Consider the following 71672-nt stretch of genomic DNA (forward strand, 5'->3'; position numbering starts at 1 on the left):
TCCCCCTCAGTATTCTGATTTGAGAATTCTAGCTTTCACATGTCCAACCTGCTAAACACTTATCTGTTTCATATTTGTTTCATCATAGTGAGAAGTTAATATCAAATGTCTAGGAGGGTCTGCTTTTCTTTTTCTTATTCCCACTTTGCTTGATCTGCCTCATGAGCTTTTAACATCACCATGTCAGTGAGACAATCAAACATGCAGGCATCTGGATTTATGGGGATGTCGCCAGGAAGTATGAGAGCACATATTTTTTCATATTCTCTCAGTGCTTTTTTAATCTCAGTTTGAGACATTCTTTGTTTTCTCTGGAGTCCAGGTTAGCCCAGGGAACAGTGGCAGAATACTCTGACATCAGGCTGATTGTGCAAGGTGTGCTGCGATGTTCCAGAATTTGCTTAGCAATTCTACAATGAAATCTTTTTAGCTCTACACTGACATCTTTACCTGAACAAAAAGGAAAAGGATTGTCTGCACTAGAGAAGTGACACTGTTAGAAGACCCAGCATGGAGATACCCTCCTTATTCTATATACTTTGTGTATTAATCATGGAAGGTAACAGGTCTTATGACGTGGCTACAAAAGTGGTGGATTATTTAGCATCCATACAAGAGCTCCATATCTCTAAGCGCTTCACAGCTATAGATAAATAGTTCAATGGTTGCAGCTATGTAATGACTGAGATACTCACTGCTATGCATTGCTATAGGTGACATCTTCATACAGTATGTAAAAATGAAACACCTCACACAGGGCCAAATTTTTCCAACTGTATCAGCTGGTTAAATGAAAGATATTGACTTTTTGTACAAACCTTGTTTGTAAAATTAAAGATTTGTTTACACTGGATTTCTTAAGCCTTGATGAACCTCTTTGCGTAGTTCTCTAATGTGAACATTTTGCAATAGGACACACTGGGAGTCCAACTAATTTGGTTTGTGGCTGGCTTACCCACCTGTGAGTAAATTACCAGAACTAAAAGGTACCTACATTGATAGGGAGGTCCTAGAGGCAGATAAACCCCAGATCTCCTAAGCATTACTACAGTAATTCTCCAGGGAATTTGCAACAGTAGGGGTATTAACCCCAATATTAAGGCCAAATTCCAAAGTACAATGCACAAAGCACAGGAATTGCATCTTTATTGGTATCCCTCCTCCCTGAGAGGCCTAGAAGTGAGGAGAAGAAAAAAAAAAGAGTTGAAAGTTACATGCTCTGTTGTGCTGGGTCAGGATGTCCCTGATCTAGAGCAGGGCTTGAACTCTCAGCCAGTACTGGGATAAAAATAAAACCAATGTGCAGCACAAGCAATCCAACAAAGCAATTCCACTGGCTAGCATTTGATATAAAACAGTTCAGTGTTTGCCTTACAGCCAGTAAAAGGACAGTAAGTCGCTTTTCTGAAGAGTGGAGTCATCTGATGTTTGATTAAATTTCTGGAAGACTGGGAGAGCAAGTCAAATGTTCTTGCAGCTGGTTTGTGTGAGGAAGAGACCAGCAGGGACCATGACTCATCAGAACTGCTACACATCTTCCTAAAATCCCCACTTCAGCAACTAGAAATAAAACCATGGGCTGGGGTCAGCCCTGGAGTTAGGGAGGGCGTTGAGGACAGAGGCTATGTGATGGTAGAGGGCAGCAAGCCCACCCTGAGCTGGCCGCCCGAGAAGGACAAGGCAGGCACTGTGCGAGGGACCGTGTGGCGAGTCCGCGATACAGCGGCGAGAGAGGACCGGGTAAAACCCCGCAAAAAACCTCACATTTCTACTCAGTGACCAGGGGCAGACAAAGAAACAAACCTCCTCTTCCCCATAAAGCTGGGGAAAGTGCACCACAGACACCAGCCAGAGCTTCCACCTCTTCCCCCGCAAGCGCAAACCCCGGCAGCGCGTACCTTCCCTTCTCCCCCTCCCCCTTACCTCATTGCTACATTCCCCAGCGAGTGAGCTCAGCTGTGCGCGCAGCCTCTCTCCTTTTATGGTCAAACAACTTTGCCTGGGCGAGGCTTTTTTTTCGCGAGTTGGTAGAAAGCGTTTGGGCTCAGCAGCTCCCCCATCTTTCATTTCTGCTTCCTTTCGCGGCAGGCAGGCGGGTAGAGACAGCCGGCTGTGCAGAGGCAGGGGAGCTCAGTCCCGCCATCTCCAGCACTGGGAGCGGTATTTCCTCCTCTCCCTTCTCCCGAGTCTCGTTTCCAGAGGTAAGTATCTTTTCTTAGCTTTGGGAAAAAGCTTTTGTCTGCAGCCCTGGGGCTGATGTTGAGCAAGTAGGGGTGTGTGTCCGTGTCAGGGGGTGCGGGTTTCCTGCCGCTCCCGCCGGGAGGGTTGCTCGCCTCGTACGAAGTCTCTCGGTCTCTGCGGTTAATCTACGGTCGTGTCTCGTGGGGTTTTTTGCCCTTCAGCCAAAGAGAGGTTCACGTGTGTGTGTATTCTGCTGAGTTTTCCTCCCTCCCGGTGAAATGGAGGCAGCTAAACCATCCCGTATAGCTCTAGTAGTGGGAAGGGAGGGGGTGCTGCCTGGTTTTACTCAGGACAAGCTTTCTTTTGTGTGTACGGATGAGTGAAACATCTATGGAGCCTTTTTCCAGATGTGCTCGAGAGAGAGGGATCCGGGCCTCTTTGTGCATGAAATGTATTTCATTTATTAGTTTCTGTCTCTCTGGAAGTGCCCTGAGAAAGCGAAGATACAAGTACTTGCAAAGTCGTAAAGCTTCCTAAAGTTTTAAATATGTTTGCGTAGCTTTTTGGATTTTTTTCCTCTCCCAGTCCCCACCCCTGCACAAGGAGGAGGCAAGCTAAGCAAATGTGAGACAAGTTTTTTAGCTCTGAATTGTCTCCCTCCCCCAGACTAGTTGTTTTAAGGCTCTACCTTGCATGGCTGATAGGACTTTGCTCTCTTTGGAGCCTTGCTAACTTTGGGCCAGGCTGGGAAAACTTTCCGGAATTGGCCTGTATCAAAGGATAAAAATAAGCATAACTCCTAAACCTGTCTAATCCATTCCATTCATTTTGTATCGTGGGGTTTTTTTATTTGTTTTGTGTTGGGTTTTTTGTATTATCTTTCATGATTCCCCCCCCCCCCCCCCCCCCCCGTAGTTCTCCTTCTGACCCCCCCTCGGTTGGGCGGAAGTTGGCAAATAGGGGAAGTACAGATACGGTGTGTCAGACTACAGTGCTGGGCTAGCTTTTATGGGGGCTCCTTGTGAAGCTGAAGACAAGCTGCTTTCTACCAATAGAAGTAAGAAATAACATTCATCTCTCTGACTCTTCAGGTTTCTCCTATTTTTGCTACTGTAGAAAAGGAGCTGAGCTTTTAAAAGTGATGTCTTGGGGTCAAAGAACTGGAAACTGGGTGCATAAGAGGTGGCAGACTCACCATGGGACCTTCTGAGAGGTGACTCTGCTGCTGAGAGAGGTGTCACTTGGATGTGTCCTACTACTTGCTCTCTGTTAGACAGAAACAGTGTGTGAGGTAATTAAGTATCTTAACGGTGTGCTTTAGTGACGTTTTTCTTCATAGCTCCGTATGAGCCATCTTAAATTCTGTTACAGCAGACAGAAAAATCTCTCCCCTCAGGGAAAATATGAGGACGAGATGATTTGAGATTAGGTCTGCTGGTGTGACACTCCCTTTCCGACAGCTTTTACAATTGGTGCCACAGGATTTACATAAGCTGTGTGTTTCTAGTACAGTTTAGATGGTATTGACAATGCTGCAGGGCTGATGGGAGAACTCTCTGCAAGGCCAGTCTTTCTCTGCCTCTTTGCTCTTTGTGAGGGTGGACCAATAAACAGAACTGAGGATGAAAAGGGTAGCTACTGGATGAAGGCAGTGCTGAGTAGAAAGGGCCTTTAAGTGCAATGTAGCATACAGGAAATGTGCTGCTTTGGGTTAAAGTGGATAGCAGCTGCTGGTAGCCAAGCCAACACTTTTTTGTGAAGCAGCTAATGTCCCAAGACTGTCTCTGTGTTGACTAATCCCAGTATGGATCATGGTCAAAAGGGACATTGTCACTGTGGTGTTCTACTCATAATTCTGTTAATTCTGGTAGAAATACTACCAAGTGGTTCGTTAAAACATAGCAAAACAGTGGAGCATAAGGCAGAAGTCTCTAAAGAAGGCTTGGGGGTCTTTTTAGTATCTTCTGTAGCTTGGTGGGAAGCTGCAAGCTGGAAGGAGTTGGTCAGACTTGCAAGTGTGTCCTATAATTCTGAGGAACTGAGGACAGAACTTGCTAGTTGCTCCTCTGCCTTGGCCCTTTCCCAGTATGGCTTTTTGGTGGCCACTGCTGCTGCTCACTGTTGCAGCCTCTTCCTCCTTTTGAAAAGCCCAGAAGAGTTCATCAAGGTGCATGCAGCTCATCAGGCCTACACAAAGAGAACAAAAAGTGCAGCAGCATGGACTTAACAATTGTGTTGTCACATGCTTGTGACCTGAAGAAGTTGTTACAGGTTACTTATATATGATATAAACATTACGATATCTTGCTGTACTGCACTGAATTGTGGGAGTGCTTAGAACTGTGCATGCAGGTCTTACCAGCAGCAACGGGTGTATTAGTGTTGGGCATATGTTTGTGGCACCAGGCCTATCTGTCCCAGCAGCTGTTATTGTCTGTGTGAGAGAAGCTGGCAGTATGTAGGGGTTCTGATTGGAACATGCCAACTTGAAAAGCTGGCACAGGGCCCCTGTGATGGTGGAAGTGCTGTTGTACTGGGGTGTTAGAAGAACTAGAGGCATACCAGGCTTTACAACAAAGCATCTGGCTTAATGGAGATTTCTATGGTGGATGAGATTTCTGGACTAGATTGCAAGACTCAGGGAATCCTGGAACTGTTGCTCTCATGAGATCTGTGGCTCTGGAAATGGCCAACTTGGAGGGGCTATTCCTTGGCTGTTCAAGAAAGGAGGGAGGGAAGAGGGTTCATGTGCCTGCATGCTGCGAGCAGAGCGCTTGCCCCCTCCCAGCCCACAGGCTGGCCTTAGGCAGGGCAGGGCCGCGGCTGCACTGCCCAGAGGAGCCCCTGCTGCGAACGCCCATGGGGTCCGGTGGCGGGGAAGCACTGGCCGGCAGCCGCCAAGAGCTTCCTGGCAGGGGCGGAGCGGGCGCCGGCACGGCCGATGAGGGGTGGCGGGAGCGGCTGTCAGCTTCGCCAGGGCCAGGAAGGGGAGCAAGGGGAGGTGAGATCCAGGAGAGCAGGTATCTGTGCCCAGGTGTGTGACACCAGGGAGCTCCTCATCCCCCCTGGTCTTCCTCTGCTGCATCTGCCTGTGCTCCTCTGGCATGCAGAGGCTTGGAGGTAAAGGATGGAAGATGGCAGTGGGTGTGCTGGAGTTGAGAGAGGGGGGCTGAAGGGGGACATTCATTGGGCTGTGACAAGCTGCGGTCAGGAGGAGCTGGCTGGTGTTATCGAGTAAGTGGGAGAGTGGAAATGCTAATTCCAGTTCTAGAAGAGTGCGTACAGGAGCACCCTCCTTAGAGTGTGTGGCTTGGTATGTGTAGTGGATAACACTCATTCTGGTGGCCTGCTGCTGTCCTCTCCAGCATGAGTGCGTTGCAGTGTTCTTGTGCAGCAAAGAGCTTGGTTTTCTCCCTGGCAAGAGCCCCTTTGCAATTAATGCCCTACTGAGTTGAAGTGAAGTGTGCTGGCTCATTTGAGCTGTCTGCAGTTTCTTTTCCTCCTTTCTCCTGTGGTGGTCCTGGAAGTGCTCTGTGCTCTCCTTGGGCCCCTCAGCCTGGACTTAAACTTCTGTATCTCTCTGTTTCACATGTCACGCTCTATTAATTTCTATTCTATGCTGGCCCAAGGCTGACTTCATACAGGTTTTTTCCATCTTCTCTCCTGCCAGGTGCTGAGAAGATGGCTTCCCCAGGTGCCCCAGGGACCCGTATGACATCTACAGTCAGTATCAACATTTCTACTCCTTCCTTTTACAACCCACAGAAGAAGTTTGCACCTGTGGTTGCCCCTAAACCCAAGGTGAACCCCTTCAAGGCTGGGGGTGTGTCAGAGTTGTCACTGCCGCCACCTCCTGAAGCTGACAGCCAACGTGCTCAGATAGGGAAGGTGGGGGAGATTCCATCAGCATCCATGTACCTGCAGGCAGAAGGTAGGTGAGGGCATCTGGCATGGCAGATGTGAATGTGTGGTTCTAAATTTTCAAGGTATGAGATCTGTAACTGGTCTAAAAATGAGAACAGGGGTATAACTGCTGTGAGGGATGCTTTTACTCTAGAGGCGAGCAGGTTCCAGAATGAGATAAAACAATTGTGAAGGGATCTCAAAGTACATAGTATCTCCATTAGGAAAGGAGGTGGGAAGACAATCCTGCATTGCACTGATGCTGGAGGGATGCAATGGATTTTTCATAGTATTCCCCAAGTGCATAACTCTGTTACTGCGGCCAGCTTCTGGCCAGCATGTCTGAGAGCAAATGTGTTGCTGTGAAGTTGATCCTGATGGTGATGAATCTTGCTATTCTCCTTGTTGATTCATCCCTGCTCAAGCTGGTTCTCTCTGAATGTAAAGATCCTTCTTGTGGATTCTGCAATTGCCATCTTTGCTGCTGGAGAAAGGGAAGAAGCAATAATAGTGTGAAAAAATGGTGGAAGCTATCATAAGCAGGAAGTAAGACGTAAGAGTTGTGCAGCTTGTAGAGTTTTATACTTTTTCCTAGTGGGTTGGGTTTGTTTTCCTGTGTAAAGTGACTTCTTGCTTCATGTGGTTTTCTTTTTGTCTTTTTTGTTTGTTTATTTTTTAATTTCCTGTGGTGGTGAGGTGTTTTTTTTCCTTGTTGGTTGGTTTTGTGTCCTCAAAGAAGCAGAAGCTTCGTGGTTGAGTGGCTCCCTAGTTGGATTTGTTCAACATGGGGCCACCAGAAATTTCCCTAGGGACCTCTTGATAGTGCTTGATGCTTCATATTATCCCAAGACTCTATCAGGATGCACCTCGGTAAGGATACGTGTGTTCAGAGAATGCTAACTGCTGTTTTAAATTTCTGTCCTTTCACTGTCTAGCATAGACTATGCAACACTGATTTGTAGGTTAGTATGCTAAATTAGTGGGCAGCTGACCTGATGGTAGGAAGGCTGGTTCTGTGCTCAGAGGAGACAATTTTTTTTTCCTATTTCTGAAGTCACAAGGACCTTAGCATGTCGGTGCTTTTGTCTCCTAGAATTGTAGCAGCTAACTCTGGTGACCTTTTTGTCATATGTTGTTGGCTCGAATCTTGTGTCTGTAATCAAAGGACCCCTGTTTTTGGATTTTAGGCTTTATGATTTTCTGCTGTAGTTGTGTGGATTAGGGATGTACCTGTTCAAAAGTCTCAAACTGACACAAATATATTACCTGAAGTACAAAACTAGACAGATGTATGTTAAAAATTATTTTTCAATATACACTCTGAGTGAAGGATGTCATGTTGCTTGTTCCACTTCTCCCTTACTTACAAAGCTTGTCAGGGAGCAATTAACTTGACAGAAAAATTAGCAGAAGAACTATTTGGCTTAAGCTGCTGTGTCACCATCAAGTGAGGGCTGCCAGCAAGACATCTGAAGTCCAGATGAACCACCAAAACTCCGTTATGAGAGAAATGTATCTGATATGATTCTTCTCTGATGCATCTCTTCAATCCTTATCTCCCTTTCTTTTTTACTCCCCAAACAAATAGTAGTATAACATAAAGCCATAACAGTTGGTCTCTTTGTCTTAAATGGCAGAGTGGCTCAGTTAGTATTGCTGTAGGATTGTCATATTTTGTGCTGATCATTCTATAAATCTGATATACTAACTTTGTGCGGAACTTTATTTTTTGTATGAAAAATTCATAGAACAGGCCTCCAGTACATCTGAAACAATGTTACAGCAGATCAGGGCTTCATTTCTGCAATATTCTTTATCATTTCAATAAATGAGAAGACAAACATATACAAAGTTGATCCCAAACTGTAGTTTCAAAGAAAAAATACTGGTATATTGTTACTTCCCCTCCCAAGCAGAATTTCTGTGACACAAAAAGGCTTGGAAGAGGTGCTGCATACCAGTGCAGTTTATGCATTCCACTGGATAATAAGATTTCAGCTTTCATTTTCTGAAAGGGCAGTGTGATGTCCCTGAGGTTACAGTGAGGAGTCCTTATAAAGTCTGTCAACAACAGCTGGATATAAAGATAAAACACGGAGTAGCAGGAGTGAAAAACATGGTCTTTCACCCTGCTGCTGCCTGGGGCTAGCTAGGAAGAGAGGTGGGTGTCCAGAAGAAGGGATGTGGAAGTTATCCCTCCTTGTCTTCAGTGTTCCTTGCTGCTTGGATGATAAGAGAACAACTTCTCCTGTACATGTTGAAGGAAAGAGAATTCGCATTTATTTGACTGTGGTGTGATGTCTCTTTTGCCGTGTTCCAAATCTTCAGCAGGTATGAACAGGCGGAAGCAATGGGGTTTTCTTCTAGGAGATTAAAACACTCTTGTGCTTTTCAGCTTGCTTAAAAGGGTCCTGAAAAATATTTCATGTCCTAATCTCCACTGGGTATGAGGACATTATAGCCTCCAAAAGGAAAGCTGTTTTAATTTCCCTGAAAAATAAAGCAGTTTTGAAGATTCCTCATATGCATAAGGGTTGGTTTGACTTGCTTTTCTTCCCCTGCTTGTTTCTCGCAGTGCTCGCTAGCCAGCTGCAAGGAGCCATCTTATTTTCCTGTAGTAATGCAGGTTCTTCAGGGTCTTGGGTTGTCCGCTGGCATTTCTTCTAATGCTGCTCAGTATTCAGCAATCTGAACCATTTACTGGCAAGAGAAGCATATGCTAGGGACCAAACAATGAGAGAAAGAGTGGGAAAGGGCAGAGGAAGACACGCTTCCCCATCATACAGTGACTGTTCTCAGTGACTAATTCAAGCAGCTACTGAGGAAAGTTTATATGATGGCAAATAGCTTTGGACAAGGTGAAAGCTAGCCTGTGGAGTTCTGTTGTCTTTGATGGATGCTGGGGTCCCCTGAGTACTGGGGAAGTATTTCCTGTAATACCTTCAAGACCCCTCCTGGGGTTTGTACTGGCAAAGAGTAAGGAGTTATCCAAACTTGCTTTTATTCTCATCCCCATAGAGCTGCCGCTACCACCTCCTCCCCCACCTGGAGAGGATGCAAGTTTCTCCTCAAACTGTGCGTTTCCCCCACCCCCACCGCCCTTTGAAGAGCCATTTCCACCAGCACCAGAAGAAGTTTTTCCTTCTCCTCCTTCTCCTCCTCCACCAATGTTTGATGAAGGGCCTGTGAGCAAGGTACCTGCCCCACAGGTGAGTGAGGTCAAGTGAAGTATAGTTTCTTGTCATGCTCTGTGACTTGGGATAGCTTCTTGCCACTCTCTGAACTCAACAGCAGGAAGCTCTTGTCTGGGAAAGCAGAAAATGATTCCACCCCATGGACCAGCATAGGTTAGGGTCAACAGGCTGGGCTGCAGGCTCTGTAGATGAAGGACCTGGAGTTTCTGGTGGACAGTGAGTTTAATGTGAGCCAGCAATGAATCCTGGTGGCAACAAAGGCCAACCACATGCTGGACTGCACTCACAAGAGCGTAATTGGCAGGACAAGAAACAGATGCAATCCAGCAAAGAATCATAGTGATCATTGGGGGTTGGAGCACATGGCATGAGAGTTGGGTTTGTTCAGCCTGCAGAAGGCCAAGGCAGGGATCTCACTGCAGTCTGCAATACCTGAAGGAGGACTGGAGAGAAGACAGATGCTTTTTTGCTGAGACACAACAAGAGAATGAGACACAATGGACACAAATTGCAGCAAGGGAAATTTCTATTGGACAGAAGAAAAACCTGTTCCCCTCCAGGGATGGCTCAACGCTGGCACAGGTACCCAAGAGAGTCTGGGGAATCTGCATTCTTGGGGACGTTCAGAAGTCACCTGGACAAGGCCCTGAGCAACCTGGTCTAGCTTGGGACCTAACCCTGCTGTGAGCAGGATGTTGGACTAGAGACTTCCAGATGTCTTTTCCCACCTATATCTGTCTGTTTCTTTGGGCTGTACATTTTCCCACAATTTGTAGACCTTTGAGACCATGCTGTGTTCATCGTCAGCAACTTGCTACCCCCCTCAAAGCAAGGAGTACCTCTGTACCACAGTCTAAAGTGTCAAAATCTGCTATTGTAAGAGGATATACTCAGTTCTCTGGCTGTTCCTGTAATGTGCTCTGCTCCCTCTTTCCTCATGGATGGTGGCATAGGTACGTGGCAAGATGAGCAGCATTGGTCTTGAGATTGACTCACTGTCCATAATGTTGGATGACATGGAGCAGAATGACCCCTTCAAATCCAGGGTGAGCTTCCCAGAATGTCGCAGGTGGAAGAAGAGATGCCTGGTTTACTGAACAGATGTAGTGAGAAGGGTGCTACTGAGGATTAAAATGTCTGGATAAACCATAGCATGACAGTGTACATGAAGGACCAGAAAGCATAGATCTTGCAACTTGTCAGGACTACTAAATAAGTAACAGTGTGGGAACTGTGAGCATTGTGGGTCTGGGATAGCTGTTGATTAACTGCTATAGAGAGCATATTTTCTCTTCTACCTTGCTGATGACTTGCCTGTTTTTCTCCACTGCTTCCCTTTACAGATATTCCCAGGATCCACAGGTTTTCTGGAGAAACCATTGGCCTCAGAAGCCCATGTAGAAATACCACCTGCACCCAAAGATACTCCTCGTAGTTTTCCTTCCAAGTTCACTCCAAAGCCAAGTGGAAGCTTATCTTTCAAGCCCCCTGGAGTGGATTTGACCCCCACCCCAATGCCATGGGCAGCCCCACAGCAACGCAAGGAACCGCTAGCACCTGTTCCTCCCTCTCTCCCTCCTGCTCAGCCTACCCCTAAATTCACCCCACCTCATGTTTCTGGCTCTCCTAAGTCTGTGTCCAAATCAGGTGCCAGTGTTCCCATGGTTCACTCAAACTCTACAAGGTATCCTGCCTCCCTTCAGACTCAGTTCACAGCAACTTCACCTTTAGGTTCCTCCTCTCGGCCACAGCCTCCCAATTTCACCAATACTCAGCAGAGGGAAAGACCCCAAGTGCAAGAGAAGCCACATCCGACAGAACAACCTGCTGCTGCAAAAGACACGGTAAGGGATAGAGCCATGGGACCAGTGTCTTCGGATGTCATTGGAAGTGATGTTAGAGGATGAGGACGGAGGGTCTGTCCCAGGCTAGGGGAAGCTGTTACCCATCTGAAAGAGAGACATAACTAGAGATAGTGGTGGAGAGGGATAGGACTTTATGTAAAGGTGGAAAGAAGCAAGCACAGTGGATATCAGATTGTTCTCTAGAGAGAAGAAATAAAGATGAGAAGTTTATTAGGGACAGACTGGGAAGGAGTCAGTCTATATGTGTCCCTTGAGATTGAATGTTTCCTCTTCCTGCAGCACAGACCCACAGGCTCCACTGCAGATCCACCTAGGGGAAATTCCTGTCTGACCATGAAGGAGGTAGAAGAGCTGGAGAAGTTGACCCAGAGACTAATGAAGGATATGGAGCATCCGCCCCCAGCAGAGGCTGCTACTTCTGGTGTGTTTCCTCAGTGGACAACAGTAGAACTAGAATTGTGGTGTGCTTTCATCTCTCCTAATCTCTTTCTTCGTCCATTGACAGATCTCTGTGGCTTCTGCCGGAAGCCCCTATCACGAACCCAGCCAGCTGTGAGGGCCCTGGACTGCCTTTTCCATGTAGAATGCTTTACCTGCTTCAAATGTGAGAAACAGCTGCAGGGGCAGCAGTTCTACAATGTGGATGAAAAGCCATTCTGTGAGGAATGCTATGCTGTGAGTCACTAGGATGAAAGCTGCTGGAGAGAGCTAAGCTTGCTGTGATTGCTCTGTCTTACTTTCCTTCTTCCATCTTGCCTGTCTGTGGTGTAGCCTCCCAGGGGTGGAAGATTGGATTAATGTGTCTTACTTGTTTCCTTTGGGTTCAGGGGACTTTGGAAAAGTGCAGTGTGTGCAAACAGACCATCACAGACCGGATGCTGAAAGCTACTGGTAACTCATACCATCCTCAGTGCTTCACCTGTGTGATGTGCCATATACCTCTTGAGGGGGCCTCTTTTATTGTGGACCAGGCCAACCAGCCTCACTGTGTGGATGACTATCACAGGTATGGAGGGAGCACATGTGGTGTCTGAAAGGAGGCAGATTCCACACATCTGCTTAATGTTGCTGCAGTATTGGATTTGGGTTGCCCATGCGATGTGTTGGACATGAAGTTAAAAATGAGTCAGCAATTAAGGTCTTTTCCCACCTAAACTTTCTGATTTCTTGTTCCTCTGCTGCTAATACTATTGTATGGCAGTGCAAAATTTCCACTGAGGGTCATCATGGTGGTCATAGTCTCCTCCATATTTTTTTGTGTTGCAGGAAGTATGCTCCACGCTGCTCAGTCTGTAGTGAGCCTATCATGCCAGAGCCTGGAAAGGATGAGACAGTGCGTGTGGTAGCATTGGAGAAAAATTTCCACATGAAATGTTACAAGTGTGAGGTAAGTTTGGTGGCCCCACTCCTTGTATCTCTCCCATGCTCATCATCAGCAACTGGGCACCTTTGTCAATCTTGACCAAACACTAACATTGTTCTGGATGAATCTGGAGCATTTTCGAAGCACGTTCAGAAATAGATGGGACATTCACAGACCACAGGTCCATGAACAAGGACTGTGCAGTGTTGTAGTCTCTAATGTCCCTGATACAGCTTCCCTGTATACTGGAGGAACATGCTGCAATCACAGAAGGGGCTTGCTCTTCCCTCAAAATAGTATTTCCCATGAGCACCATCAGAGACAGAGCAGTGGGCTGTGAGCCATTATCTTGATCTGGTGGGGCATTTCCTGCATCCTTGAATGCATTTACCCTTCTGTTGGCTGTCATTGAGCTCCTTCCCTTTTTTCTTTCCCTGTTTAGGACTGTGGGAAGCCCTTGTCTATTGAGGCAGACGAGAATGGGTGCTTTCCACTGGATGGGCATGTGCTGTGTATCAAATGTCACACCATTCGTGCCAAAACGGCACGCTGAGGAACTTGGAGTGGGCATACCCTTGAGACTCCTGCACTCAATATTATCTTCCTCTCCCCACCATTGTCTTGTCCCTCTGCCTGACAAGGCAGATTGCTACCAATGGAGACTACGCCAGTGCAGTTCTTTACTCATGTAGGATTCACGGCTCCTATACTTCATTCTGCACACCCAACAAGAAGGGACTTCTTTACCTATCACCACTTCCTGGCCACAGTGTATTCCAGGCTGGGGCCTGTAATCAAGATGAGTGCACAATCTCTGTTCCCTCAAGACTCCGGAGGGGAAAGACCAGGCCTCCACCACTGCCTGGTAGAAGTAGCAAGAATATCCTGGTGGCAGGTGCTAAGAAGGGCTGAATGTTTTTCTGTTCCATGGAGCCAAGAATGATGATTTGACCTTAGAAGGTTAAGCTTCCATTTCAGCACCAGATCTGTCTTCCTTTGTTTTTTTTGTTTGTTTGGTTTTTTTCTTGTGCCACCTCATTATAAGGGTGTCTTCCCTTGCCCCCTCCTTCACTCCTGGGTTAGAGTGTGGAGGCAGAACATACTGGGAATCTCTGTTATTTTTGCTGGAAAAAGCTAACCTATTACAGCTTTTCTGTCTCTAATGGATTTTACTGGCTATCTAGTAGCTTCTTTTTCCTTAGCCAGATTAAACTGTCGAAGTTTGGAATCCTACTCTGTATCTGAGTTTGGAAACTTTTTTTTTTCAAAAACTTTTTCCCCTCCCCAAACTGAATTGTTTCCCAGTGTGGGTTCTGGACAGCCAAGCTGGGCACCAGAGTAGCAAAGCAGTCCAAAGAATGCATATTTACAAATAAAGACTGTCATAAGGATGGGCAGCACATGATGAGGATGTCTCTCAGTGTGGAGATGAAGATTCAGCAGACTGAGGAACATCTCCCCATTCCAGTCAGGATTCTTCCATTGCTGTTATTCAAAGCTGCAGTGTAATTGCAATATACAGTCTGGCTCCTAAGTGCTACTGCACTGAGCCCCATTTCCTGGACTAGAAACTCTCAGCCTGAGCAAACATTTTGAATAGCTACACCATCCAACCACTTTGCATTCAATAAAACGTTCTGGGTTTTTTCCATTAACATGTGTCTGCTGTATTTGTTCAACTACCTATAAGAATTGCTGTCTTAGGCAGTAGAGAATGTATAGTTGCTACTCTAGCTAGGCTCCAGGGATAAGGAGTCTGAAAATGGCCTCTCTCCACTTCTTGGTCTCCTTTTCACAATGTTCAGTTTCCTAATTTTCTGTTCCTGAAGAGGGAGCTGTCATTTAAAGCAGTGGAAGACTGCATTGCAGTTCAGCAAGATTGTAGTCTATTTGATGTGTCACTAGGAGGTGAGTTATTACAATCCACTTGTATCAGATTGAAATAAGGCAGAACAGGCACACTGACCACTTCAATTGTTGCTACTCAAAAAGTGTTTGTGCTTGATGTTTATGGTTTTAAGCCTGTCACTGTCTTGGTCACTGCAGGTGAAACTCTTCTTTGTGGCAAGCATCAATACTCCTGTTCTTCAAAGACATAAAAGCTACTGTTGTTCTCTTGGTAGTTTTGGGGAAATCTTTAATGACTCGGCAAATTGATCCAGTAAATGCTTTGAGCTTTCCCATAGGATGAGCAAATAATAAACAAATTGTACATTTGCTTTCTTTTTCTTGCCTTATCTGTGTTCTTGCTGGTTTGCAGGCATTCTTTTGAGTGGCTGTTTCTAGATAATGTGATTAAAAGCTCATGCTCACAAACACGAAGTAACCCAGAGGAGAGAAACAATAATGGGGGGGAGAAGCATGCTAACCCAGCTCCTCCCAGAGTTATCAGAGGATAAATAGCCCTGCTGTCTGGGTGTGAAGCCTGTCCAGTGGTGTCAATAGGAAGGCCACTCTGCATCACCTTGCAGATTAAGGGGATGATAGTATCTCTGAGGGGCATGGTATGCAGGGGAAGAACATCTGAGGACTGAACAACACTTATGAGATGTGCAGGGGCAGGATCAAAGGCAAGAAAATGGAGTGATCAAGGAGAGGAAGCAGCATGGGAAAACTGTGGGGAAGTGCACAAAATGGCCTAGCTATGTGTATGCAGTACATGTGTGGCCACACAGTACACGTCTGTCATCAGCCCAGTCTGTCCTGTCTTCTTACTAAACTCTATTTTTTTTCCCTGTGTGAGGGGGCTGTGCTCTGTGCATGTCGAGTCTAAGTGCTAGCAACTGGAAAATTTGAGTGCACACATATCGTGTATGTGTATGTCCATGTGTAACCACTAGCAAAGATTGAGTCAGAGAGACTTGAGAGCCGTGAGGTGGCCAGGCTATGAGTCTGGCCAGAGGCTGGAAAGAACAGTCTGAAAGCTGGTAGAGTTCCCAGCTATTCTTGGGTCTGAAAGTAATCTACTGGTAAGCCTGGACTAGCTACCAGAGAACAGTTTTTTACATGTTTGTGAGGTGACTGGGAGACCAGGGAATCCCAGGGTCAGCTGCTGGGTAAAGCCAATGTCTAAGGCTAATTACTGGATGGGCTCACAGAATCACAGAACAGCTGGGGTTGGAAGAGACCTCTGGAGATCATGTAGTTCAACACACCTGCTACAGCAGGTTCATCTAGAGTAGATCACACAGGAATGTGTCCAGTTGAGTTTTGAATGTCTCCAGAGAAGGAGATTCTACAACCTCCCTGGGCAGCCTGTCCAGTGCTCTGTCACCCTCAAAGAAGTTTCTCCTCATATTCAGGTGGAACCTCCCGTACTGGTGCATGGGGTTGTTCCTCCCTAGATGCATGACCCTACACTTGCCTTTGTAAGTAGCTCCCTGGCTCCTGTGGCTGCCAGCCTCCAGGACTCCTATATCCTGGTGCCAGCAACTGAGGAGAGTAGCTCAAGCTCCAGATGGTGGAGCCAGCTACTGGAGCGCTGGTCTTCAACACTAGAGGGAGCCATAGTATATATGTAAATGTTTCCTGCTAAGAGGTTCATCCTGATGAGCCAGAGGAGGCATTAGGATCAGGCTCTATATGCTGTGCTTGCTTGACTGCTGTGTCTTCTGCCTCAGGCCAGTCATGTACAGTGTGTGTACATATGTGTATATATATATATATATATATATATATATAAACTTGCATATATTATATACCTGTATATTTTGTGTGTTTGAAGTGCCCATTGGAAATACATGCTCAGGCTTGCTGCTGGCTCTACCTGAGGACATGGAACTGAGCAGCCTCTTCTCTATCAGGCCATCTGATTCAGCAGCTCCTAACAGCTGAAGTTAGAAAGGACCTCCCTGCTCTGAGCAGGGTCAGCCAGAGCAGGTTGCTCAGGAATGCACCCGGATAGTTTTTTAATACCTTCAAGGATGAGAACTCCACAACCTCCCTGGGTAACCTGTTCCAGTGTTTAAGAATTTTCAAAGTTTTTTATTACAGTAAATGGAATTTCCTGTATTTTCATGTGTTCCCACTGCTTGTCCTTCCACTGGATACCACTGGGAGGGGGGAGGTCTTGCTCTCTTCTTCACTCCCTCCCATCAGGTGTTTACACACAATTATAAGAGCCACAGAAACCTTCTCAGCTTGAGGGTGAACAATTCCAGTTCTCTCAGCCTTGCCTCATATGTCAGATGCTCTAATCTTTTCAGAATCATAGTGGCCCTTTACTGGACTTGCTCCTGTAAGTCCATGTCCTCCTTTATACTGTGGAGCGCAAAACTGGACACAATGCTTCAGATGTCTGACCAATGCTGAGGGGAAGAATCATCTCCTGCCAGCTACTGGTGATGCATTGCTAATGCAGCCCAGATACTGTTGGCCGCCTTGGATACAACAGCACATTACTGGCTTAAGTGAAACTTGCTGTTCACTACGACCTACTTGCAAGTCCTTTTCTACAAAGCTGCTTTCCAGTCAGTCATCACCCAGCATGTTCTGGTGCATGGGGCTATTCCTTCCTGTTTCCAGGGCTCGATATTTCCTGCTTTTCAACTTAATGAGTCTCCTCTCCTCCCATTTCTCCCATCTATCAAGGTTCCTCTGAATGGCAGCACAACTATCTGATGTATCAACCGCTCCCAATTTTCTATCAATCATCTGCAATGATAGGCTAAAGTTTACATATGTGTGACACAAGCTCATAATCTTGTGTCAGCCTCATTGGGACTTATCCACCAGCTGTGGATATCTGCCATCTAGCAACATTATTTATTATCTGTACTTCATGTTAAAGACATCTGTTACTAGGACTCAACTTACTGATACACTAACCAGACACAGTAAAAGCCCATCTTGTCAGTCGTACTGTAGTTGCAGTGACCTGAGTAGCTGAGATACACATATAGCATGGTTCCTTGTGTATACTCTGCTGCTTCTATCTTCTTCCTTTAAGTTGCAGTTCTTCAGATCTCTGCTCCTTAACTCTTCTGTCATTTAGGGTTAAACAAGACCTTCCCAGGAACAGCAGTGTTAATTTATAGCCTTAAGAATTTGGAGCATTATACAATTATGGAAACACTGATAGCTATCTACAGCAAGTGATGGATTGCTGAATGGCTAGCACTCACCTTCTTCACCAACCTGGACTTAGCTCAAGCACTGAAAAATAAATCTTGAGGTGACTACTCTTCCCAGGTAGGAGAAAATCTTAAGAACATCAGAGTGAGTTGTTTTTTTTTTTTCACCTAGACAGTCTATTTTGCAGGAGAAGGAAGTACAACTCACATATATTTCATCAAACTACAGCAGTAACTTCTAATACTTATAATTCAACTGCATTTCCATATTAAATCTGCTGAAAAAAATAATATTAAATCTACTGAAATAAATAATATTAAAAATCACTGGAACTTTCATTGAAAGGGACCTGTAGATGTCTCTACTCTAAACCCCTGATCATAGCATGGCTATCTTCAAAGCTAGATTTAGTTAACTGAGTCAAAAAGATTAGACCTCTTATTTTGCTTCTCATTTCAAAACCACAATCGCTCTGAATCTCTTAGCAAACAAAATCATCAAGGACTCCAGATAGAAAAGTACCACCTTCTGAATCATCCACACTGTGACTTGCAGTTTTACTATGGGTTTTCCTCAGACATTTTCCATCCAAATCTTCCCCCAGCCTGGTGTTTCCTGTTGTGAAGATTCTGCCGTTCTTATCTGGCAGAATCCCTGAGACTACAGTTCATTTACAAGACTGGGAGATTGTTTTTGCATTACCTTGGTTTCATAGGTTCCCTCTGTATCATTCTCCAATATTCGGGAGAGACCAAAGTCAGACACTTTGCATTGAAGACTGCGTGAAAATCTGCTGAAAAAATAATATTAAATCTGCTAAATTGGCTGAAACAACTAAACACAGATGTAAGGACCCTTGCTGGAACTATGTTCAAGGTACCAATCATATTTGAAATAACTCAAATAACTCCAACACAGCCTGCTCTGTCACAGGTTTATTTACAAAATATTATTTACAGTCTACAACTGTCTCAAGCTCTTATAAATAGTAACATTTCCTCCATAGAGAAGGAATAAGACAGACCACCTACACATTTTTCTGTTACAAGTACCATATCCAGCCAAACAAGACTATTATCTCTTTTAAAAAGGGGCAAAGGAAAATTAGTATCTAAAGAGTTTTCTGACCATGGCAAAAGGTATTAAGCAGCTTGGAGAGACGTACATCTTCCTACTAAAGTGTGCATGCGCAAAACAGCAACACACTGAGGTTATGTGATCACACAAGTTACAGCAGCTTCTCCTCCAAATAAAGAAGTACACCATGAGAAAGGTGTTTAAGGCAAGAATAGCTGAATTTAAAAATATATCCCTTATAGCCTTGTGAAAGACTGAATGGTTTGTTCCTGTTGTAAAATAAGGAAGACAGAAGGCTGCTTAAGTGAGAAGGGATATATGCCAGGGAGTGAATGGGTCCAGTCCCTGCATGTCTGTGTCCTTGTGCATGTTCTCTGAATGTCACAGTCTATCTGAACTCTCATCTCTAATCATTATCCACCGCCCCCAACCTGCTTTGTATCTATCCTTATGTTTCCATGTGATATACCGAGGGTCTGAAACTCCAGTATGTGGACCACAGGAATTACTTAGTGCTGCACAGAAAAGACTACAAAAAACAGGGCTGAGAACAGTTTCTAAGACCAGTGCTTTGAAACGTTACTGATAGCTGCTGTAGAGCTCAGGCAGGAAGAACAGAAATGAGAGCAGGTGGTGTTGCCTCACGAGCCTTTTCAGTTCTAATTGTTTTGCTTTGCTTGTCCCAGTCACTCATTTGGAAGGAATTGCCATAGGAATTATTCCAAGTGATATCTGGAACAAATGGGCATTTAGCAAGCTTAAGAGGGCAATGACTGATCATTCCTTAAAGCCTTGGATGCTACACAGGATCCTCTTCTGGTGACCTGGAAGTGACACTCCCATTTGTTTCAAGTCCCTGAAGGAAATCAGAAAAGAAAAAATGAATTGCTGTTCTTGTTCCTCAGGGACTGGGATGTGGGTAAGGGCAGAAACAGTTATCAAGCATTAGATCAGAAAGCTTCCTTTCCTATGCCTACCTTTTCTCTAGAGAGAAGAAACTTTTAGATGTTCCTGCCCTTCCCTGGCTACCTCTGCCCATACAGTGAACTGGCTTCTCTCACCTCGTGACTAGGCCTGTGCTACCATTAAATCAAGATTGTGTACATGTAAGCTTGTGATATGGGACATGTCTCAACCCTTTAGCAGGTCTGTCACTGCACCGTGCCTGCTCATTTATTTTATGTAACTGCCCTGGTTGGAGCTGGCTATACATCCTCAACCCTACTATCAAACACGACTGTGTTGGTAAAACATCTGTCCATCCAAGGAACCCAGAAGGACTTTGCTCTATGATAGAACAGTGTCTGGCTGATGTGGGGGGAATATCACTAGTCCATGTGGAGTTCAAGGCAAGAAAATTATCTCATAAAATCCTACAAGGATGTGGAGATGGTAAGGTTAGAGAACTGTCTGCCATCCATTCTTTCCTCTTGCTTTTTGTGTCTGGTATGAGTTCAGAGCAGCTCAGGCCCCTGAAGAGCCTCAAGCATGGATAGTCAGGGAATTACTCTCACAGTCTGGGCTCATCCCAGTTCTGGGCTGATTCTTCCCTTTTAGGGCAAGAAGCCAATCCACTTCCATTTAACTTTTTAGAGATGGGTAAGGAGAAGCCTTCCCAGTAAATATGAGGTGCCTGTTCAGATAGCACAGGGACAGACACAGCTATTGGTAGCACAGCCTTGGTGCCTTGTGGGAGCTTAGCCTGCCCTTACTCAGCAGTGAGCTCCAGAATGGACTCCATGGTGTCCAAGCCAGCAGTGCGAAAGTTGGAGATGTAGCGCTTCATGCGAATGGATTCCAGCCACTCAGGGATAGATCGATAGGGGATACCATCAGATCCACTGCAGCTGGGGAGCCGGAGTGTTACCCTAAAGACAGACAAATCCCTCATTAGCCAGGTAACTACTTTAAATGGCCAGTACTATGAGACTGTACCAAAAGGGCAAGCACCCTCTGCCAGGGCTAGGCCAACTTATCTGCTCCCTACACAGTGAAGTCAGACTGCCCAGGCCAATGACTATGCCCTCTGTCACCATGAGAGATGGCCATTATCTTCTGCAGATCGACCATCCAAGGTGCCTCTTGGCAGCCTGCATTGTGAACACCACCTCTCCTGTTGGAGACAGGGAGGTGAAAATCTTCCAGTTACCCTCTGCTCCTCCAGTGGCAACCTGCTTACCTGGGATCAAAGTCTGCAATGGGCCGGAGGAGCTGGGGACTTGAGATGAAATGTTGTAGTTGTGCCCGGATTTCCTGAAAATGAGGCCTCCTCATCCGATCATGTGACCAACAGCTCTTCATGAGCTCATAGAGGATAGATGGGCAGTCCACAGGTGGGGGCAGCCGGTACCCCTCCTCTAACCGTTTCATCACCTGCACAGAGAACAAGGAGAAACAAGAGCAAAGAATGCAATAGAGGAGCCGGAGACATCTATGGAGCTGGGAGTGGGCAGGTCACCATTTTGCACAGTGTGCAGTCAGGGAGGGTGCAGAAGCAGATTGCACATGTATGAAGTAGAGTTTGGGCAGCAAAGCAATGGAGCAGGATGCCTAAGGCATATAAAAAAGTAGCATATGCATATACTATCAATCCTTTACTAGCTTAGCTCCCATTTGCCATTCATGCCACGTGTTCATGAGAAGTGAGGACCAAATGATCCTGGCACAGGCCCAGTGAGAAAAGGGAAACCAGACTCTGAGGAATAATTTCAACAGCATATGATAATCTCACAGGTATGCTGAACCTAGAATGAGACCAGATATAACACTCCAGAGCCACAGGAAGGGAAGAAAGAAACCAAAAGAGAACATCTCCAGACCCAAAGGCCATGGATTATTTAACCAGTCTCATTTTTGGCTCATTGCTGTTGACACTTGAACATGGTTCAGAGGCCTGAACACTTACTATCCTTATCTTGGTTGCATTAATTTTTAGCAGGGAGGGAGACATAGTAGTTACGTGTTCAAAGAATATCAAGACTATAGTCTGAGGGAGACATATAAAAGTTAGGCCTACATGCCTTGTTTATTTTTTTAAATCAGCACTCGAGCTCAGTGTCTGTTACCTCTTGATTACTCATGTCCCCATATGGTTTGTCACCAAATGACAGCACCTCCCACATGACAATTCCAAAGCTCCAGACATCACTGGTTGAGGTAAAAATCCGATGAGCAATGGCCTCTGGTGCTGTCCATCGGATGGGAATCTTACCACCCTGTGAAAGAGCAGAGATACAGAGTATCCGGCATGTATCATTGAGTTGTATTTCTCTGGTGCTTCCATGCAAGAAGCTTACAAAGTGGTTCAAAGACTGGGCCCTCTTCACTTGAAGTGATGCATAGCCACACATGGGGAAATTTCTCAAAAGAACAGAAACATTCTTGGAAACTGAATGAGTTTAAGCTCTCTGTTCAGTTGAATGCTACACAAGACTACTGCTGTGGGAGTAAGAGCCTGACACCAGTCACAGCCCTATTTAGAATGACACCAGACAATCACTGGAACTTTCATTGAAAGGGACCTGTAGATGTCTCTACTCTAAACCCCTGATCATAGCATGGCTATCTTCAAAGCTAGATTTAGTTAACTGAGTCAAAAAGATTAGACCTCTTATTTTGCTTCTCATTTCAAAACCACAATCGCTCTGAATCTCTTAGCAAACAAAATCATCAAGGACTCCAGATAGAAAAGTACCACCTTCTGAATCATCCACACTGTGACTTGCAGTTTTACTATGGGTTTTCCTCAGACATTTTCCATCCAAATCTTCCCCCAGCCTGGTGTTTCCTGTTGTGAAGATTCTGCCGTTCTTATCTGGCAGAATCCCTGAGACTACAGTTCATTTACAAGACTGGGAGATTGTTTTTGCATTACCTTGGTTTCATAGGTTCCCTCTGTATCATTCTCCAATATTCGGGAGAGACCAAAGTCAGACACTTTGCATTGAAGACTGCGTGTTACCAGGATGTTGCGAGCAGCCAGATCCCGGTGCACATAGTTGTGTTCTGAAAGGTAGGTCATGCCAGAGGCTATTCCGTGCAGCATGCTCACAAGCTGCATAGGACTAAATTTTTCCTCATTCTCCTGCATGGAAGAAGAAGTGAGAGAAGATCCTGGTCAAGTGACATCAATCTGCTTGGCTTCTAGTTACTGGCCTTATCAACTTGCAAATGTAGGCAGTGGTGAATGAGCAAAAATGCAATGCTGCAGCCCAAAGGACCCAACAGGTTCTCAGTAAGGGACTGGTGGTCGTCTCCAGAGTCATGCAATATCCACCTGCACTTCAGCTACCAAAGACAGCACTCTGGACACTGAGCAAACTGTATGGCATCAAGCTTCAACTGCTGAGACTGGAAATGTTAGCGAGCAGAAAGTAAGTGCAAGTTCCAGCAGTACACAAGCCTATTACAGATTGAAGTCTCTCACCCGGAGGAAGTTATCCAGTGCTCCATTCTCCATATACTCAGTGATGATCATCATTGGCCTCCCTTGAGGAAGACAAAAAGGTGTCAGCCTTTTTGCAGTTCTCCTACTCTTGCTTTTCAATGCATTGCCCCAACACAGAGAACCATATCCAAACCCAGCCAGCATTCCCACTCCACTGGCACAGCTGGCTGACCCTTTTCCTTAAATCTCCCCCGATGATTTTGTATCCCTCCTTGTGTCACACAAATAATTTTACAGCATCCCTTACACTATCCCAACTTCTCATCCACTCACCAAATCAAAAAGACCTCTCCTAACACTACCTCATGATTCTCTTGGAAATCCATACCTCTCCTTCCTTCCTCATTTTCTGCCACAGACTAAAATGACAATGTCTGTCTTCTCCCAGCATAGCCTCTCTGACAGCATCCTCCCTAAGAAAGGCCCAAGAGATGTGCCTGTTTCTGCTCTTATTCCAGGACTCCCTCCCACACATTCTTACTTTTGGTGACAACTCCTTCCAGACGCACGATGTTCGGGTGATTGAATTGCCCCATAATTGTTGCCTCACGCAGAAAGTTCCACCACTGTGAGTCTGAATATGTCGACTTCAGGGTCTTGATGGCAACCACAATACGTTCTTTTCCAGGGAGCCGGAGTGACCCACGATAGACCTCCCCAAACTCCCCTGAGAACAACCAGAGGCAAAACGTCACAGATGAACTCAAGAATAGGCAAGAAAATAAGAGCGTGCAGGAACTGAAACATGTGGAGAGCAACAAGTAACTCACCCTCTCCAATCACATTCTCCATAGTGACACAAGAGACATCCAGTTCCTTCGTGAATTCCAGTACACCTCTGCTGGGGTCATCATATGGTTGCAGATCTACGTAGGGCTTCAACCAGACCTTCTCTATGGTAAAGGGAAATGTGGGAGCAAATTAACCTGTCAGTTCTTTTGACAAGCTTTTTAGGGCAAAGCTACAGAAGCAGAGGGGAATACATGGGATTCGGACAATGGCAGCAAACAAATGTACCAAACATACATTGAAGACTTGAGCTGTTATGGGAAGAGGCAAATTACATCAGAAAACACGTGCCAGTCTGAAACTACCGTATTTTTTCATTCCTTCCAACCTATTCCAGGCTTCTCCCTGGTTCTACTGCCCCTTTGAAGCTCACCTCGATCAAAGCCTGAAGTATTGTAATCTGGTCGTGCTTGTCTCCGACGAGCCTTTCTAGAACATAAGAAGCAGTTGTGAAAATAAAATGGTCAGCAGATAGGAAAGAGAAAGCATAGACTGACGTGTCGGGGGGCGTTCCCACGGTGACGGCGGGAGGTTTAAAAGTGGCTGAAACTCGAGACTAGCATTCAGTCAGCTGATCGGAGCCAGCCCAGCGAGAGCCGGAGCCGGCGGGGTGCAGCCGACTACGAGGTTCAGCCGAGATTAGGAAGCTCAGAGGGAAACGTGCAGGGACAGCGTGATTCCCGGCGGGTCCCCATCCCCAAAGCCCAGGCAGCCATTGCGAGAGAGCGGCTGACGTGGCGGGGGGCGTTCCCACCGTGACGGCGACCACACCCCCTCCCATTGCCTTGAAAGCAACCAGCTTGAGTAGCGGGTGAGTCCCACCCACACTGTGCTGCAGCAGCGGGTGTGGCAGCTTGTGCAACAGGGTGCAGAGAGCACTTGACGCTTGCTAGCCCCTCTAACTTATTGCCAGCATCCCAGACTACTGACGACCATGGTCGCCTCCAGGAGGAGAGCTTGTCTCAAATAGACGGTGGCAACGCAGACTGAGGTTCTGTCCCGAACGGTGGCTGTTCAGGTCTCTGGCTGCAGGGAGTGCCAGAGCCTGCTGCTGCCGGGGGAGGGAGGCCAGCACTCCACCTGTGTGAGGTGTGAGCAGGTGCAAGATCTGCTCCACATGGTTGTGAAGCTTAAGGAGGAAATTGAGATGCTGAGGACCATCAGGGAGTGCGAAAGGGAGATTGACTGGTGGAGTAACACCCTGACGTGCCAGTCGGAAAGGTCCCAGGGAGGTACCCCCCAAAAGGAGATGGACCTCCTGCCCTCTCGGAAAGAGGCGGAAGTACTGAGACGGCCCCACCCTTGTTGCTGTCGGGCAGAGGTAGGGGACCTAAAAGACGACGAGGGTTGGAAGCGTATTCCAATTCGGCGTCACGGGCAGCCCCCCTCCCTGCCTGCTTTGTCTCCTCAGGTGCCCCTCCATAATAGGTTTGAGGCCTTGGATCTGGAAGAAGAGGTAGGTGAGGAGGCAGTGCCAAGCCTGCCTACAAGATCACATAGGAAGAGGCGGTTGACTCCACAACTTAAGACTGCCTCTATTAAGAAAGAAAGAAGGGTGATAGTAATAGGAAATTCCCTTCTGAAAGGAACAGAGGGCCCAATATGCAGAGTTGACCCTCATCTTAGAGAAGTTTGTAGTCTACCTGGAGCCCGGATCAAGGATATTGCTAGAGAGCTCCCAAGACTGGTGCACCCGACAGACTACTACCCGCTGCTGGTCTTCCAGACAGATGGGGAGGAAGCTGCTTCTTGTAGTCTGAGGGCAATGAAGAATGATTTCAAGGTCTTGGGAAGGATGGTGAAAGACTCAGGGGCTCAAGTGATCTTCTCTTCACTCCTTCCATCTTCAAGTGACGATGTGGGATGGAATAGGAAAATTCATTCTCTAAATGGTTGGCTCCAATAGTGGTGCTACAGGCAGGGCTTTGGATTTTTTGATAATGGTTGGTTCTATAAGACACCAGTCCGGATAGTGTCACGTGGGAAAGGTTTATCTCAGAGGGGCAAAAGAATGCTGGGGCAGGAATTAGCTGGGCTCATTTGGAGAGCTTTAAACTAGGCTGGAAGGGGGATGGGGTTGTAGCTGGGCTTGTCCCAGTGGGGCAGCATTCTAGAACTGATGAGGACCAGGTGGCCTCCTATGCTCCTAGGGAGAAATGGGAGTGCTCTGCTCGCTCCTTGAAATGCCTCTACACCAATGCGCGCAGCATGGGGAATAAGCAGGAGGAGTTAGAATCCTATGTTCGGCTGGGAGATTATGACCTGGTGGCAATTACAGAAACATGGTGGGACAGTTCACATGACTGGAATGTGGTCATGGATGGCTATGCCCTTTTCAGAAAAGACAGGCCAGCCAGGCGTGGTGGTGGAGTTGCTCTCTATGTGAGAGAGCAACTACAATGTACTAAATTCTGCCCAGGAGTGGATGATGAGCGAGTTGAGAGTATATGGGTCAGGATCAAGGGGCAGGCTGGCAGGGGTGACACTGTTGTGGGTGTCTGTTACAGGCCACCAGATCAGGCTGAGGAAGTTGATGAGGCCTTCTATGGGCAGCTGAGAGTGGCCTCGCAGTCACAGGCCCTGGTTGTTGTGGGTGATTTTAACTTCCCTGATGTTTGCTGGAAGGACCATTCAGCCAGCCAGCCACAGTCCAGGAGGTTCCTCCAGTGCATTGATGATAACTTCCTCATGCAGATGGTGGAGGAGCCGACTAGGAGAGGTGCACTGCTGGATCTCATCCTCACTAACAAGGAGGGTCTGGTCGAAGCAGTAAAGGTTGAGGGCTGCCTGGGTTACAGTGACCACGAGATGGTGGAGTTCAGCATCTTGTGTGGCAGGAACAGAATAGCAAGTAGAATTGCAACCCTGGACTTTAGCAGGGCTAACTTTGGCCTTTTCAAGCAATTGCTGGGGGAAATCCCATGGGCAAGACTGCTTGAAGGAAAAGAGGCCCAAGAGAGCTGGATTGCATTCAGAGATTGCTTCTTCCGCGCTCAGGATCAGAGCATCCCCACACGTAGGAAGTCAAGGAAGGGAGCCAGGAGGCCTGCGTGGTTGAATAGGAATCTATTGGGTATGCTCAAGCAGAAGAGGAGAGTTTACAGGTCATGGAAGCAGGGGCTGGCCACTTGGGAAGAATATAAGGCTGCTGTTAGAGGATGTAGGAAGGCAGCTAGGATAGCCAAGGCCTCCTTAGAATTACAGCTGGCGAGAGGGGTCAAGGACAGCAAAAAGAACTTTTTCAAATACATAGCGGATAAAACTAATACCAGAGGCAATGTAGGCCCACTGAGGAATGGGGTGGGTGCCCTGGTGGCGGAAGATACAGAGAAGGCAGAATTACTGAATGCCTTCTTTGTCTCTGTCTACTCTGCCGGAGGCTGTCCTGGGGAGCCCTGTACCCCTGAGACCCCAGATGAAGCCAGGTCAATGGAGGAGCTTGCTTTAGTTGATGAGGACTGGGTTAAGGAGCAATTAAATAGACTGGACATCCATAAATCCATGGGTCCAGATGGGATGCATCCGCGGGTGCTGAGGGAGCTGGCTGAGGTCATTGCTGGACCGCTCTCCATCATCTTTGCCAAGTCTTGGGAAATGGGAGAGGTGCCCGAGGATTGGAGGAAAGCAAATGTCACTCCAGTCTTCAAAAAGGGCAAGAAGGAGGACCCGGGTAACTATAGACCGGTCAGCCTCACCTCTGTCCCTGGGAAAGTAATGGAACAACTTATCCTTGGTGCTATCTCAAGGCATATCAAGGATAAGAAGGTTATTAGGGGCAGTCAGCATGGCTTTACCAAGGGTAAGTCATGCTTGACCAACCTCATAGCCTTTTATGAGAATGTTACAAGGTGGATGGATGATGGCAGAGCCGTGGATGTGGTCTACCTTGACTTCAGTAAAGCCTTTGACACAGTCTCCCACAGCATCCTAGTTGCTAAGTTGCAGAGGTGTGGTCTAGACAATAGAGTAGTGAGGTGGGTTACAAACTGGCTTAAGGAGAGAAGCCAGAGAGTGGTAGTCAATGGTGCGGAGTCTAGTTGGAGACCAGTATCTAGTGGAGTACCTCAGGGGTCAGTACTGGGGCCAGTATTATTCAATATATTCATTAACGATTTAGACGAGGGAATAGAGTGTACTATCAGCAAGTTTGCTGATGACACTAAGCTGGGAGGAGTGGCTGACACGCCAGAAGGCTGTGCTGCCATCCAGCGAGACCTAGACAGGCTGGAGAGTTGGGCGGGGAATAACCTAATGAAATTTAACAAGGAAAAGTGTAGAGTCCTGCATCTGGGCAGGAACAACCCCAGGTTCCAGTATCGGTTGGGAAATTACATATTAGAGAGCAGTGTAGGGGAAAGGGACCTGAAGGTCCTGGTGGACAACAGGATGACCATGAGCCAGCACTGTGCCCTTGTGGCCAGGAAGGCCAATGGCATCCTGGGATGTATTAGAAGGGGGGTGGTTAGTAGATCAAGAGAGGTCCTCCTTCCCCTCTACTCTGCCCTGGTGAGACCCCATCTGGAATATTGTGTCCAGTTCTGGGCCCCTCAGTTCAAGAAGGACAAGGAACTGCTGGAGGGGGTCCAGCGTAGGGCAACCAAGATGATTAAGGGAGTGGAGCACCTCCCTTATGAGGAAAGGCTGAGGGAGTTGGGTCTCTTTAGTTTGGAGAAGAGGAGACTGAGGGGTGACCTTATTAATGTTTATAAATATATAAAAGGTGAGTGCCATGAGGATGGAGCCAGGCTCTTCTCGTTGGCAAACAATGATAGGACAAGGGGCAATGAGATCAAGCTGGAACACAAGAGGTTCCACTTAAATTTGAGAAAACACTTCTTCTCAGTAAGGGTGACAGAGCACTGGAACAGGCTGCCCAGGGGGGTTGTGGAGTCTCCTTCTCTGGAGACATTCAAGACCCACCTGGACATGTTCCTGTGCAACCTCACTTAGGCGTTCCTGCTCCAGCAGGGGGATTGGACTAGATGATCTTTTGAGGTCCCTTCCAATCCAGAACATACTGTGATACTGTGATACTGTGACTTCCAGGGTGCCTGCCCTGGTTGGTCAGAGACAGAGTTCAGGGTAGCAGAGAGCAAAGTAGAACTAGATGCTTGCACCTACTTGGTAGGGAACAGCTAGCAAGAAAATGTGATGCTTCATTTACATTTAGAAATTGAGCTTTGTTTTCATGTGGGTAGTTTCGTTCATCCTTCTGCTTGCTGAATTCCGGATGATTTCTATTTATTTTATGTTTTCTGCACACTTTCAGTACAATACTTGATCTTCTTAAAACCAAACAATAGCAGCCTTACAAACATTTAGAAAGGAAGTAGCATTTTGTATCTGGGTAGAGGACCACTAAAGTATATGGAGAATGGCTTGAAATGACTGGAAACATGTATTGCCTTCTTAATTGATCAGTAGCTATAGAAATCACAGAATCACAAAATCACAGAATTTTAGGGATTGGAAGGGACCTTGAAAGATCATCTAGTCCAATCCCCCTGCCAGAGGGGGATTGTACCATAACAATATTTTTATTCATCTGTCATGATAACATTATGATAGTGCTGGATTATAACAAAACTGAGAAATCATCACATTTTCTTCTGTTCTCAGTAGCCATCATTATCTTACAGACATATCAATCCCTCCAATTCTGCTAATCAAAATTACTTACTGAGACTCATTCCACCTTGCCACAGCACACTGGTCACACTGGTCTTACTCTTTCTTCTCTAACTAACCTCTACCTATCCAATATCTTGTGAGAAATCAGGGCCTCTCTCCATTTCTCAAGCTCCCATAGCTCAGCTACTCCTACATCTGTATCTGTTTCAATACCAAAAATCAACACTTACTTTCGGTGAAAGATGAAAAGTCCCAGAAGCAGCCCAATAAATAACAGAACTCCGAAAATAATAGAGACTATGATTCCACCAGACAAAGCTCCTGTGTCTGCAGAAACAAAGAGAAAGGCTATATAATTTATCAGACCGAGAACTATTTGTCTGCAGTGTAGCAACCAGCATCTACCAGACAGTGGTATTAAGTAAGCTATGGCCATTTGTCTTCCAGGCAGCAGAGCCACCAGATTTGAGTTTTATCATACTGTTATTCATGTGCATGGAGAACCTTCTGAGGGGTATCTGGTTGACTCTTATTGACAGTCTTGGTCTTCTAGTTGAGCAATTTATCCCTATGCCTGATTTCCTACATAAATTCAAAGACACTTTCAAAAATGAAGAACAGCTCTTCCTCGCCTCTCACTCCTCTCAAACTGTTCTTTTGGATCAGACCCTTCTTCCTGCTCAGTAGCTGATTTAGACTATAGCACAGCAAAGACATCGTTTTCCCTAGCAGTCAAACTAAACTCGCTTCTTGTTTATGAAACTGATTTCCCTCCCCTTCCATCAATATCTGGGCTTGGTCCTTAGTGCCTTGACAGAAGCCACTGTCTGCTTAGGACTTTTGAAACAAGCAAGTACCGACTTAGGAACTTGCAGTCTAACATCATATTCCTGTTTTCTCAAAACTAAACATCAGGTGGTTCCTTTTTGTGATCGGATAGCATTCAGATAGCATTCATATAACACAAGTTGTCTTCTTCCATTTAGATTCTCAAGCTAAAGCTATCCATTTTCATACAGTATATTTGAATTCAAGAGAGGAAATGCTAAATTACTTCTGTTGGTGAAGCATGTTTTTAAATCTTATTTCCCATAACTTAAAAAACCATTTAAAAAACTTAAAAATCCATTAATGAAAAGCGTTCATATCCATATCTAATGACAATCTACATTTTTAAATATTTTTTCCCTAAAGAGATTTAGGAAAACATCCAGATGAAAAAAATTCCTAAAGAAATTGTTTCAATAAATGGGCAGATTTTAAAGTAAGGAACAGCTTGTGTGACGCAGACAACTGCATCTGGTAGTGTTTCCTAACATCCAGTCCAACAGTCAGCATCCATAAAGCCTAACTAGCACTTGTTATTCTTGCTCAATTTGATGCTTATACATCCCACTAAAATTATTAAAATCACCAACCTAGTTAAGTAGAAATCAAGAGGCAGAACTGATGTTCTTTGTTATTGAAATCAAAAAGGCAAGATTTGGAAGGTAAGGTAATACCTTTTATTAATAAAATGGACAAGCTTTTAGGTACATAGTGCTTCTGCAGGAAATTAAGGGATCTAAATTCTCAAACTGAGATTTTAAAAAACTGCATTTCCCTGCAAATCTTGTTCCACTAATATTCCTAAACCAGTACAGCTAAACAAATCTAGTATTATCAAAGAAGAACTCCCATCAAATGAAACCTTGCTGGTACTTCTTTTAAATCCCTTTCATATTCAAAATACTTTCATCTTGGCATGATAAGGTGTTCAACTTTTATTTTTTAAAAAATCATAATCTTGATGAAAATATTTTCTAACATGTCCTTTTATAATTAAAACCATTTAAGGTATGTTATTCAACTGGTTAATAATCACTTATGCTATCATCATTTGGCACTGCAGCTTCATGAAAATTTTACCAAAAGCTGCTGGTGCCAAAACCAAAAGCCCAATCTTTAAATTATATTCCAGTCATGGTATCACACTCCTTATTAGCTTTTACACAGTTAACTATTTAGTTACATTAAAGTATGCCTTTGGTTTCTTCCATGACCTTATTTCACTACAACATAACTAGCCTTTCAAAGACATAATTTCAACTCACGTGCTTCTAAAATTATCCATAGTGTCAATAGGAGGATCTGTGAATGTGTGGAATAAAGAGAGAGCAAACTCCATATATAGCTTTTGATAAAGGGCAAGTCTCTGGGTAACCCAGTGAAAGAGGAGATCGGATGTGAGGCCTATATGAGGTGTTCTTTGATATAGGAGAAAGGTCTTCTTGTGGCCTCAATAGCTTAGCCTTCTGTACTTTGTGCTTTGGTGGAGAACTTTTTTCAGCAGCACATACCATCTTTTTGCGCAGAGTTACATTCAGGGGCTGGACTACATACAGCAGAAATTATAAAGCTGGAAATAAGCAGTGGTGAGGTCCTTTGAGTTCTCCTTTTCACTAGTAACTTTCACACAAAAGGAGGCATACTGTAATAATTTTGCTAACTTTCAAACTTAGAAATATTAACCAGAATGAAAATGTCTAGATGAAGAGCTGGTTAAGTGATCTGCCAGTACAACACACAAACCTGAGACTGATCAGTTCTGAATGGGAAAGTACAAGTGGATTTTATATGACAGCAAAGAAACAGGATAAATGCCTATGTTTTTATATATGTTTTTACAAATGTTTTTATAATGTACATTTTTATAAATGTTCTACGTTTTTATAAAGCAACAGGCTTAGCCCTGGTGACAAGGAACTCAGGAGCGTGGTGTTAGTGCCTTACAGCTAGACAAAAAGAGATCCATCTGCCATATGAATATAAAATCTGATGGAGAAGTAAGTTTTTCCTAAATGAGATACCAGTGGTGGTTGTTTACCTGGTGGAAGAGTGCGAAATTCCTGCTCCGGGGAGTAGGGCCCAGGTCCAAGGGGTGTGATGGATCTCACACGAAGCAGGTAGGCTGTGTCTGGCTGCAGGTCTCTCAGAGTGACATTGGGCTCAAGAAGATGCTTCACTGTGTAACGTGCCTCCTCTCCCTGCAGAAATCAAACAGGGTCAAGTAACAAATATATGTTGAACAGAGGACACTTCCACTCCTTTGGGTGAAAGGGGAAAAAACAAATAAGGCAGTCCTCACCTTCTCAAAGAACATGACCTCATACTCCACTGAGGTTCGGCTGCGCTGCCGTGGGGCAAGCCAAGAAACAGAAAGACTACTGTCATCTCTTTGTGTCAGGACAAACTGGGATACTGTCACTGGAGCTTCAGGGCAGAGAACAGAGAACATCAGGAATAAACACAAACATAATGTAAACCAGGCACTCTCTGCATTAGAAGCTTTCCTTCTCTGGTCACACCATGCAACTGGAGCTGACTCTCATTGCCACTGCTGCTCTCTCATCATTCTCTTCTGTGGTAAAAGGGAAATGAGGTCTTTGGTTGTAATTAATTGTTCTCTGTGAACAGTATACTTCTACCCCAACAGTGGGTAACTGTCTTTGACACTCAAAATAAAATCAGTGTTCCAAGAAATTACATATAATCCAGCTTTGTACAGGAAGTGTTCAATCTGAAATGAAAATGTTGGGATTTTACGGTCTTACCACAGCAGTAACACAACTATCCTATGTGATTTATGAATGTAGCTCCGTTTCATAAGGGTACAGTGCAATTCAGTGCTCAGAAGCTCTCTGCTGACCAAAAATGCATTGCTGTTCATGAAAAAAAGAAGGTAATTCTCAACAGCCTGCAAGGACTGAAGCATCCAGCCTAGTTCTCTCCTTGTCCTCCATTATCACTAGGAAGTGATGAGGTGAGCCAAAAGTAGCTCTGCTTTTCTAGCTCAGAATTGTGCTGCCCTCGCATAGCATTAGGAAGAAAAGTCATGTTTTGTCACTAAATCAGAACTTGGGGAAAACACCAAAGGCTGTTGAGCACTGTGATGTCACATGCATAACCACGTTTCATAGCACTCTGGAAAGTATTCACAGGACAGCCAAACTAGCCAGCTTGAAACTAAGCTACAGGAATGTGTCAAGAACTGCTTTGTTTCTAACATCCTCATTTATCCACGCTCTCAAAACTTGCTTTTTTTTTCAGTTACAGCAGGGTTTCTGTTGTGTTGGGGCAGATTTTTGCAATATCTAAGTCATGGGAAATATTTCATGCCACAGTCCCTGTTCTTCCTTGTCACACAGGTAACAATATCTAGCCTGAATTACACTACTGTATGACAGGGAGGGCTTTATCCTCCTCACTTCTGTAAAGTTCTTAGTGGATTCATAGCTCTTGGTGGGTAATGGTTACTGCTGCTCTGACTTGCAGGGAATATGACTGATGGACTTCACATGCCAGAGGCAGAAGTACCTTAGAGTCCTTATCATACCATACCAGCAAATGTGGACAGAAGGAGAAGATGGACAAAGCTTAAACATTCACAGAGATTCCTCTTCCTTTTCCTGATGAGCAGGAAAAACTTCTCTCTGCTTCTGCTAACCTGCATGTCCAACTGCGACCCAGACAGCCGGAGCAGTTCTCTGTGGAGCAGGTCCCATTTCTGAGACACCATTATGGGCTTCCACAGCAAATGTGTAGTTGGTGTAAGCTTCTAAGCCATCCACGTCCACAGCAGGTTTAGTGAGACCAGAAGCACTGGGGGAGAACACCACACCAGCCTCACACGGCTCACATGACAGGAAATGGCAGCGCTGACAGAAGACTCTGTAAGTCAGATCCTTTCGCCCACCGTGGTCACTGGGTGGCTGCCACCACAGACTCAGCTGCGTGCCAGTAAGGGAGAAGCTGACATTGCGGGGAGCAGAGGGAGGGCCTACAAGAAGCATGAAAGAAAGTATTAGATCCAGCTGCTAACACTCAAAATACTGTGGCAGTTTCCATTCTGCTGATGCATTTTGAATGGAACCCTCTGTCACCCCCAGCCTCTACCTCTCTGATCTCTCATCCCCATTTCCTAACATTATTTTTTCCTCCCATCTCCTTGTTCATAGAATCACAGAATGGTTTGGGTTGGAAGGATCCTTTAAAGATGATCTAGTCCACCTCCCCTGCCATTGGCAGGAACATCTTTCAATAATTTGGTCAAAGACCTATCCAGCCTGACCTTGAACACTTCCAAACACAGGGCATCCAAAGCTTCTCTGAGCAACCTGCTCCAGTATCTCACCACCCCCATTGTAAGAAATTCCTTCTGTATGTCCCATCTAAATCCACCTCCTTTCAGTTTGAAAGAGGACAAACCCTTGTCCTGTCACTATAGGCCCTGGTAAAAAGTCTTCCTCCATCTTTCTTACATTCCCCCTTTAAATATTGAAAGGCTGCAATATGATCTCCCCGAAGCCTCCTCCGGGCTGAAGAACCCCAACTCTTTTAGCCTTTCTTCATTAGGAGAGTTGTTCCAGCCCTCTGATCATTTTTGTGGCCCTCTTCTGGACTCACTTTAACAGGTCCATGTCTCTTTCGTACTGGGGACCCCAGAGCTGAACACAGTACCCCAAGTGAGGTCTCACCAGAGCAGAGCAGAGGGAGAAAATAATCTCCCTTGACCTGCTGGGCACGCTGCTTTTTATGCAGCCCAAGTTACTATTTGCCTTCTGAGCTGCAAGCGCACATGGCCAGCTCATGTCTAATTTTTAGCTGACCAGTATCCCTAAGTTCTTCTCTGTAGGGCTGATCTCAATAAGTTCATCCTTCAGTTTCTATAGATAATGTTCCTTCTATCTGCAACTCACGGGTACAAGCAATGTTCTGGCCCTCTGAAGGTGCTCGGTAGAAGCCTGCATTGCAGGAACAAGACGTAGCCCCTGACTCGTTGGACAAGCTGTTGGGGGGGCATTTCAGGCAGCGTTTAGTCTCCAACGAGTGACGGTAGAATCCTCGCTGGCAGGCTGTGAAGAGACAAACAAGTCAACATAAGATCAACAACAAATCACTTGCCAGTTTTGTTCCTCTTCTTTATCTGCTTGCTTTTCTTCCATTTTCTTAGATCCCAGAAATATTTAGGTTGGAATAGACCCCTGGAGGTCACCTAGACCAATCAATCATTTTCTCAGAGCAGATAGAGATGAGACGCAAACTCAAGGTAAGATCAATGTTATGATCTGAAGAAAGGGGAACTCATTTGCTGGTCAACCTCAGAGGCTTCTTTCAACATAAACTCAGACTGGTCCCCACCTTGCCCTTCAAGCTTTCCACACCATTAGTAAGAGCTCTAAACAATAGCTCCAAGTCCTTGTAGTCCTCAGACCCCTCTGCTTGCTGACTTCATATGGGATAGCCGCTGGGCTTTTCTGATTTCAAGTGTTGTACTAGAGCATCACCTAGCAGGGCCCTGGGGAATATCTAGATGACTATCAGTTTGCCTAGCAGCAATGAGTGTAACTGGCTATGGAGCCAAGACAGACTGCAAGAGAATAGGTGCCATGTGCTTTCTATTTCCAGTGCTACAAAAATAAGCAGCCACATCTTTCTCTAAGTATAACATCTGACACTCTGTTTTTGCTGCATTACTTGATCTACAGAAGCACTAGTCTGTCTAACATTTATTTCAAGGTCAATGCTTCACCGCTATAGGTGTGTAGCAAGGAGAAAATTAGTGAGGGAGGTTGAAGTAACATGTGAATTCAATGGTTTACTTACCTGTGCTAAATGAATGTATGAAATGTTCTTAAACTAAAGAAACAAACAACCTACCACTAATCAGATGGTTGAGGCATGCATACACCGATTTTCTGTCACAGCTACCACCTTGCATTTAACTTGAGCATCGAGAGAACGGCCCTTTTCATACTGCACTGTAAAAGCAACAATCTCCCCTGTACTCCCTCAAGAGATCCCAAAGGAGAGAGCCATCTGCTCAAGATCCTGAAACAAATGTCTTACTGTGGTAGAGCATAGCAGAGGAAATGATCCTATATCAAGAAGACAAAAAAAAATCTAGCCTTTCCTACCATGCAACACAGAGGGACAACTGAGGGGACCTAAACAATTTTCCACTAACAAAGGCCAAGCAAGACTCCTCACCATCAGTCTCAGGAAGAGTCATTATCCTCAGTGTACATTGAGATCTCTCTCTAGATTGTCACCAGAGAAGTGGTTTCATCTAATTCCTACTGGTCCCCGTTCTTGCCCTGGGATGGCCGGCAAGCTGTTCCACTAATACTGAATGATGGCAACTGGCCCACCAGTTGCATAGTAATACCATCACACAACCATTCTGGGATATTGCGACAGTACACGAGCCAAAAGGAGTTGCAGCAGTGAAGCCTAAAGAGCACAGAAAGGAAAAATAATCACAAGTAGGAGCAACCAGCACCTTCTGATATGGGTAAATAACAGAACCACTCAGGGAAGTCTGTCATTCTGAGCTACAATCACACAACTATGTGGACAAGGAGAGAAAAGGCTGTTGAAAGAATTAAGGCTCAAGCATTGCTTGTCACCAGCCCAAAGAGATTCCATTTATATTAGAGATCAAATCCTCCTTGAGAAATAAGCAAAAAGAAAAGATACTTTGATCTCTAGGCTGCTAACAACTGAGAACACTTCTACATGCTGGAGTGAAGACAAAAGCTTTGGCCTTCTGCTACTTTGCTCCAGAATAACTTTTCAAAATTCCTGACACTGGATCAGTTTTGGTCAGGAGAGTTTTGCCAGCAGCATGAAAAGCAGACAAAGTGCAGGGCCATAGACTTATATAACACAGAGGTTCTGATGTTCCCTAGATGATACTACCTGCCATAAATATGGAGCGACATACACACCCTCTTATTATTTGGCTAAGACAAACAGAAGGTAAGTTAGGGAATTGTGGGTTTAGTGACCTTTGCAAGACAAGTTAGCTCTGACCCCAAGAGAGCCTCTATTAGAATCAAAGAATCATTTAGGTTGGAAGAGACCCTCACGATCATCAAGTACAACAGTTAACCTAACACTGGCACTAAACCATATCCCTAAGAACCTCATCTATACCTCTCTTAAACACCTCTAGGGATGGTAACTCAACAGCTTTCCTGGGCAGCCGACAACACTTTCCATGAAGAATTTTTTCCTAATATCCAAGCTAAACCTCCCCTGGCACAACTTGAGGCCATTTCCTTGCATCCTGCCACTTGCTACTTGGGAGAAGAGACCAACACCCTCCATGCTACAACCTCCTTTCAGGTAGTTGTAGACAGCGACAAGGTCTCCCCTCAGCCTCATTTCTCCAGGCTAAACAACTCCAGTTCCCTTAGCCGCTCTTCATAACACTCGTGCTCCAGGTCCCTCACCAGCTTCCTTACCCCGCTGTTGTTAGGCCTGTTCCTCCAGGCCAAAGCTCTGCTGCTGCTCTAGCCGCAGTCCACACCTGCTTTAGCCACCAGTGGTGCTGAGACCCTGCAAGTAGGTGAGCTGCCTCACAGGGAGGCAACTCACCTGACAGGGAGAGGGAGAGCAGGGAGGGAAATGCATGGGGTACATCAGGGCAAAGGGACAAACCCCAGTAACCAGGCAGGCACTAGCTGGCCATACTGGGCCACGTCACCGGCGGTCATGTCTTGATCAGTAAACTAAAAAGGTGCAGGAGGTGCGGGCAGGAGGTGCGGGCAGGAGGTGCGGGCAGGAGCGGAGGCACTCAGCTGCCTGCGTGACTCAGGCAGCTGCACGGCCTCTGTCCCTGGGCTGGGCTCGCTGGAAGGGATGTGGCACAGGGCGGGAGCAGCTCCCGCGAGCAGCGGGCATGAGGCCATCCTGTCTAGGGCCGGCGGGCCACACAAGCCCAGGCCAGCCCCAACTGGCGCCCTAGGAGCGGCGGGCACAGCACAGCCCCGCAGACAGGGAGAGCGCCCGAGGCCCGCGAGGGAGCGGCCCCGGCTCCTGACGGGGGAGATCCTGGCCGCAGCCTGACCACAAGAACAGTTGCGGTGGCGGCGCCCGGCGCCTTGGACTCCCCACCGCAGCAACCAGGGCCCACGCAGCCGCCGTGCCAGCAGATGGCTGCACAGCACCGGCGAGGCGCCCCGCAGCTGCAGGCCCCGCTGCGTGGGGAGGTGGCAGCGCCCGCCGGTGCCGCGGTGCAACGGCCCAGGTGCGGAGGCGGGCGAAGCCTCCCTCAGAGCGCCCGGCGGCTCCGGGAGCAGGGCCAGCAGACGACTGTGGGCTGAGGCCCGGGCCTGCCGCAGGAGGGGTGAGGAGGGGCTGCCCGGCGGGGAACCTGACTCCCATTGCTGCCTGCCTCCCTTCCCCGGAGGCCTTGGCCTCGCGGGGCAGAAGCAGAGAAGCAGCTGTCCTCGGCTCCCCCAGGAGCACAGCCGGCGGGGGAGGTGCACGGCCAGCAGTCTCAGCTCCCACCCAGCCCCTCTGGCCCATGGCACCTGGTTTCCCTGGGCCGTGGGCACTCGGCTCTGGGCAATATGACGGGAAAAACAGGCCTGGGAAAGGGCCAGCTCAGGACTGCTTGCCAGGCACCAAAGGGCAGAGATGATGGCTGGGGCCCTCCCTTCATGCCTTTTTCCTAGAAGTGCTCATGGAGAGTCTGCCAGCAAGCAGTGGGTAGCCCGCAGATGCCAGATGTGAGCTGACAGGGAGCTCGGCTCACCTGCCACCCTGCAGGGCCCATCAGGGTATCATAGAATCATTTTGGTTACAAGGGATCAAGATCAGATTCCAGCCATTAACCTAAGCCTGGCACTAAACCATGTTCCTAAGAACCTCATCTGCACATCTTTTAAACACTTCCAGGGATGGTGACTCCACCACTTTTCCTGGGGAGCCTGTTCAAATACCTGACAAACCTTCCTGTGAAGAAGTTTTTCTAATACCCAATCTAAACCTCCCCTGGTGCAACTTGAGGCCATTTCCTCTTGTCCTATCACTTGTTCCTTGAGAGAAGAGACTGATGCCCTCCATGCTACAACCTCCTTTCAGGTAGTTATAGAGAGTGATAAGGTCTCCTCTCAGCCTCCAAAAAGGCTAAACAACCCCAGTTGCCTCAGCCAAACCAGAACACAGAGCAGGGGCACAGCCAGCCTTTGTGTTCACAATAAACTACATGCTTGAGGAAGTTAATCATGGAGTTCTGGGTTTATCGGCAGCAAAGTCTGCAATGCTATGAGAGGCTGTAATGCTTTCAGCAGGCACATTTTTTCTGGGATCATGGGATGGCTGAGCCATTATTTACCCAGCGAGCTTTATATGGCTGTGAATTCACCGAGAGGTTGAGTGAACTATTTAGGAACCTTGACCTCTGGAATTCTGTTGCCTCCTGTTCTGTAACAGAGGTCTGTTTTTCCTCACTGCTATGAAGAAAAGGTTCAGCTTTCCTTTTTTCGGTTCCTACTTCAGGCAAAGCTCAGAACTAGAAAACACTGCCTCCATGGTCTTCCTCCATCCTGTGCCCCTTTGCATGTTTGGAGAAGTCATTCCATCTTCTGAGGACAAAGTAGGAGCTGTGACTTAAGTCTTTATCCTTACCTGGATTGTTTCTAGTCCTTTGCACAATGCCTGGTCTTTTCCATTGAGGGAAAGGACCCCACGATATCTCCCAGCAGGCAACCTGCATTCACCTTCATCCTCTGATCCTACAATAAGACACTGCTGTGGACATGAAGTACCTCTCCCTACCCCTGCTAGGTTCTTCCCCTTCCTCTGCTGGAAGACCTCCCCAGTTCCTACTGATCAAACAAAAGATACTTCTGGCTGCAGCTGTACTTGGGTGGAGTGGGATAAAAGCATAGATGTTGAATGAACCTGTGCTGTGATAGCAGTCAGGGCTTGTTGAGACATGACAGCTTCCCTGCCCCTTCCCGGGGGAGTGCTTTCAGGAGGGTGGAGAGAGCTCTGTAGCACGTAAGTGGAAAAACTGGCTGGGCTATGTAAGGAGAGCGGGTTGCTGGAGGAGGACAAGGATCATGTGCTTCAGCCTTCACCAGCTCCCCGAGAAAAATGAGCAGCAAGCAGTGGCACCAGATCCTTGTAGTGGAGCAAAGGCAGGGAAAAGCAGAGACAGGGCACCCACTGACCCAGAGAACAGTGCGTGGATTCCTTTTTCTATATGCCTTGGTATGCTGGTTTGACTGAAAATGAGTTTCTTTTCTTCATGCAGTTAGAAAACTTTATTTTTCATAGCTAGCCTGTCATTGTTTTGATTTAGTTTGAGAACAAGAAGAACTCCCCAGGACAGAATTAATGTTTTTTAGTTGTTCCTGAGAAATAAGGCAGGCACTGACAGTGCTGTGCAGTGTGCTTTACATGATTTCCCTTAGCAGAAGAGCCTTCCCAGTCCAAGTAGAAGGGGACACTGCAGAGGATCTTGTATCCCTCCAGCCTCTCAGCTTTCTACTCATGGGACAAATACACTGTTCCACGCGTCTGACCTGTCTGCCCTGAGAGAACAAGACTGCCATTTATGGGTTGGGAACCAGTTGTTGAGTGAGTCAGTGTCAATCACACAGTTGCAGCTCACAGGAGCTAGCTTCAGAGCTGAAGGTTCCTGGATGAAGCTCAAGAGGGAGTGGAGAGGTGTGTGCAAGTCTTACACCTGACACATGAGGAGAAAAATCACAGTTGAAAAAGCAAAGCTAAGGAGGGGAGCAAAGATACGATACACCTGATGGAGGCAGACCACACTAAATCCCCTGATCCCACTTTATGCTTACAGATGCTTTGATCTCCAGCTCCCTGGAAACTCTCCCATGGCCTACAGCCAGTGTCTGCATACTCACCTACGCAGCTCCCATCGACTTCCTCAAATCCCACAGCACAAAGGCATCGGCCCATCGGTACCAGCCACTCCCCATCAGTGCTGCAGTGCATCCTGGGAGGAGAGCCCACTTCTTCAGCCGCGTACTCCACACAGACCCCAGGCACTTCTGTCAGCCCCTCCGAACCTGCTAGCGTCTCTGGAAAATGGGCCAGGCCTCGCACTGCCTCTGGGCAAGTTTTGTAATACACTCGGACAGACACCATTGCTACACAAGCTCCAGAGTTCTGGAAAGCCAAGTAGAATCCCCGGCGGGACAGCTTTCCAATGGGGCACACTTCTGTGTTCAGCTGCATGGCGCCTGATTCAATGTCTCTGCTTGTGAAACTTCGATCCGCTGCCACAGTGCTGAGCTAAGTGAAAGAGAAAAAGACAACAGCTTTAACATCTGAGCAGCCAGCAGCAGCTGAGATACCCATACTTCTCAAACTTCTTTTACACTAAGGCCTTTTAGAGGCTGTATGGTTAAGTGCTTCTAATGTCAGTACATTTTCTTTGCACTTGGAAGAGGTGTTAAGAATGAGGTCCACATCTTTTCCTGTGTCCATTCTTTCCACCATCTCCTTTCACCTCCTTTTCAGTCATTCACTGGTCTTAGACAGTACTCTATGTTCTGGGTCCCCGATCTCAGAGGTCTTCAGGAACTGCCCCCAAAGGAGCAAATCTCTCTTCTGTGATATTTTTTGTTCTTTGCAAATTGTGTGCAGTTAAATCACAACACTGCTTAGTTATGTTTTTAAATTGATCAGTGAATTACAGCCACCTGTTTCTAGGCTGTACTTGATGCAGATGAGATCATCTACTGCAAGGTGCTTCTCATGCAGCGCTCAACATATTTCAGCACTGGAGATACTTGGGTGAAAGGTGCTCCAACACTCTTATATTCCCACTGCCTCAGCAAACAAAGGATGAGAGTAAGTAAGAGATGCTTTTAATGCTTGGGCAAACAAGGAAAGGCCTCCATGATATCATGTGACAGGGAAGACCTGGACTGCAGGTGGGGTAGCCTTTCTTCTCAGAGGGATATCCTGATAACTGATCCTCTCCACTGCAGTCCCCGTCCTATTGCATGAAACCACCTGCCGCATGTAGCTGGGTGGCTAATGAAAAGTATCTGCACAGCAGCAGCATCTGGCAGTGAGATCATAACACAGGTTTAGAAGTTGTGGAGGTATCACACACTTATGGCTGCAGGGGAGGTTGAGGAACACTGGGGAGAGAGGGGGAGCAGTTACCAAAGTCCTGCTTTGCCTGTGGTGGCCTTTACTGTTGTTTGTTTTCATTACACGCCATTTAAATCGCAGAGGAAGGGGCAGTAAAATAATGTAGGTCTGTGGCTTTTTTTAAGACAGAACTGGGTTATACAATTTCCTCTACAAAAAAGCTGAGGTTCCCTGTTCTGCAATTCAAATGTTTCCATGGCAAGAGGGCATTAGGCTGGGGGAAATGGCAGTTAAAATATAGCAGTGATAAATACTTTCACACAAGGGAGAATTTCATTATAGCAAGCCATCACCTCAAGTTTTAGAAAATAAGAACCTATATCTCATAACAATCAGCACAAATGATCAGGAGCAGAGAGACCTGAACTGGATTGTGTTCTTCACATGATCTAATCTTGCTCTATTACCTAAGGAAAATCAAATTTCTTTAGTCTCTGCTTTACTATTCCTAAGAATTGGTGTAACCATCGAGCACTGTTACAACCCTTTAGAATCCTTACCTACGTGATGTCCAATTGAATTAGTGGTTATGCAGAATGAAAGTCCCATCTCATTTAAAAACTCCTGTGCCTCCTGTGGCAGACTACTCTGAGCATCACAGAGGGCACTGGGGGCAAAGTTTATTCTAAGGACAACACTTACTATCCATGTCCCTCCCCAGACGCTGGTTCTCCTGGCCTCCCCCAGCCAGCAAGCCACACCTCATTTAAGCTGAAAGATATGACTAGTTTAAGCTGAAAGATATGACTCACTCTTCACCTCCAGCATTACGGACCTTGGTGAACAGCGGCCGGCGGAACTGGATCCCAACATCTTGTTCAGATTCCATGTAATAGAGATTGAAGGTCTCTTTGCAGGTCACCACTTCACCTTTGAAGCTCTTGCAGTCCCTCACAGTAAACTTTAACTCCACATAAATGCGAGAGGCTGCCTCACCCCGATAAATCCAGTTGGTGCGAAGCCAGTGATCTGTGTCACCTTCAGAAAGCACACTGCAGTCCTGGTACATATAGACTGGGGTACCATTTATCATCTGCTGCACTTCACTCCACTGCTCCCAGGGTAGAAGAAAACACACATCGTTAGACAGACATGAGAAGCAAGTTTTGCTTCCCATATAGTGTTCAGGGCTCGAAGCTTGGCTAGCTGAATGGTCTCTTACACTGAGCAAAAGCTGCATCTGATCTAGACCTCCGTGTCAGCCCAAACTCTTTACATTAGGAGCAAAGAGATACTGTAATTAGGACCTGATGTATGCCAAATGGAATGGAACCACTGTGGATGGACACTTGCATATTCCCTTCGTTCTACCTTGGTTCAAATATATTTCTTTCATACATCGCCTTATCTTAGATTGAGAAAACAATCCATTACTCCCATTTATTGTCCACTTCTCTCTGCCACCGTTTACATTTAAAGTGTACAGTATGACATACCAGATCAGGACTATTATCTGCCCCTGAAAATAATGCACAACACTTTGGGGTGATAGAAAAAGTAGCCTGACACAAAGGGAAGGTCAATGTCAGAAGGACTGCGTTAGATCAAGCACTCATTAATTTGGAGTTCATGCTTCTTTAAGTGTGATATTTTGCAAATCCTAATTTAACACTAAAACTCAGTTGATTTTCCTGACTTCATACTAGGTTCTACTTCTTCCCCAGGCAAGTAGTGGCTGAGAGAAGCACATAAGTCCAGCTCGTTATATGACCTCAGTGATACTATCTGTATTATTATTTGGTATGTATTTTAGCATATGCTTTTGCTGAATTTTATGTGGTTCTACTTTTGCTTCCCCACCACAGATATAATGCAAAATGCAAAGAATATCCACTTTTTAATAAGTTGCACATGAGAACTGAAAACTTGGAAAGCAAGGTTTTGTTTAATCAAATTAATTAAATTGAAAAATGTGCCCACATAGGTATTGGAACAAGTTTAAGTGTCTTGGTTTTAAATCACACCTCAGATTAAGATGCAATTTAAACAAGGCATCAGTCTCTAGGCTTGTCAAATCTCAGGGGCTGAGCATGAGATTCACACCGTTCTCCAGCACAACCACCTCCTGTACTCTCAGCACAACCCTGCAGCCTGTCTCCCAGCTTCTGATCCACAAACCAGTTCATTCTGCTAGTGGAATGCAAGAAATGGACCCACAGTGTGCCAAAGGAGGCTCTGCTTTTATGCCATGACTTAGAGCATACCTCCTATGCAGCCCCACTCTGAAAGCTTCCAGTGCTTTCCCTAAGCTAGCACGCTCCACTGATGGCAAAGCTCGTATCTGGCTGATTTCAGCCATTTACCTAAGTGCATACTAGCAGTCTCCTCTCAGAAAGTTCTGCAGATGGTATCTATGTGTCCTGTCTTGTTTCCTTTTCTCCATGTAATTAATCTCCAGTGTTACCCCACCCTCTTAATCTGATCTCTCTGACACGTATCTGCACCACATAGGATTTACACCTATTTCACTTTATGGAGGTCAAAGGATTAGGGTTGCAAGAGAGAGCATACTGGTCAATCCCAATTGATCAATCAGAAGGGGCAATCACTTCACCACCTCTTGCACTGTTTCATTGAAAATCCTCTTGAAAATCCTGCAGAACTGAATTTACAACACATCCTGAAGTATATTGAAATAGAAAAAAATAAGTTAGAAAGGAGAATAAGAGCAAGGTAGCTTTCATAAGAAACTGCCAGTTTCAGGACTGGCTTTTAGAAGCATTTTTCTGCGGGTGTCTGCCTCCACCAAGCTGATGGGAAAGGCATAATTGCATTTGAAGGCAAAGAGTTTGACACGTCTCCATTAGCAGTTTATCCTAGTGAAGTACCACAGACAAGTGTCATCAGAAAGTGATTTTTGCATGTCTCACCAAAAGACATGAGCTGTTGTGCTGCATGTCTTGAATATACCATTTTCAAAACTTAAGTGATACAGGATCAGAGTTTCATTTTCAATAGTGACAACTCTAGCAGAAAAATTTCCTTTAAATTCTACTGCTGGAAAAAATCCAACTGCTAAGTCTTGTATTTCTCAGCTCAGCTCAGCCAAGCTTCTTCCAGACAGACCTCTTCAGGGCAAAGATGCTTAGCACTGAGTATTGCACGGTTTCATATGCAGTGTAGTGCAAAAAAATAACAAGGGAGTCAGACTTGTTTTTTCTAAACTCTACTGCTGATGGGTAAAGGAAGTAAAATGAGGATATTATTTATGCTAACAACACAGAACTATTGTTAAATATGCTTGTGACTTCTTTTCATTATTCAGTGAAGCTTTTAAATTCAAAGTAGTAAAGGAAAACTGTTACATACAACACTTAATGAAAGGGTGATGAGTCCAGAAGTTGCTAGGCAACTGTCTCACATCCTCAGAGAATCTGCTGCAAAGTCAAAATGTATGCTTCTGATTTTTAATGTAATGTTCTTAATAAACGTGTGGTAAAGTGTGGCTCAATCAATATTAATTACTTGGCTCTCCAGTTTGTCTGCCTATGATATTGAACCAACATCCTTTGATAATATAACTTTCTACCCATTTTGTTCCAGACACTGTTTCCTTACTCCAGTCATCAGTTTGGCCATAGGATGGGAAGCATTCTTCTAGAAATGGGGCACAGTATGAGTCAGACTTCCTCATTTTAGCAATGAGTGAACTGGTTTTATGATGCTACAGAAAACTTTCTCATGAGATTCAGAATCATAGCAAGCCTTAGGTTGGAAAGGACCCTTGGAAATCATCTAGTCTAATTCCCTGCTCCAAGCAAGTTAAAGAGTTCTCAAACTCTTTATATTCTTTAGAACTCCTTTTAAACCCCTTTACATTTAAATTCTTTTTAAGGTTTAAGTTTAAACTGTCTTTAAACTAGCCATTAAAGTTATAAAACCTTTTAGAATTCTTGAAAAGCTGCTAAGAAAACAAAAGTCAATGCATTCAGACCGGGTCATAAATTAGTAGCCTGACTTTCTGAAGAGTCTAAGCATGTAGCGATTGGATTTGAGAACAAAATCGTGTTCTGTACTTCTCAGAAACCTATATATTAACACAGGCAGTTAGCTCCAGAGATTTGGTTTTGAAAGTATTGCTCTGGTGTTATAATAGAGAATAAAATAATTCCATCACAGCAATTAGTGTTAAGTGAACAGCAACCTTGAAGCAAAAGTGCTATCTCAATAACCTCAGAACATTGCAGGTTTAGGGAAAAGGAAGACAGCTTTCCTCTCATTGCTAAGTTGGATTCAATATAAGGAAAGCAGTGATGGAGATCAGCTGTCTTTATAAATGCAGTTCAGAATAACCTGAATGTCAATCTAGAATGGCACCAGTAGATATTTGTAGTAAACAGTATTGGTTTGGTCTACCATGTGAGTAAAAATCCAAAGATAATATAAGGTACGTGCCTTTTAATGTCTGCCTTGATCAACTCTAGATTGATTACACAGATTGAAGCTCTGAAGCCTGAGGAAGGCTTACTCTGCTTTTTCTGTAAATGAGCCTTCTCTAGTTTAGGTCTGTGTCAAGGAGCCTATCTCTGACAACTTGTGATTTCTCCATCCATGATCTACTCTTCCTAGGATCTGCCATAAGGTATAATATGGAAACATACTGAAACAGTTTGAATATCTTCATGGAACTATTGTAAATGGAGGTGACTTTTTTTTCCAAGGCAAAGGGCTTCATATGGTGTAAGATATGGTTTTGTATGGTGTGAGCTACGGTTTTGTATTATGTGTCAAGTATACTTCCAGTATTTAGAGAACCTGGGAAATTAGTCTGATGGCAATGGGCAATACTTGCTCTGTTGGTATAGCTTTTTTTTAAGGATGGATCAGGTGGAATCCCACACAGGGACAGGGTAATTGTGCCTTTTCTTTGAGATGATCAAACCTGCCTGGAGAAAAGAATATCCAGGAGATGGCAGCATGAAAGGCACAGTGGCAGGCTCCAGGTCAAGCACAGAGAAACCAGGAACTAGGCCTTCAAAGCAATGGAAGTAACATTACAAGAAATCAGAGGGAATAAGCATATTTTTCTGCAACTCTGCCTCTGAGATGGTGAGAATCACCCTTCTAAGCATAGGTCCATCTAACAAGGAGACAACAGGGAACATAAGGTATAAAGCCTTTCCTTTCTAACCTGGCTGTCTGCAAACTCACCAGTATTTTGTTTGGTATTATAGTAAAAGTTGGTTTGTTTCATATTTTAAATAGCCTGTTAGTCTTCTTAAGGACCATGCTGTAGGCGGACTCATCTCAAAGCTCCAACTGACTTGTGGTGCTTTTGTGCTGAAGTGAAGTTCAGTGAACCTTTTCCACTCTCCTTCAACAGCTATAAAAGTATGAATCAGCCCCTGAAGTTGCTAGGCAACAGTGCTGTCATCACTGTGATGCCTGAGCAGCCATTGTGATAAATGTCATGGTTGTACAGCACCTTTGCTTTGGCTCAGAACATGGGTCTTTTCTGCCCTTCAGGTCATAACACTGCGTACACTAGCAGAGATTGCTACTTGAGGCTGTGGCAGTGACTTCATGCTAGGCTACCTAGTTGGTGGCTCATGCAAGCTGGCTTACAGTACAGCTATTAATTTACATTGCTTCCTCTTTGCTTCCTCTGTCTCGCCTTTTTTTTTTTTACTCTCCTTCCTACTCCTCTGGGTAAAATATATCTTGATTATGTATAACATTTTTTTTTCTTCTATCCCAAATCCACAAAGTAACTAAGTTTCACCTAAGAGAATATCATCAAGTATCTCCACCAGTCTACATATCAACAGCAGCAGGGCATGTCAGGATATGACCCCAAAGCCAGAGCTGTTCCCATTTCCAGTTAGTTGTTGACTTTACTAAGCATTTGTCCCTCATTTCTATGCAGATCCTGTTCACTTGGAAGATCTAATCACCTATGACTGATACTTAAGCTGAGAGAAGCTTGAGGTATATACTGCTACTCTATTCCAGGTTCAGAAGTGATGACATCCATTTTGAGTTAGATCTTATTAAGGACATGGATTGTCAACAGTTGTGGAAAAAGATGCACATAATAATATTTCTGACGGTTATTTTTCACACCATCTTCAGATGCTACAAAAAGCTGACTGGCTGTGACTCATCCCAGCTTAAGACTATCTGAGTAAGATATCAACAAGTCTGATTAGGTGAACTGCCCAGGTTTAATGAAATAGGAGTGCTCTACTGGAATCACTTGCAGTTTGAGGGCTGTGTGGCCCACAACACTATTCCCTTAATGACCAAGCCTATCTGTCTGAGCAGAAGTGATGGAAATGGAAACCAGACATCAGCTGTTATTAACATGTAGGACCTCTTAGTCTGGTGGAACAAAACCTCACCTTGCTAGAACCTGAAGGCACGTACACAATACCATGTATGTGGTCAGTGATATAAAAGTTGTTGACAGGTCACAGGTACTTGATCTAGTCTATTACCTAAACAAAATAACTGAGCAGTATAGAATTTGTAATTTGTCTGGGATTTGACAGGAAGATAACAGCATAAAAAATAAATAAAGAAAAAAAAAATAAAAAGTCTGAGCACTGTTTTACTCAAATTGCATTCACATAGCTTTGGCAGATACTATGTTCATAATCAGACCTCCTGTGAAACATGGGGTGCAGAACTGTGCAAGAATTATATAGTTTCCAAAGTTTTTCAAGTGTTTTTTGAGCCACAACAGTTGCAGTTAGTGGCTATTTATGAATAACCTCTGGAATACATTAGGTCACTGAAATTAAATGTACATCCTTAGTCCTGTGTGAAGGTAGACTTTGGAAAAGTTGAGCAAAACAGGTGCCATGCACCCTGGGAGACCTGGTAGAAAGTTTGAAACTGATAGCAACACTTGGAAGTATATGTGGAAGCAAGCACAAATATGGAATAGGCAGAAAAAAAAAAAAAAAGTATGTCCATGCATAAGAGAATGAGAATAATGGCAGCCTAGGAAGGAGACTAAAAAAATAATCTGGAAGCTTTAATACTACTATGATCCATATGGGAATATAATTGAGGAAAGACAAGCTCCATAAACCAGCTTACCAGTTCAGAACTGAGCATTGCTGAACCTTTAATTTCTAATAAATACAACACATTTTGGCAATTAGTGGCAGCAGCAGAGCGTATGTCATTTCTGAAATAATAGATATCCAATTTAAAAACAAAACTACTATGAAAAAGGACTCTTTTACAGGCAAAGACAGATGTTGAACTGGTGAAAGCATGCCTCCCAAGAAAAAATATTGGCTAAAAAAGAATAAAGTGTATTTAATGTACAATCTATTCAACTGCATTGAGACAAAAAGTCATTTTGAGAGGCCCAGTATGCAGTATTCTACAGCACAAATGGCTAGGAACTTAAGTAGTCATATACAGTCATGAAAGTGTGACTGGATTATGTAAATACTATTCACATACACATAAAAAGGAATTTGGAAATAGTGGACCAAAGGAAAATTTCAAGATAGGCCCACAAGCTGGGGGTGAAATAATCATAGCAATTAAAGACAAACATTGTGTTGCCCAGTATGTACAGAAACTGATACAGAAAATCAAGAGGAATAGATATTACAGAGTTCAATACATTAAATAGGGTAAAACTGGAAGGACCTTTTGTGCCTGGGCTACAAATTCAAGCTCAGAATGCTAGTGAACGAAGAATGCAAAATGATCATGTGAACACAGAAATATTTAAGTGGGAAGGGACCTTTACTTTACTCCAATCCCCTGCTCACAGTAAGGCTAACTTCAAAGCCCAGTTGGATTGCTTAGGGCCTTGTCTATTAAAAGTAAAATGCAAGAGGATAACATGACTCCTCATCACCGTCTGTTCAAAGATGATGCAATTACACCTAAAAGCAAAATAGAGATAAATAACTTTTTATTATGTTATTTTACAAGTTGCCAAGAAGCAATGCTATTATGCCCAGTAACTGAATTTGTTCAAGGTAGGATTTAGGAAGTTCTTTCAGGACAGTTTCAGCAATTTTTGAAATCAGTAGCCAGGCTGTTTGTGCAGCAAGAGGAGCCTTAAAGAAATGTCAAAGCAAGTGAGTTTTGGACTCCTGGCACCTTCTAAGTGATCATCACTAGCTCTCTGATATATTTTAAAAGATGGGAATCTACCACTAGTACTGTAATACACCTTCCCATGCCCAACTAGTATTGCTGTCTCAAAATTTGACATCTGTTAGATGATGGGTGGGTGAGGGCAGTAAGGTAGATAAGAAAGTGATTACATAATAGGATCTACAGTTTGCCTTTTTAAGGGCCTAGTTTCCAGTAGCAGCCTTAAAAGAATGAAACCCTTTCTAAACAGCTACTAAAAGCAAAAGCTAGCTCATACCTTGTAGCAAGCAAACTTCTACAGACACTTTACATGAAGTACAGACACTTTCACTTAAAGACGACCTTTAAGCTTATGCAAGATTTCACTGCCAGTTAATGTACTCTAGAAGTACAGAAAAAAATACCCACGCTGTCCAAAACCAACTGGTATCAGTTCAGTGTTCTTAGGCTGAGCATGTCTTAACAGAATCATTGCCTCTACTGGATACAGACCAAGTCTGACCAGGAAACAATCACACATGGCAAGCCATTTCATCCAGTGTCACTGGCTAAAAGAGGAGAAAACAAAGGTGTAATTCTGCCTCCACAGAATTATCCAACCTCCTCTGGCTATGCCATGGAGACCTTGTCCATATAAAGCATGAAAATTCCTCATAGCAAATTCCTCCTCTGTGTGATAAGCATATTGACACAAATCCAGTACATAGATGGGAGATCTCTGGCATCTGAGGTTAGGTACAACAAGCAGTTTTACATGAAATATACCCTTCAACTCTGTATGGAATACTCCTCAGATGTTTCCAGCCTGTTACTAATCAAGCTAGTCAGACTATTCAGTATTAATCTTAGCTCTTGTGTCTCAAAAGGTGTTCTGAATTAATCTCAGTTCTCTTTCAAACATATTTAAGTCTTCATTTTGGAAGAATTGTTTCAGAAACAGTTGTTCAAAGTTCTGATTTGAAGAGAATTGCCCATTGTTCCCTTTTTGCTCATGGCAATTTGTCAGCCTTCCACCTAACAGTTATTGAGAAATGACATCATTAGACAAATCCCTGCAAAAGAGTTGCTCATCAGAAGTCAATGAATCCATTTTTCATCCTCTGATATTTTATCAGTCATCAGTATCCTGATCTACTCTCAGGCCAAGTTTTACAGCATTTTCTACAACTCCCAGTTACAACTACATTTTAAATATACATATTTTAAATGCAGAGGTAGCTCAAGCAGAAGGGTATGCCAACATGTAGCACTGCAGTTAACCTACTGTGCAAAAATCAGATGTTCTGTAACAAAGGTTTTTTGTCTTCTGTCAGATTATTTTTAGAATGCACTTTTCAGAGTTTTTTTCCAATATCTCCAAGAGGCAGACTTCATCTTGAATATGTCTAGTGCCTAGTATGGAGTTAAAATTACCACACAGAAAACAAAGGGAACAATGAAAAAAAAACATGATCTACATATATGTCTCACTAGGGCACCTGTTTTGAGTAGGGAATAATAATAATAATAATAATAATAATAATAATCATCATCATCATCATCAAAAACATCTGTACTAATGACACAAAGGCAGTTATGCAAGCACAGGAGAACCTCACTGTCTGGTTCTGGTTCACCAAGAAAGACTATCAGGAGGAGGAGGAGGAGGATGAGACTGGGGTGGATTTAAACCAACCACACCACATTACAGAGGAAAGTTAAGAAAATTAATTAGGAACAGGCTGAGCCCAGGTCTACTTCATAAGCAGCAAGGGTAAAGCCACTTTCTCCATAGGAAAGCTTTGGGCTTGCTAGAAAGATAAGAGCATGGATGAGGAACTGGAACTATGTATTAATATGTGTCCTTTCAACTACTGTAGTATAGTCCCTGAATTCCCTTTTCTTTGTGCCTTCCTTCCACCACTTCCCAGTTTTGCTGTTACAAAGTAAACCATCTTTGTGACACTAGAGGGCCTGCTCAACTGTACTTCATACAAATTACTCTACTTGTACAAAAATAGCCAAGAGCTCAGCTGTCTTTTTTGGTCCGATTTTGCAGTGATTTCAGGAGTAGATTTTTAAGTACTTCCATCAACTCAATTTTACAGTCATGAAACAAAGGGAAATGCCTCTCCCATTTTCAGCTGTGTGGGCCAAAAACAGCACTAGGGCTGGGTGTAAAGTCTTAGAACCTTACAGCCCACTCAGCAGGCCAGACTGCCACCCCTTGAGTAAACAGTTATTTCTTCATTTAGCTGCTGAGTTTAAAAATGTGTATCTGAATCATTCAGCTTAGTACTCAAGAGGAAAATAGAACAACCTTAAACAAAGATTCTAAATTCTTGGGAGACTTGGAGACAGAAATACTTCCGTCATGGCTGCTTGCCTGGAAAAGGAGACATAAGATGTGTTCACAACATGTTAGAATGAAAAACTGGGTGAGGATTTGGTTCTTTTCCTCCATTAAGTTTTATTACTTCATGGAAACAATGTATTTCAATGACACAATTAATCACTAAGAGCTACTGTAAGTCAATGGGCATCAGAAGAGCTACTGGATGTCAATGAGGCATCAGTCCTCAAAAGCTGGCTAGGGGGTGGGGCTGCAGAGGTGAAGGGGCTGCAAGGCAGAGCAACTTACAAAAGCACACAATGTCCAGCAGAAGGTGGAGTTGCAGAAGCCTGAGTTTGGGAAGCAAGGTGAAATTTCAACTTGGATTATGCTTTCCCATAGTTCAGTACTCCCAGTGGCTCCACTTCCTTGAATGTGTGTACTCACCCCTACTTCTGGAGGGTCTGGAAGCCAGCCCAGTTCACCCTGTGCAGTGCTTGTGTCAAGCAGATCCACTGGAAAACAGAAGAAGGGAAAAAAAAAAAAAAAAGTCAGTGACCTAACTCATATGGCCTGTGGAATGGCTTCATCCTCATTTTGTCACAGAAGAGAAAGCCTGCACTTCTCCTCTCAACCCTACATCCTTTGTGACCTTTTACTTTAAAAAAATACATCTAGAGGAAGGATGGGAAGATACAAGACAGTGCAGCTAGTCAGGAGTTAAAAGGTTTTCCTGACATATTATACTCCTCTCAAGTAATACCCATACACATCCAAAACATGCAACCCCGATGAATTTTTCTGCTTCCTAAAATGGGAGGAGGAAGCTGTAGCCTGTTGAAATGGGAACTCAGCATTAGCAACTGAATGTATCTTTCCTTGGAATAGAAAGCCAGCAGACAAAATGGATGAAGAAGTGGGCAATCTAATAAGTTACGAACACAAAAGATCAATCAGTGTCCCCTAGAGGTACTATTTAGTGCTTGAAGTGCAGTAGGAAAGTACGGAGGCAGCATGAAGTTGTAGAAGGAACTTTCCACTGTGAGAGTACCCAAAAGGCATGAGATGCATCAGTTGATCGAGCTGCTGAGCCCTCTACCTCTGACCCAGGCTGCCCACCATCTGATGGTGGCCTAGAAATCATTTCACTCTCTCCCTCCCATGACTGTTTTAGCCATGGCAGCAAGAGAAGAATGGTTCCTGGGCATAGCATTGGCATCTCTTGCAGAATTGCCTTGCATGGCTGTGTCAAGCCTTGGCTCCTAGAATTATATGACAGAGGAGAAATTCAGTGGTATGTTCATTTTTAGTCCTCAAATAAATTTGAAAATGTGACCAGAGTTTGCCCTCAAGTCTTGATCTGATGGGAAGTTAAAATGTATCACTTTGTAGGCAAATAGGGAGAAGAGAGAGGAGTTGGAGTAAGTGGTATTGCTGGATGTGCAGCTTTGTGTCTGCCTTTGGCTCTGCCAGTGCAGCCAGAACAGACTACTGTTTTTGATGCATCTATGACAGACCCAGCTTGGAAACATAGGGCAAAGGAAAAATTCCTTGGATTGCCTTTTAAATTCCTGTGCATGCATTCAAAGGGGTTGTTTATAACATCTCAGAAAAGAATTTGGGGGTGAAAGGTAGGAGGGGGGAAATATTTAAATGGCATTTAAATAACCAGATTTCCTCCCCCTCATCTGACTGCTTTACAAATACTGTCTGCCAACTATAAGTAATAGAGTGCAGATCAGCAACAGTCCTGTGGAATGAGGAAGCAGGCTGTGGGCCCAGAATCAGAGATAAGAGGGATTGTGCTGCTGTTCTCACCTCTGAAACCACCTTTCAGGATTGGGAGAAGGGAAAAGCAGGAATCCAGGTTTTGCAACTTTGCAGCATCCACATTGCATGATCATATGGCAAAACCTTCCTAGCCACAGACTCTCTGTCCAGACAAGGTTCCTCACTCCCTTCCCTTCTGCTCTCAGTCACTCTATTTGAGATACTATTCTTGTGTTGTTTGCTCCAAAAACTTACAGGGTGAGGTAGCCTGTCCTTCCAGAATTGTCACCCAGATAATATCTATCCCACACACTTCAGGCCTGAAGCGGTGATGTCGAAGTGAGAGGAGCTGCATGGCAGGTTCTAGCAGAGCAAGGGAAAAGGAAATTAGAAACAGCTGGGCCAGGAACCTTGCAGAGCCCCTGTGCCATGCTGCTGTACCACCAGCAGCAGCTCATTCAGCTGCCAAGTGCCCACTGGAGGCGGTGAAGTCCATTCTCAAGAAGTACCTCTCAAAGAGAAACCTGCAACAGGGATTCTCCAAGGAAAGGAAGAATGAGTCACACCACTACAAGAGCATAGAGTGTATGAGTACTCGGGGGTACTAGCTCTTTCATCCACAGCCTCACTGCTAGGAATCTCATGTGGCTGTCCAGCCACATGGGAAGAGGTCTCCCCCAAAAGAAGAAAGACTTTAGATAAGAAGGGATGCTGGGAAAATGAGCTGTTCCCAGACAGACAGGTTAAAGAAGAGTGGATCACAGACATAGCCCAAATGAGATGGTTGAGATAGGGGAGAAGCTGGCAGAGAAGTCCCTGACTCTTACCGCCAACCAACTACTGGTCACACACTTATGGAAACAGAACCTGCATGCTGCTACCTTATTTTAATTCTCACTTAGGCTAGCCTTCTCCACAATGGTTGCTAGCTACATCCATGTAGCTTCATACAAATGTGCTGTCAAGAACCCTTTAGAAGAGCACTCAGCACTCACAGAGTCTGAGATGAGCCAATAGCTGAACTGCCAGTTATGACTAAGTCCTCTCAATCAAGAGCATGGAACAGCAAAGAAGAGGACTTCTCTTGAGATGGAAATGCCACAACACCTCTCACTGTGCAAAACAGAGACTAGAAGTCTCTGGCAGGAATTAACTGCAGGAGGAGGTGGGGAACAGAACAGAGATTTACTCTTCCTCACCTCTCTATTAAAAATTCCCATTCTCCAGATGTTTCATAAGCACCGTGCAATGGCCAAGGTGGAAGAAAAAAGATCACTACATGTAATAAAAGTGACTAAGTGGAACAGAGAAGGGAAGCAAGGGAGACTTAAGAGGTGGAAGAAGAAACTGTAAAACCCAGGTCTGCTTTCCAGCACTGGGGTAGGTGAAAGAGACAGTCTCACCTTCCAAGCCTCTGAAAAAAATGACTGTCCTCTTGCTCATGGGGGTTAACTCCCAAGAGGGCTTCTTGAGGAAAGTGCGGGAATGTTGGCGGGGGCAGGGGGAAAAACTTTCTGAGTTTGTGTTTAAATTTGTTATCTGCAACTCTTGTGTTTAAGGCAAACAGGGGCAGAATTCTCTTTGATTACTGGATATGCTGAGGCATTTGTTCTTCAGCTGGGAGGGGGTGGAGAGGGAGGAGAAAAATATACCTGGGCTCAATTCACTAAGCCACCAAGACTCTAGATGGGATTTGCTCCTGGCCTTCATTCCCCCAGACCCACCTGCGCTCCTCAGACACCCCCATTCACTCTCCAGCTCCCTCTGGGCAGCCTGTGATGTCCCTGAGGCATGTGTGCTAGGCCTTCTTCCCTGCCCCCTAGAGAGGTCCCTCTCTGCCTGACTGCCCAAGTCCAACCCTCCAGGCAGAGGGACCAGTGGGTCCCACGCTTACCTTCTTTCCCAGGCACCTCGGGAGGAAAGAGAGTCCAAAAGAGAAGGAGCCTGAGGGAGAGCTCAATCCTGCTGCTCCAGGTCCTCAGCTCCATGGTGGTTGGAGAGGGGGGCTGGCTCCCAGCCCCTGCCTGCTTTCCTGGCTCAGGCCTCCGAGCCTTGGCTCCTGCTGGCAGTGCATGAACCTCTCCCGCAGCCTCCTGACTGGAGCGCACACATTGCACAACCTCCCTGCCTGGCCCACAGTTATGATGAAAGATCAAGGCGAGTGGGTGGAGAAGCCTTACTGCCTTTACCTGTTTTAAAGGGGCTGGTCACAGACTTCCCATCTGGCAGGCAAATAAATCCACCTTAAAGGCAGCCACCTTTTTCCTGGGAGCCTCCCTCCACCTTTGCTCCAGTCTCGTAAGAGGCTCCCGATTGCCATCTCCTGGGCAGCCCTCGCCACCGTCCCCGCTCTTGTTCCGGCGTCCCCAGGCGGCTTTCCGGGCGCGCTCAGCTGGACCCCTGGCTAGGGCTGGCCCCTGACTCTGCCCCCTGCCCATCCCCACGAGGCGCACTTGTAACTTTGAGAGATGAAAACAGCCCAGATACTGAGTTAGAGACTGCTCGGTCCACTACTCTCTGTGAGAATGCGGCTAAAACCCCTGAGCTGTCCTCACAGTAGATATTTAGGAAATCCATCTGTAGGCAGTAGCAGCAGCCCGTTTTGTTCCCCAGGCTGTGATAGCATGTCCCCATATTTGAATGACTTCCACTGCAGCACCAATATAAGGTTTCCTTGTGTACATCCCATACCTTGACTTAGCAGTACTGGAATGTATCCATTTCAGCCCTCATTTGTACAGTACTGTGCCTTCTTCAGTCATTGATGTAGCAGTGAGGCAGATGGCTAACTTCTCCTTTGTGATGGGACAGCATAGGCAAGGCCTGCATAGACATGAAATGGGAAAGAACCGTTTGCAACTGGAGAATAAAGCTCTAGGCCACCTCAGGAGCTCATATCTTTTCTAAGGAAAAAAAAAAAAAACAAACCACAAACAAACACTGTTACAGCCTTACATTCAATTTCTCAGGGCTACCTGAGTTTGCATATGTACCATCACAGAAGTACCAAAACTCTAGGGTGAAGAAGCTGGGGATGCTCTGTCTCTGTTTCATTAGTAGGCAGACACTCAGGACATTTGATCTAAGCTATTTGGAATAGGCAGGAACAGGTCTACTGAGGCTTGTTGGAAGAGAAGGTCTGAAAATATTTTCTCCCCCTTGTTAGTGTTGGCTGATGTGGGTTAGAAATTTGGGTGTTCCAGATGATGGGGGTCAGAAATCATGTGTAACTCCTTGTTATTTTGTAGATTGGAGTTCACCTACTGTAGCTCCCAGTCAGAATGTGTACAGCGGTAGTCAAACAAAATATGATCTAATGTTACAGCAAGATCAAGATCTGCAGCAAATCTATAAACAAGTGGAAGCATAAATAAGTAGACGTCCAAATGCCTGGAACTTTTCTAGTATCTGTAAAAGACCTGTTGCAGTGCTTTGCCATGTGTTCTCTGCACGGAAGTGCAGATCCAAAAGGGGAAAAGGAGAAATTTACACAGAGGCTGCACCCAGTACAATGGAGTACTACATGTGAATTATTCGTACAGCTCTGCTGAGTTGTATAAATAGGATTAACAGGATCCTTTTGCTTGTGCATCACAAGGCTGGATTTTGTCTTTTTAAACTGTTGGACAAAATTAATTCCCTGGGTGTCTAGTGTTAAAAAAACAAAAACAAAAAACAAACAAACAAACAAAAACAAACAAACAAACAAACAAAAACAAACAAACAAAACCCCACAAAAAAACACCACCACCACCCCCCAAAAAAAAACCCTTAAAAATCTGAAATATCTTGATTTCAAAAAAATATTTCTCTTTACAATTATATTCTATGGTTCTATGCTTTACATCTCCATAACCTGTTCACTGTCATGGCTTCTCAGTGAGTGTCCGATCTCTGACGTGCTTTTTGGTGGTAAGAAGATAACTGCATCTTTTAAACTCACTCTCAACCTGTCTTTGGGTTGAACCTCATCTTGTGTTTCTAGTCCCTCTGGGTATTTCTGAATCACAGGGCATATTTTCATTCAATTTCCTAGTATTCTGTTTCATGTATCACTGAGATTAGGTGTCTGGCTGGAAAATATCACTACACAACACACCTGGGCTTTCCTCCTACAGATATGTGGGCTTGTGGTGAGGGAGAAGAGGAGGAATGGTATGCACCAGGTCTTGTCTTGATGTACTGTTGGGACAGTCAAAGGGCACTCCCAACACTGAGGTGGGATATGTTTCTTTTGAACTGCAGTTCAGACAGAACTCTTTCATATGTTTCTTATAAATTGTTTACTGTGTTCGCTCCTCCTCACATTTTAGAAAGAGTGGTGAGTTTCACCATTGTGCTATTAAATGTCCTTCTAGATGGTGAATGAAACTGAACCTAGAAGCAATCTATGGAGTTCCTCACTTGATATTACTTCCCAAACTATTGAAGCATCCTTTGGTATTGATAACTTGCATCTGTGCATCTTCAACTGGCTTTCACTAAGGTGTTATTGTAGCATAGATGTATAGAGCTCCCAGGGGCCCCAGTGACATTCTGCAACAAGCTCCACTTCATGACCATGTTTTAATATTTTAGTGTTTTCTTTTTCATGTTGGAAAGTTTTCTGACTCTACTTGACCAGCAATTATCTTAGAATATTTCAAACAACTGACTTCAGACAGTCTTTCTGCAGAAAATATACTCCTACCGTCTAGTGGCTTGAGCTGTTAAATTAGTTCTGTACACAGACTTTTTTCACTCAGAAACTTAGACTTTATTTTAAACAGATATTTTAAACTCCTACAAAGGAGCACAAGGAGTCCTCTTAATCACAAAGTGGTCACCCCTAGCTTAGGGACCTGGCTGCACAAGTAGTCAAGCTTGTTATCTTTCTCCCCTGAGAATAATAACAAGGACAAGAGAATGAATGAAGCTGATAGAGATAGGGTATAGATCCGTGTTTTCATTCCCAGTAGAAGCAGAGGAAACTCCCTCACTCTTCTGCACATATCCAGAGAGTAACACCCTTGGAGATGTAGAGTTTGCCTGAACAGGGCCCTGAGCAACCTGACACAGCTTTGGTGTTAACCCTGCTGTGAGTAGGTATTTGGGCTAAAGACCTCCAGTAGTCCCTTTCCACCTTAATCTTTTTCTGATTCTGTTAATCATCAGTAGATGAACAATCATGTCTTCTTGGCACCAGGAATGTAGAAAACTCCTTACTTGGGCTCTAGTCAAAATGGGAGGGCAGCTTCCCATATATATTCTCCACTTAACAGAGTTGGAGGGACATAGATATGGACTATAATTCCAGTATAACTGCATAAAACTCCACTTACTTGTTCATCAGCAATGTACTCATTGATATTTCTCTACCCTGGCTGGAGACCTAATTAGGGACAAAAGTGTATTTCCACTGTTGGCTGAACTGCAGGCTTTCTGCCTTTTGTCTCTAGATAAGCTGTCCTGCACATGGTCTGCCATGCTCTTGTTGGGCTTGCAAAACAGGAGTAAATTAAATTATTGTACCATCCTGAAAATGAGGAAAAGGACCTTTATTTTGCCCAGAAATTACCTGAGAAAATTCTCTTGCCTTCACATCCCAGTTCTGCTACTCTGGGTGGTCCAGTGGGTGTGGAACCCAAGAGGTCCTGGCTGCCTCACAGTGCTGTGGCAGGAGCAGAGAGCAGCCCATCCCACCCATCAGGACCACACGTAGTTTAACGGTGATGCAATCAGCTTTGTCTGGTGATGGCCAGGCTTTTGTTTCTTTCCAAGTTAGTACTTTTGGTCAACAGTGAATCCATGTGAGACTGAGGGACCTATTGCAAAAACAAAAAAATCTAAGCCAAACAGGGTTTCACTTATGTCAAGATGCAACATTCTGGATAGACAAGTGGAAAGCAATGCAAACCCAGCCATAATATAATCTGATTCATATTCACATTCCTAAAACTGCTCCAAGTTGTACAAGTCTCAGTCACAAGAGTTACTTACTTTCTAATAGATATTATAGCACATTTTATAGTTGTAAATCCAAAAAGTGCAGTTCTACACTTATGCTCCTCTTCAAGAGAGCATTCTTCCTAAGCACATTTAAAAATATTTATTTATATTGATAGCATTAATTTTTCACTTTTTTATTACTTTTCTTACTGACCTCAGGAAGAAACAAGGGGAAAAATAAAAGGCAAGATTCAGTTTCTCCTTGAGCATTACTAACACAAGCAGTGTATGTACAATAAACAGAAAATTTGACCCAGACAAATTTGATTTCTAGATGCTCATGACTTCATCATGCTCATGACTTCTTCAACTAGGTTGTAGAAAAATAGGATTATAATAATTTTAGTAATTTAATCACAGCTCAAAATATAGCAATAGTCATCTCTGTATGACTAGTACATAACTGTAATTTGTAATTAGTTCACGTTTTCTAGTTTTCTTTCCCATTTTGGATTAATTATCCTTAAGTGTGAAAACACCTCACCAACATTGAAAAAGATATCTTTAGCATTAATAACATGCAATAAGCATCTATATCACTAGTTACTTTGATAGTGTGATTTTACTTTTTTTCTACACTGACAGCTGAATGTGTGAGTTAATCAATCTTTTAATTTGTTGCTTCTTTGTGTGTGTATGTTTGGTTGGTTGGTTGTTGTTTTGTTGTTATTTGTTTTAATTAACAGAAATTTTAGAGCTTTTTTATCTGTTTCAAATCTGCAGTTACTTTCATGATACTCTTCTTGATGAATTACAGTTGCCTTCACAAAATAAACACAGTAAGCTTGTCCTCTTTTCTTACTATTGTAGCTTAATCTTGGTGTTGTAGTGTTGCTATCCTGTACCAAAATGAAATAGTTGCTACTGGTCACTGCATTAACAATCTATGTTCATCCTGAGTGTGTTCAATGTTGACATCAAACAAGATATTTGAAACAGATGCCTTACTGTCTTGCAGGTGAAAAGAGGGCACTGATAGTGGTAACATCTTACCAACTTGCTGTCAACTCTATTGCCAGTTCATCTTCCCACTTGATTTTTGAAACTTGGTCTATTAAGTAAATCAAAACGTGGAAACTAAAGTGAATGCTGAAAGCAACTGTAGACCAACAACACAATAAAACACAACACAGACTTTATGAGACCTGATTTTCAGCAGCAACTAAGGGCCATATTCTGCTGAGCCATCTGGTCTTCCCTCATCTTTACACATCCATCTGTAGAACCAGACGGTCTTAGATCTTTACATGCCAATTTGTAAAACCAGACTGTCTCATATGTTTGCACCTAAACAGGTAGAGAGAGCCAAGGGTATACACTGGGTGGGTATTAAGCTTCCCATTTTCACATTTTCATGGACTTGTCTAGAAGATAACTGAGCATGGCAGGATCTTTAGAGCCAAGAGATTTAGGTTAGGGATACAGTGCTGGAATTATTACTAGCACCTTCAGTCAGCTTTTTGATGTGGAGATGATTGCAGGGCAAAGTGAAACTGCCACTGAAACCAAGCAGCTGGCATGGAGCTTTACCTCATTCCTCAGCTCCACTTTGGTCTCCTGTTTATTTCTTGTCCTACCTTCCTGGCTGCTTCCCCAGGTGGGCCATTAAAGAGACTTAAGGCCTGCACAACAATTTTGTTAGAAAATAAAAAGCTTTTAGGATCTAGAAGTTTTTTTTATTGGGAGGGAAGGGCAGAATATTTAAGCATATTTGTTTCCCATTAGCCTGTTTATAGGTGTGTAGTCTTTATTTGTTTTATCATATAGGATCCTATCTGATTTTATATGCTGGATAAGTAGTTTCATATAATGGCACAAAACAATCTCAGGAAGGACTCATCTCTCTTCTTCATCTCTCTTCTTCTGTAAATCTTCTACCTATAAATATCTGCAAGCAAAAGTCCTATAGCATTATAGTTTTCACAGTAAAATCAATATGGCTATTGCCCTTGGCATGTTGAATAATAAACATAAGGCAAACAGGGGCCTTTTCTCAATAAAGCAAATCACGATCTTTGACAGCTTTTCACCCTCAATGATACTGAAATCTGCTTCCTAGGTTTAATCTTATACTCCCATACTTTTTCATTGACTACAACTCCATTATTGTAAATAGGTGTATTAATTTCATCTTGTTGCTTTCCTGCTGCTTCAGATCAAAGAACAAAATAAGCTATATGGTTAAATAGAGGATTATCAGCAGGTTTTCTAAGCTTTTAAAGGGTCCAAAAGAATGGAGGCTGTTGGATGCACTTGCCATGGAAGCCAAAATGGATTAGGCTGTGATAACATGACTTTGAAAAGGGGAGGTGAATACATTGAAACTTCTTCCATGCTCTTAAAATTGGACTTTCAGAGAATTTCAACTTCCCTAACCCATAACAGAAACACATCCTCTTAGTAAACTTTGTATTTTGACTACCATAAAGGTACAGAAATATTTTTAATGCAAGTGCATTTAATTCTTTTAGGATATTGATTATTTATAGGAACAATATTTAGGAAATGTCTTACCTTCATTGCTAGCAAAACATGGCAGTGTGAAAAAATTAAAAACAAAACAAAACAACAACAATTAAAAAAAAAAAAAAAACCACACACAAAACCAAAAAAACTTTTGGAAGTTTCTCTACACTGAAAAGGAGATTTCACTAGTACCCTACCAGTATCAATGGTACTGGTAGGTGGCACTCAGGATATCACCTTGAACTACCTCCTTGAGTGAAGGTACCTCTTTGAATAGCATGTACATTCAAGATACTGGACCTTGAGTACCCCGAATGTCTCTGCCATCATCCACCAAACTCTCTTCATTTTTGAGCACATGCACAGCACTGATGTGATCTACAGGCCTTACAGGTTGAGCTCTGTTGCTCAACCACTGATGAGATCTGTGTTCTCATCTAGTGCCTTGCTCAGGGCAGCCTCTACAAAATTAATTGCAAGGATGAATATTTTGAATTTTTTATGTCTGTGTAAATCATGAAGGGATTCTTACAGATGTCTTAGCTGGTTTTGTTGGAAAACTTCAGGACACCTGTGTTTGCCAGATCTCAGGCCTCTGCAAATTTGGGGATGATGGCATTCTTCTCCCAAGAAAAGACAGGACCGTTTGTGGAATGTAGGTGCCCAACTGTACTCATACAGCGGGGGATATTGAGACCCTACCCAAACCAAACAGTTATGATGCCCAGGGGAAGATCTGTGGTTGAACATGGAATATGCTCTTGTCTAACTCTGCATTGCCTGACTGGATTATGCTGATTTAGAAATTATCTTTTTTTTTCTGTGTTCATGCCCCACATGAGGGATATTGCTGTCTTACTCCACTTGAGCATTCTCCAGCTCTCAGCATACAGCATACTGGGTCAACAAGTCTGAAACAGTCACTTGTAAAGGTGGGTGGGGGTGGCTGGAAAAGGGACCTCAGGCAAGTCCTGGCAACTGAGAGGTAACATTTAAAAAGAAGATGGTTCTGAGGTGTCTTACACATTGTTGCTGCTCTTATCTCAGAAGCTTCTTTCTTCCGACTCTCATCCCTGAGTACTCTCTACAGGTCTATACAGCAAAGCCCTGCACTCAACACAGCCGGGCATAGGAGAGGGCCTGAGAGTGCTGTGAATGGCTGTGGGAATACTGGTGGGGATAGGATGGGGGATAGTCTTGGGCTCTGGGGTATCTCCTCACTCCATTCATCTGCAAGGACACTGGGTGGAGACAGTGTCTTTGCAGAAAGCCTCCACTGCTCATTGTGCTTCCCACATGTATCTCAGAACTAAAGAGGTGGGAGTCTAGCCTGGCTCATAGACTGCTGCTTCAGCTATGTACTCCTTCCCAAAGGCATCATCCATGTACTTACAGTGAAGAGGGATCTGCCAAGGTGCCTCTGATTGTGAGGAACATCTCTAGTTCTGGACGCAGCCCTGCTATCTTCTCACAGCTAGTAGGAGGCAATAGTTACCTCTCTGCTATTCTATGCCCACAACCACCAGAAATATGTGAGGGCCTCTGCCAAGGTTTTGATCGGTATTATAAACCTCAGTTTCTTTCTGTCCCTTAGTTTTATTGCCAAGTATTTGAGCATATCAATATCTCCTAGAAGACAGGTTAGAAGCCTCTGCTGTAGAATCCTACTGATCTCAGAAGGGACCTCTGAGGGTCTCTAGTCCAGCCCAGTGCTTGCAGCAGGATGAACTTCGAAACTTGATTTGACTTGACAGGATTTGGAATTGATGCTTCAGCTTTGTCCTAGGCTCATTACAGTTATTTACTGTCTTTAAATCCTTTAATACTATTTGACTCAAAGTACTTCTCTTATGTATTTCTAAAGTACTTCTCTGTTAGTAAGTAATGTGCTTTTATTAAGACCTTCCCCTTCTGGTTTTTGAAAGATCTGGCAGGCAATTAAAATATTCACTACAACTTTGATAATTTTAAATAAGGCAGCTGAGCCTTTGCTCACAGCAGCAACCAGGGATTCATTGACGTGAGAGCCAATATTCTGTGTTAATACTTTAGTCTGGCTAGCCTGTCAACTTGAATACAGCTATTAATGTGAGTTTTAAATTCTACATTTCTCTTTTGTCAGATGGCTCCAAGTTAACTTCCTTAGTTACAGTGCCAATTCTTTACATTAGTCAAATCCACTTACCATAATTTTTAATGACTGTAGCCCAGAGAAAGTAAATGTCATTCTACTCTCTCAGTCTACCAAGGGAGAACACCGAGAGAGATTGGAGTGCTGAAATTCCTTTGGATTAGACAGAGAAACAGAAGCAAACCTTTTAGATTTTTCTCAGCAATTTGATGTGTAAGAAGTGGGTTCTGAATCACAGGGTCTGATTGGGACTTTGAAGAGCCATGACAGAGGGAAGTATTAACTAAAGTAATGAAGTTACTTCTTTCCCTCCTATTTCTGTCCAAAACTGATCTTCCCTAATTTGTCTAAATTATCCTGTTCTGCCTACATATGGGAAACACACAAAATAACACTGCTATGCACCTTTCAGTCTCATGTCTGCTGCAGTCCAGCACGTGCTGTAACTCTTACTGGTTTTGCTAAAATAACTGTAGCAGTGGTATTATTAATCCTATGATGATAGATTTCAACACTCCTCAGGCATCCTTATTTATATGATACAGTCTTTCCAGATAAAAGTCACATGATAAGACTAGTATTTTCGCCTTTATGTTGCCATAGGAACAATCCAAACCTAAAGCATCTCCCTATAAAAGGAAAGATTACTTCCTGCAAAACAGGCATAGGAAAGTCATACTCTTGTCAAATCAATGGCACCTGCATTTTCATTATCTGCAATAACTCAAAGTAAGATGAGTTTACACTAATGATATAGGAAATCATGTTGCAGTACTGTAGAACCAGCTCATTATGTGGGGAGGAAGGTGATTTCATTTAAAAACAAAACTGGTCTCACTCAGTCACATTCAGCACACTGTCAGACTCTTATTCTTACAACCACCAAGGTTCTTGTCCCCAAATGATCTGCCATGACATTGATTACAAGGAATATCAGCTGTCGGGTCTTCATCACTTCTTCTGAGTTATTATTAGGTTGGTGACAATGTGCGGGTTTTGAACATGCATTAGGTACCCTTTAGGAGTTGACGCTGATTAGTCACTCCATCCTGTACTGCTTGTGAGAGTCATCATTGGACTCTCCCTCCTGATCTGAGTGTCCTAAGAAGATGCAGATTGATGTGTTGGGATCTTGATGACCATCAACACCTAGGTCTTGCAGACATTCTGCTACTTCTCCTTCTGGTGCTCCTACTCACAGGCAGACCTATTCATTCTGTATTCACACCAATACGGAAGTTCTCTACATCTGTGCCAGAGATGTACAAGGACAACCAGACAGTGAGTTGGAGCTTTTGCTTTACAGTCCGATTCAAGTTAATGGGAATATAAGGTGTTTACTGACTGGCTTCTCCCTTCCCCACAATGAATCTGCCCCAAAGTTCATATGGAAACAGGATTTCAAATGGAAGGAGTCAGTGATCAGACATGAAGATTGTGAAATTAGATCTGACCTTTTGGCTGCTTACAACTTTATGCTTGGCTCAGCCCTGTGGCATCACAGTTAAAATAAGCTATCATCCAGACTCAAAACCTAAAATGTCTGTTGCAATATACTCTGTATAACATTTTTTAAAGAAAATACAAAGCTAATATTTTTGACTTAGAGAGAATGGGATCTTGCTAGTCACAGGAAGAATGGAAAGTTCCTAGGAATGTGGAGTGATACAAAGCTGTTTAAGTTGTAAAGATCTAGAAAAGTTAAGGACATAGAGAGCTGAATAACAATAAATTACATATACTGGTCACAGGTGAAAATTCCTCATTGCATGTGTTCATCATGTAATACAATATTTACTACAAGGAATAATTCCAACTCTTTCTACACTTTAAACCAGGAATAAAAGCAGAGATTCCTTGAATACTTCTCCTAACATCAAAAACTCAGCAATATTTAAGTATGAAAGAAGTTGGAAAATTATTTTAAATATTCCAATGACATCAAGAGCAAATAGAAGGAAGTTGATGGGGAAAAAAAAAAAAAAGTTACTAGTGGAGTATTTTTTTCTGGAAAGAAGACTTCTCAAAAAAGGTCCAGAAAGAAGTAATTAATAAAGTTGAGGAGGTGAATCTGATAAGCCTACATGTCTTTATTTTTGCCACTGCAATCACTGGAACTGCCCCAAGGTTTTATTGTTATCCAGTATCTCAGCAGGATTCAAAACATCTAGGGACTCAGATGAATAATGAAAACATCCACAATTATATTACCTCAGGTGCAAAACTAGGAATTATATGTCTACTTCAGAGCATAAGTCAACAGTCTGACTAAGTTAGGAAGAAACTTTACAGTAAGCTATAAGACAAGAAAAATGGGCAGTCAGTGAAGACCAGGAAGGAGCTCTTTAGAGAATGCAGAGAGAGCAGTGATCCTCCAAAAGCAGGTAACTCAACAAGGACCACTGCTAGACACAGTTCCCAGTAGTTATAAAGCCATGGCTAACTCCTACACCCACCTTTTGCTGCTGCAGGACCTTCCCCGACAGCTGGCTATAAAGAGTCTGGCTATAAAGCTTCCTCAACAGTGTACGCAAGTAGTATGTCTTAATAGAAAACAGGAGCAATGGGTCGATGCATGATCTCCAGACTGTGGACTCAGTCACTAAGGATCAGCTGAGACCCACCTCACTTCAAGTACTGAGACTTTAGGAGGATTCTACTAAACACAACAAAGCTAAAGAGTGATGAAGAAACAGGGGTTTCCCTTCCTTTCATTTGGAGCTGATCAGTTCAGTGACAACACACTGTTTCTGGGTTAGAAGACAAGGAAATAGAGACTTGTTCCTCTTGATGACATGTGCAGTTCAGTCTGGGCTGAGATTCTGTTTCTTGCCCAGTCTGGGGTCCCTCTGCCTGTGAGTGTCCTTAGAGCTAATGTTTTCTTTCAACACAGATGTCTTTCCTCTTTCCTCACTGCCTCTGCCTTATCTGCATGAACAATGGGCAGTTCCTTTCCTCCCAAGAATAGGGGGTTTGGAGCTTTTCTGTAAATCAAGCAACAGGATGTAATTGCACCTTCAGAGGAAGGTAGTGTTGTTACACCCTCACTGAAGCAGTTTAAAGGAGCTGATTATTCATTGAGCTGGTTGACAGAATGCATAGCTGCTCTTCTTAAAAATAAATTTGCGGGTCTTAGTTTAAACCGAACTCACACTTACAGGTAAAGCAAAACAGATACAAAAACTTTAAAGACATTTGTAGAACTGTGTGTGGAGTTTCAACTAGTTCAGATAATCCATTATTTCCTACTGACTCAGATTAAATCACTATTCAGCAGTGGGTGGGACTGAGGCCTGATTTATTTTTATTACCATTTTTACAGTCATTCCTGGTCACTTAGATTTAAATCATTAAGGAGATCTGTAGGCTTATGTAAGTCAGAAAGAGAAGCAAAGTCAAGATTTTTGACAGCTAAAATGGAACTGCTTTCCATTGACCCAGCTTGGCAGAAACATATAGGAAGTCTACCTTTCAAAATATTCTTCTATAATAATATTTTATCTATATGGCATAGTCATTTCGAGACAAAACTACTCCATGCATCAGTACAGTCTAGGGACTAATTGTTTTGGGACCAGCTCTGCAGAAAAGAACCTGGGCTTCCATTGGACAGCAAGATGAACATAAGCCAGGAAGAGGCAATGAAGACCAACCACATACTGGGCTGCAATATCAAGATTATGGCCAGCAGGTGAAGGGAAGTGATTATTCCCCTTTATCTGTCACATGTGAGGCCACATCTGGAACACTGTGCTCACTGTTGCAGTCCCCCATATGAGAGATGAGAGCAAGCTCAAGAGGAGCGCGCAATGTCCAAGGAGAGGCTGAGGGAGTTAGGTTTGTTCAGTCTGCCAAAGAGGATTCCAAAGGAGGATCTAACTGCTGACTTTAGCTAGCTGTTGGGAGGCTAGGGAGACACCAGAGTCAGAGTCCTCTCAGAGCAGCACAGTGAAACAGTCACAACATTTGCGCAAAGAAAATACTGGCTGGCCATAGAGCAAAAAACACTTCTTCTCACAAGGATGGTTCAGCACTGGAACAGGTGTCCTGAGAGGCTGGGAGGTCTTCCTCCTTGGAAATGTCACATGTTGCCTGGATAAGGCCATAAGCATCCTGATCTAGCTCTGGACCTAGCTGTGCTGGGAGCAGTGTGGTGGACTACAGACCTCCATAGGAGCCCTCCCATCTATATCTTTCTTTGAGTCTATGATTCTGTTCAGCCTTGGTCAGATGTCCAGTATGGATAGGAGCAGAACTGTGTGTACCTGAGGAGCTTTGCTGTCACAAACTGAAATACTTGTGGAGTTTTGGCCTCTCTGAGGCCACTAACTGGAATTCCGTAGTGTCACAATTCTGAAATTAGGCAGAACTTAAATGTCAAAGTTGTATTTAAGTGCTTTTACTCTTTCTTTAAACCTGTCACGTAAATTCTAGGACTTATTATAAAGCTATGACGGTGGAATCTATCCTCTTTAGTCTCTCAATTTACTTCTTTAACCTTCAATTCTTGAAACTTTTTTTTTATTTCAACTTTTTCCTCTACATTTTTTTTGTTTAAGATGCTGCAAACAGTTCAGGACACAGAATGTCCTTGAAGCATTTACAAAACTGAATTCTGAATCTGCATGGAATTTCTAGATACTGTTGTATAATAATGAATAAAACAACAACCCTGAAGTCTCTCTCTGTGGCATATTGTCTCTGCAGCTGTAACAGGAGTAAAATCAAGGAACTGGTTGTTTTATAATTCTACCTAGCAAATTGGGTGGGTTATAAGTGGAAGTAAATTTTTACACTGAAGAGTCTATTTTAGTCAAACACTTTGCAGAGTATGATTGCTCCCTCTAGCAAATTCTGTTATAATTTTAGAACACCAGCTGATTAACTCATGTATATTTTCCTTTGTGTTAAAGAATAAAATTCAGGGGCTTAGGTGCCATTTCTTACTTTAGTTTTATTTATCCTCTTCTGTAACCCAAACTGCAGGAGAAAATCTGCTACCTAAGTAACAGTGCACAAATATTTACAAGGAACTATTTTGAGAAGTCTGTTCCAACTTTCTTGTCTTCAGACAGTACTTTTCTCCTGTTGGACTGGAGATGAAGCTAGGTGAGTCAGCATATACCCAGTAACCAATACCACACAGTTAGCAGTAATATGCACTATTTTTTTTTAACAATAAGGCCCAGCCTTACACTGAAATACGTAAGGCAAATTGTTGTTTCAGTTTGTGTGTATGTGTAGATAAGCTGTCGTTTATTAACATGCAGCTTACCCTCCCTGCAACGTTTCAACATACGCCCACACATTACCTTCAAAACATGGCTCATCAAACAGGGGAGCGTTAGCTGGAGTGAGTTATGCATCCCAGTGCCAGAACACACAGCAACAAGACAAACAACGAGCAGGAGAGGATGAGAATATACATGTCAAAGCAACTCTTACTTCCTCCTCTAGCCCACACCTTTCAGGTTCCCAGCATTTTCAATGCATCAGCTTACAGCCAAATTCATAAAACATTAAAAAAAGCTGCACATTAGCATTACTGTTTGCATGTCTTGAGTCTACAGCATGTAAGAGAGATGTATCCTCTTCTCTGTTGCAGAGTTCAGCCCTACTCTCCTCCCCTGCATTCTCTGTGATATCTTTTTTCAGTACACACCTGCAAGGCTTTGGGACTGGCCTGCCTTAGCCCTTTGTATAAAGAATTTCTTGGAATCCAGCTATGGTTGGTGAATCACATCATATCAGTTTCTATCAGCAGTTGCAACATACTTCAGAGGATGTTCCCCTTTGTTGTCAGAAAAACGACCGACGCTGGGCGTGCCTATTCACACCCATGAATGGCTTGCCTGCTCCAGAGAAGGCAAGGCAAACAATAAGGTTTCCTGGGAAGCACTTCTGGGAAGCTCAGCTTAATCAGTGGCAACCTGAGAAAAATGGAAACAGGTGAGACACATACCAGGAAGCCTGGAGGAGAGGGATGGCCAGTACCAGCGACAGCCAAGGAAAGGCCAGTTGCAGTCCAGACAGCCCTGTGACTCTGATAGGATGGAGAGAGGCAAAACTTCTTAGCAGGCTGAAAATAGTGCTTGAGCAACAGGAAGTAACTGGCCAGTGGTAAAAGAGAATAAACAGGATAAGAAAGACTGTAGATCATCTTTGCATGGAAAAATACACTGATATTGATCGTTTGCAGGTATCATACTGTTGTAGAAAGCAAAGATTTTGGCTTTAGCAGCCAAATGTTCTGCTGCAGGTATGTTCACAAGCAGAAGCTATTTGGTAATTGAGAAATGTTATGGTGACTTATCTGATTAGAGATATTAAGGCAGCTTTAAGGTAGATTGCTTGAATTGGTTTTGGTGATTGATGAAACATAAGATTCAATCTAATGAAACTATAACAGTAGCAATGTGAAAATAAATGTTAATATTATTTGAG

At 44.1% G+C, this 71672-nt stretch overlaps 2 protein-coding genes across 4 annotated transcripts; one reads left to right on the plus strand and one right to left on the minus strand.

Moving 5' to 3' along the window:
- Positions 1–2071: 2071 nt before the first annotated feature.
- On the plus strand, positions 2072–14185 carry ZYX (zyxin). 3 transcript variants are annotated; one of them, XM_080348445.1, is made up of 10 exons: positions 2072–2201; positions 3273–3472; positions 5852–6112; positions 9103–9293; positions 10622–11122; positions 11423–11564; positions 11649–11818; positions 11971–12149; positions 12410–12530; positions 12949–14185. In XM_080348445.1, the coding sequence occupies exons 3-10, from the start codon at positions 5863–5865 to the stop codon at positions 13057–13059; spliced, it is 1665 nt and encodes a 554-aa protein (XP_080204571.1). In that variant the 5' UTR covers positions 2072–2201; positions 3273–3472; positions 5852–5862; the 3' UTR covers positions 13060–14185. The 3 variants fall into 3 exon arrangements, with proteins under 3 accessions (XP_080204571.1, XP_080204570.1, XP_080204572.1); XM_080348444.1 differs by lacking the exon at positions 3273–3472 and having other exon boundaries at positions 2084–2201; XM_080348446.1 differs by lacking the exons at positions 2072–2201; positions 3273–3472 and adding an exon at positions 3206–3238.
- A 5248-nt stretch (positions 14186–19433) lies between these two features.
- On the minus strand, positions 19434–56631 carry EPHA1 (EPH receptor A1; the record flags this gene model as incomplete). Its single annotated transcript, XM_080348433.1, has 18 exons — positions 19434–19512; positions 20369–20524; positions 20836–21029; positions 21722–21871; positions 22531–22740; positions 23083–23144; positions 23585–23770; positions 23874–23996; positions 24266–24321; positions 29754–29850; positions 32390–32549; positions 32651–32775; positions 34010–34342; positions 35262–35417; positions 41232–41622; positions 43268–43543; positions 53321–53388; positions 56538–56631. The coding sequence occupies 18 exons, from the start codon at positions 56629–56631 to the stop codon at positions 19434–19436; spliced, it is 2916 nt and encodes a 971-aa protein (XP_080204559.1).
- Between the last annotated feature and the right edge of the window lie 15041 nt (positions 56632–71672).

Source organism: Nesoenas mayeri, assembly GCF_963082525.1.
Source record: "Nesoenas mayeri genome assembly, chromosome: 1".
NCBI lineage: Eukaryota > Metazoa > Chordata > Aves > Columbiformes > Columbidae > Nesoenas > Nesoenas mayeri.

Excerpts from the sequence above, each read along its gene's own strand:
- ZYX (XM_080348445.1), top strand. The coding sequence starts at position 5,863 with ATGGCTTCCCCAGGTGCCCCAGGGACCCGTATGACATCTACAGTCAGT. Across the intron at positions 11,123-11,422 it reads CTGCTGCTGCAAAAGACACG|CACAGACCCACAGGCTCCAC; the intron begins GTAAGGGATAGA and ends CTCTTCCTGCAG. Across the intron at positions 12,531-12,948 it reads TGAAATGTTACAAGTGTGAG|GACTGTGGGAAGCCCTTGTC; the intron begins GTAAGTTTGGTG and ends TTCCCTGTTTAG.